The sequence below is a fragment of the Plecotus auritus genome, assembly GCF_963455305.1.
Source record: "Plecotus auritus genome assembly, chromosome: 9".
Classification (NCBI taxonomy): Eukaryota; Metazoa; Chordata; class Mammalia; order Chiroptera; family Vespertilionidae; genus Plecotus; species Plecotus auritus.
The window spans coordinates 52,649,913-52,720,404 of record NC_137783.1 but is presented as its reverse complement, the minus strand read 5'-3'; the positions used below and the strand labels follow the sequence as shown (position 1 = coordinate 52,720,404).

At 51.0% G+C, this 70,492-nt stretch overlaps 2 protein-coding genes and 1 pseudogene across 6 annotated transcripts in view; 2 read left to right on the top strand and 1 right to left on the bottom strand.

The window, feature by feature from the left end:
- The window catches only part of PLAC9 (placenta associated 9), a 13,996-nt gene extending 2,828 nt beyond the window's left edge, over positions 1-11,168 (top strand). Inside the window, exons 2-4 of the mRNA XM_080688431.1 lie at positions 8,048-8,145; positions 9,891-10,014; positions 10,429-11,168. Of these exons, the coding sequence (XP_080544557.1) occupies positions 8,048-8,145; positions 9,891-10,014; positions 10,429-10,436 (230 nt within the window). The 3' untranslated portion in view covers positions 10,437-11,168. The remainder of the gene's footprint in view (positions 1-8,047; positions 8,146-9,890; positions 10,015-10,428) is intronic.
- An 8,409-nt stretch (positions 11,169-19,577) lies between these two features.
- ANXA11 (annexin A11) lies at positions 19,578-64,629 on the bottom strand. 4 transcript variants are annotated; one of them, XM_080643218.1, is made up of 15 exons: positions 64,474-64,629; positions 34,293-34,355; positions 32,445-32,557; positions 31,069-31,470; positions 29,474-29,561; positions 29,135-29,229; positions 28,394-28,507; positions 26,678-26,768; positions 26,147-26,226; positions 25,980-26,036; positions 24,060-24,153; positions 22,922-23,017; positions 21,943-22,001; positions 21,624-21,746; positions 19,578-20,422 (listed from the first exon to the last, which is right to left on the bottom strand). In XM_080643218.1, the coding sequence occupies exons 2-15, from the start codon at positions 34,345-34,347 to the stop codon at positions 20,363-20,365; spliced, it is 1,527 nt and encodes a 508-aa protein (XP_080499344.1). In that variant the 5' UTR covers positions 34,348-34,355; positions 64,474-64,629; the 3' UTR covers positions 19,578-20,362. The 4 variants fall into 4 exon arrangements, with proteins under 4 accessions (XP_080499344.1, XP_080499341.1, XP_080499342.1 ...); XM_080643215.1 differs by lacking the exon at positions 64,474-64,629 and adding an exon at positions 60,103-60,197; XM_080643216.1 differs by lacking the exon at positions 64,474-64,629 and adding an exon at positions 36,164-36,266.
- LOC308233509 (peptidyl-prolyl cis-trans isomerase A-like) lies at positions 63,359-66,575 on the top strand (annotated as a pseudogene). The gene is made up of 2 exons: positions 63,359-63,373; positions 66,063-66,575. The product of its transcript is annotated as a peptidyl-prolyl cis-trans isomerase A-like (transcript).
- The last annotated feature ends 3,917 nt before the right edge of the window (positions 66,576-70,492 follow it).

Sequence of the window (70,492 nt, the reverse complement as noted above, 5' to 3'; positions counted from 1 at the left end):
ACAGAAACATCAGTGATGAGAATCATTGATTGGCTGCCTCCTGCACACCCCCAGCCCACAGCCGGGTGTGTGCCCTGACAAGGAATCAAACTGTGACCTCCTGGTTCATTGATCCAAACTCAACCACTGAGCCACACTGGCCAGGTTATTTTTATTTCCAAATATTTCCTGATGTATCTCTAAAAGATAAATAACCTTTTAATAAACATAAGTATGATAGCATTATCAAAACATAAAAATGGACAAAAATCCCTTACTATCATCAAATATCCAATTAGAGTTCAAATGTCTCTGATTATGTCATGTTTTTCCATTTGGTTAGTTTGGTCCAAATAAGGTGCATACATTGCTTTTGGTTGAGATGTCTGATGACTTTCTTTAAATATGTAAGTTCTCTTCTCCTGTTTGGTTGTTGTTGTTTTTTCTTAAAGTTTATTTGTTGAAGAAACTGGGTTGTTTGTCCAGTAGCTTTCCACATATAGATTTTAGCTGCTTGCATCCCCCAGGTGTCATTTAAATGTTCTTTTCACCCCTGTATTGTCTTTAAGCTAGTAGTTAGATCTAGAAGCTTGATCTAATTCCAGTTAGAATTTTTTTCCCCAAGAATACTTTAAGACAGTGTTTTAAAAATACATATATGTTTTTATTTCAGAGAGGAAGAGGGAGAGAGTGATAGAAACACCAGTGATGAGAGAGAATCATCAATCAGGTGCCTCCTGCATGCCTCACACTGGGGATCGAGCCCGAAACCTGGGATAGGTTGACGCTCAATCACTGAACCACGCTGGCCGGGCTAAGACAGTTTTTATTGCTTTCATTTGCATTTCTTTGATTAACTACCAAGATTGGACTTTTTCTTCAAATACATATTGAGCATTTCTACTAAATCATTTTTTACTTTTTCAGTTGTGGTGTTGGGAAAGTTCATATTAGTCTGTAAAAGCTCTTTATGTGTTGAGTGAGACAAACTGTTTTGTGTCACTTGTACAGAATTTTTTTTAGGTTCAGGCTTGGCTGAGTTCCTTTCCTATTTTGCTCTCAGAGGGATCTGAAGTCCCAGAGGCTGCTCCTTTTAGCCAGTATAACCATTGTCACCCATGCCTCAGGGCCCATCGGGGAATCTCTCAGTCTCCACCACCGACCACTCCAGGTCCCTGTGGGCGTCTGTCTTCCCATGGGTCCTGCTTTTTGCAGTGGGTGGAAGAGGAAGATACTGAAGGGCTGTGGTGAGGATCCCAGCATTTCTTCTTACAAAACTAGATGTTGTGGGGAGTGAAGCACTCAAAGAGAATTGGGTCCAAAGCACACATTTGGGCTCTTGTGGGGCTTAAAACAGTTGCAAGGGTGTCAGGTGTATAGGTCTCCCACACCTGTTCAGCCCTTCAGTTTATAGAAGAGGCACCTGAGGCCCCAAGTGCGAGGCCTTTGACTTACACAAGGTCACACCACTGTCAAGGCAGGTTGGATTCAAATCCTGTCCTCACCACTTACTAGCTGTGTAATCTGGGGCATCAACATCTTAGATCTTGGTTTTCTAAACTGTAAAAAAAAAGATGCAAGAGTTCTGAGCTCATGGCTAGAATTAAATGAGATAATGCATTTAAGAACTCACCAAAACCTTGGCACAGAGTAAGTGATCACAAGTCAGGAGTAGCTTCGAGGAGCCTGTCTGGTGTGGCTCAGTGATTGAGCATTGACCTCTTAGTCAGGTGGTCATGGCTCAATTCCCAGTCAGGGCACATGACCGGGTTGCAGGCTTGATCCCCAGTAGGGGGCGTGCGGGAGGCAGCCAATCAATGATTCTCTCTCATCATTGATGTTTCTATCTCTCTCTCCCTCTCCCTTCCTCAGAGTAGCTTTGAGGAAGGCAAAGCGGGGAGGAATGGGGGACATTTGTAATAGTGTCAACAGTAAAAAAAATTAAAAAGAGTAGCTTTGAATATAGAGTATGCTTATGTCTGTTCTAAAGGTGAAGAAACCAAAGATCCAACAATGGGCTTGGCTTAAAGGAGCCCAGAGAGCTGGGTCAGCACTGAGCCCTTTGGTGCTTGTTGGAGAAGCCCCTCCCAAACATCCTTTGGGCCCCTGCTTGGGTTTAGGTCTAGGGCAGATGCCACCCCATCATGAGAAGAGCTGGTTGGAGTGATCTAACCAACAGCACTGACTCCATGTAGAGGGGCAGCCATGGGGGGGCTTTCACTGACCCACTCACTCTTCAGCTCACCTGAGCAATGCCCTGTGTGGCATTTGTACATCACTTGGCAGTTCCAAGGCATCTTCAAGTTCAGGATCCCCTATGATCCACACAGTAATCCTACAAAGTGGAAGAGCAGGGCAGATCCCTTGCAGACAAGGAAGCCAGTGAGAGGCAGAGCACAGTCAGTGAGCAGGAGAGGGGCACTGTGTCTCCAACCCCCAGCCTTGCATTCTTTCCACAGCACGCGGAGAGAGGTTAGATATCCAGGATGGCTTCTTAGACCTTCTCCACATTACGGGGGTTTTGGAATGTTCTAGCACATTATAACATTAAGAAGCACAGTATTCCAAGATAGAAGAAAACTTTGTTTCTGTACAGCCTCAGGGAGCAGAGCTGCCTGCCAGCCTTGACCACAAGCCAGTCTACCTCTGAACTGATACATGAGAAAGAAATTAACACGTGTTTAATTGAGGGGGCTGTTTGTTACAGCAGCCTAGCTTGTATCCTCAGCAAAATACTAACTTAACAAGATAGTGAAGGTATTAGAATGGCATTGCTATGCTCTCAGAGTGGATGGCAAAACTCCAGCCACATCTGGAAAGTGACCAGAGACCAAGGGAGCAGGACATATCTTGCCCAAAATAAAACAAAACTAAACTAAACAAGAGTGTTTCTCAGAGCCTGAGCGCGCGCGCTCTCTCTCTCTCTCTCTCTCTCTCTCTCTCTCTCTCTCTCTCTCTCTCTCTCGGGACCTGAGGGCCCCTCTCCTGTTTCAGCCAGAGCAGTTCCACAGATTGGAGTTCTTCACATAATTAATGTTCTTCTGGCTTTAAAAAATCAAAACCACCGATGGCTTTAAATGAATCACAAATTTTAATACAAATATCAAATGTGACAAGATGCATTATTCTATTATACTTAATGTGGTCCAATAGAATTAAACCCCAGTGACAAGAGCTGCTGGTCCAGCAGAGTGTCTTTGATGATGCAGGAGGCTCCCCAGCACCTGCCAGTGTCACCCATGGCACGGCAGAAATCATCTGTGTCGTGGGCACTTCCTTAGCCTTTGGGTCCCAGATAACAAAGGTCTCCTCTGATTGTAAGTGGAGGGGCCATACTTCCCGCCCCGAGGGGGACCCAGTGGCCAGGCCTCTTTAACGGAGCCGTTAGCCCAGCACCTCCGCCTAGGCTTCTGGCCTGTACTGCAGCGTGTTCTCACCAGTGCACGACATTCTACCCCTGGCCACCGTCCAGGGTGCACAGAGGCCCGAGCAGGAGCCAGGCCAGGGAAAACAACCCGGCGTCCAAGAAGGTCCATTTCCCCACTGGCTGGGGCAAGGCGGGAGGGCAGAGGAAGGAAGGGAAGACAGAACCCCAGCCTTGGCTCCTCCAGGTCCATCATGGCAATCCTTCAGCCTCCCTCACTCCTTCCCTTTCTGGAAGCCCTGTGAAGCAGGCCTGATCATGAGCCCCTTTCTACTGATGAGGTACCCGAGGCTCTAAGGTGTGTGTGTGTGTGTGTGTGTGTGTGTGTGTGTGTGTGTGTGTGTGTATACAAGCTCAAAAAAGAAAAAAAGAAGGCACCCAGGTCTTGCCTTGCTGGAGGGTCTGGTCCAGGAAGCCACTTGGCCTTGACTCCTCCCTGTAGCTAATTTTGTGGCGTCTGGGGAGGTTCTGGAAGACCCAGCAGTGCAAGGATGAGCTGTATCTGGGCGGCAGCGCCTCGGGGCCACCCCACCCGTGTTGCAGGGGCAGCTGCAGAGGGTCAGGGAGGAGGGACGTTTCCCACAGGCCCACAGCAGCGCATGGCTGAGCTGGGCCAAGAACGCGGGGTCCAGTGTGTTTTCTGCCGTCATGCGTTGAGCTCAGTGCCGTGGGACCCCTCTCCGATGAACTGGTCGGGAGGCCTGGCTGACTCATGGCAGCTGGGCGGTGGAGCCCGGGCGAAGATCTGTCCAGATGTGAGAGATTAGTGCTGTGCGCTGTGGAGAGCAGCTCGGACCAGCCTTCTCCCCGGATGGGTTTGGAGCCAAGCGAGATCTCATCACAGACACATAAAGAACAGTGGGTTTTAGGCCAATGGGGGGAGCATGTCCGTGCTGTTCGTGACTTACAGAGCTGGCAGAGCCCTGCTGGCCCCCAGGGTCACAGTGCTTCCTCTTGGCCGAAGCTGGGGGAGGGGAGGGGAAGGGGAAGGTAGGGCCTGGGAGAGGGCAGGCGAGGCTCAGAGGGGAAATTTGGCCAATGAGCCCTGGGCAGACCTGCACAGGGTGGGTGTGGACACAGACCCACGCCGGGTCAGCCACCTCTTCCCCGACAGCCCTCCCTGTGGGAGGATCAGCTCCCTCTGCCCCTCCAAGCCTTTCCTTTCCAGGCTGAGCAGCCCGTTCCTCCAGCTGAGATAAATAAATCCAAATGTGGGTCCCTGCAACCTGGCGAAGCTAGACCTCCCTAGGGCACGCGGCCCGGATGGAGCCCAGCTCTTTAGGCGGGGTCTCAGACCACCCCTCTGTCATCCTGAACATTTCACACCAATGCATGCCCCCACCGTGGCTTCTGTATTTTGCTAAAAACCTATCAGACAACTGGCTTTTCTTATGGAAAATTTCAAACCACACACACACACACACACACACACACACACACACACTCACGTAGAAGAGAGTGGTGAACTCCCATGTCCCCAACCCCCAATTTCAACAATTACTAATCTTGATTGCTCTATACTCCCGCCCATGCCTCCTCCACTCCCAGGCCTGGGTTATTTTGAAATAAATCCAAAACATCATAGCATTTCATCTGTAAATATTTTAATGTAGGTCTCAAAAATCAACCCTTTAAAAAAGTAACCAAAGCTCCATTCTAACACACACACACCCAAAGGCAACAAGAAGCCCATTGTCTTATGAAGAGGCTTTTGTGGGTTCTGAGGAGGGAAAGAGTGGAGTGGGGAATGTAAGACACAAACTGTTCGCCACAAAAGATGCTCAGAGTGGAAGGAAGTTTTGTCCCTGCTGGTGGTCCTGGCCCCCGAGTGGAAGAGCTGGGGTCCAGACGGAGTTGGAACCAGAGAACCTCAGGAGGGCGCTCCAGCAGAGCTCCCAAAGGCCAGCCTGCTGAGGGGGGTCAGGAGAAGGCCAGTGCTTGGGGTCCAGTCATTTGCTGACCTTGTGACCTCGAGCAAGTCACTCAACTTCTCACATTGGAATTCATCACCAGCAAAATGACTTAGCAGCTCCATTCTTAACTCAAGACCTGCCAACTTCTGGGCAATTAAATGTCCCCTTGGGCAACCCAACCCACACCGAGGCCTTGCAGTCCCAGGGGTTTTGCACTGACAGAGATCAGTGCGGTAACCCGTACCCCCTCCGCTTCAGGGTCCCATCCATGGCCACGCCTGCATGTTGTCACTGTGAAACTGCTCCGCCCATACCACCTGTTCCTGTCTCTCCCATCATCGCATCAAGGCCTCCAGTCCCTTAGCCCCTCCATCTCCCAATTGCTCTGCTTGTTGGCCTCTTTTCTTCCCTAACCAGGCCAGACTCCAGAGCTCATTCCCTCCACCCCTCGCTGGTCAAACCCGCACTTCCTTTGCTCTCTTGCCTTTGTTTTCTTTCCGCACGCATCTGCAGACTCCCAGGTTCAGCTCCATCCAGCCACCATCTTTGCTGCTCTGCACCAGCCTGCGGGCCGCTGGGGGAGGGCTGGTGCTTCCAGAGCTGCTCCCTGATGTCAGGCCATCCTGCAGTCCTGCGCTGCCTCCAGTTTTCCTCATCCCCTTCGGGACCCCCTCTTCACGCAAGCCCTCTACCCAGTGGCACACTGTCAGTGCTCTCATGGGGCTTCTATTTTAGTGGCTGTTTAACAGCCCACTCACAGAATTCCTGAACATTCACAGCTGTCTCTCCCCTTCCCTAACCCCACCCGAGTGTTCAGCAAATTATTCTCCTCGTACTTTACAAAGCGAACAGAGGCCATCAGGTGGGAACTCGCTCAACTTTCTGGCCCTCTAAGTAGAACTTTTTCACCCATTTTTGCTGCATCCCCTCTCTCTTCCCTCATGGGTTGCCCCTACCTGTCAGGCTCTAAGCATGGTGTGTTTCTCCAGTGCGGAAAAAAGCGGAAGGAACAACAATAAACTTTCTCTGGACCTTGTGATCTGCTCTCCTTCCTTCAGCCACACTTCCTGAAAACACTTCCCAGGATCTAGGTTCCCCCTCTGACCTCTCCTTCCCTTCTCATCCCACCGCAGCCTAAACTCTGCTCGGCCTCCACCAGCCACTGAAAGAGGTGGGTGGGATTTAGCAGGGCCCCTGCTTGGGTTTAGGTCTAGGGCAGATGCCACCCCATCATGAGAAGAGCTGGTTGGAGTGATCTAACCAACAGCACCGACTCCATGTAGAGGGGAAGCCATGGGGGGGCTTTCACTGACCCACTCACTCTTCAGCTCACCTGAGCAATGCCCTGTGTGGCATTTGTACATCACTTGGCAGTTCCAAGGCTCTGTTTTTCTCCCTGTTGCTCTGTTTTTCTCCCTGTTCCTGCTCGGCCTCTGGCTGCTTTAGGTCTCGCTGGCCGCTTCATCCTCCCTAAAGCTCTTTGCTTCTCTTAGTTTCTGGAACAGTATCCTCCCTCCTGAGTGCCGGGTTCTTCCAGGTTCCAGCCAACTCCAATGGGCCCCAGGCATCTCAGAGCCATCAGCTCTGACACCTGAGCTCAGACCAGGGTTGGTGGTGCCAACAGGAACCAAGGAGGAATCAACGTTGGGGAGAAAAAATGATGAATCAAGGGTTGAACGGGTTGAACCTCAAATCTTCCACTTACCAGCGGTGTGACATTGGACATATCATGTCACCCATCTGTGCATACATTTCCTGTGTGTATGTTAAGGACGATAATAGGTTGTTGTGGAATTGACTGTGTTAGTACATGTGTTTAGCACTGTGTGTGCATGTAAGCACTCATGGATGCCGGCTGTTACTAACTGCTCACCAATGTCAATGCTACTACTCAAACATCTCCACTCATTTTCTTTAAAAAAAAAAAAAAAAATATATATATATATATATATATATATATATATATATATATTGATTTCAGAAATGAAGGGAGACGGAGAGATAGAAACATCAATAATGAGAGAGAATCATTGATTGGCGGCCTCCTACACACCCCACACTGGGGATCGAGCCCACCACCCGGGCATGTGCCATGACCGAAATTGACCATGACCTCATGGTTCATAGGTTAATGCTCAACCACTGAGCCACGCTGGCCGGGCTCTCCACTCATTTTCTTCCTTTCAATTCCTACTACTACTGCCCCCCTGCCTCACTTCTTACCCTGGTTACTGCAAAGACAAATCCCTCCAATCCAGTGTCTGTATTTTAAAAATTCATCTATGGCTATGTGACCCTTCTGTTAAACCCCAAACAAGCACCGTGACTGGTTTGTTAGGGCTTCTGGCTTGGTTTCTGTGACCCACCTCTCCAGTCTCATCTCCCAGCCACCCAGTACTTCGCAGCTGCTCTAACTGCCAGGGCTGTGCACTCAGCTGTGCTATGCACGCTTCCCTGTCTTTGCACACGCCGTTCTCCCTGGTGGACACCTTCCCACCCTTCCTTGTTCAGACAGCGCCTCCTTGAGGAAGCCCACCTGGACTGTAGGTGAGCCCATAGAGACAAGTGAGTGATGGGGGCAGCCCCCCTCTTGCCCTGACCCCCACTGAGGCTGCCTTTGCTTCTCTCTGTGACTGTGTTCAGAGCCCACCCCACTGAACCCAGTGCTTTACAGGAGTCTCAAGTGTTACAGGGAAACGGGCCCACAGTGACAGGACTTGTCTTCCCACAGCCGCTGACCCCTCCATCCCCTCCAGAGGAGACCCAGCTCGGAGCACGGGGTGTGACACACACGTGGCTGTCCTCGGCCGCTTGGATGTCATAGAGGAGGTAATAAGGGTGACCTGGGAGGACATGCACCTTTGGGACCACCTGTGAGGCTGCTGGCTTTATAGGGCTCGGCCAACTTAGCTTTGGAAAACGAGGGAAATCCAGGCCAGTCCTGCTCCCTGCCCTACCTGGGCTGTCAGGCTGACCAGCTGCAGGGGACCCTGCTGCCCCTGGGACCCAGCCAGAAATCTCCGCAGAATCACCAGGTGAAAAGGTAGAGATTTGATCACTGTGTTTTGTTATACAGTCAGTTTGTAACCTGGGGTCCAAAAATTTATGTGGGACAAAAATTATACTTTATTTTCAAAAACCTTAGCATTCACATTTATTATAAACTAAATGCCCAGTGCACGAAATTTGTGCACTTTCGTCCCTCAGCCCGGCCTGCGCCCTCTCACAGTCCTGGAGTCCTCAGGGGATGTCTGACTGCTGGCTTAGGTGGGGAGTGGGCCTAAGCTATCAGTCAGACATCCTTAGTGCTGCTGTGGAGGCAGGAGAGGCTCCCGCCACCGCCGCTGCGCTCGCCAGCCGTGAGTCTGGCTTCTGGCTGAGCGGCACTCCCACTGTGGGAGTGCACTGAGCACCAGGGGGCAGCTCCTGCATTGAATGTCTTCCTCCTGGTGGTCAGTGTGCAACATAGTGACTGGTCGTTCCACCATCGGGCCAAAACTGGCTCTCTGACATCCCCTGAGGGGTCCTGGATTTCGAGAGGGTGCAGGCCAGGCTGAGGGACCCCACTGGTGCACAATCAGGGCTGGGGAAGGGAGCAATGTGGGAGGTTGGCCAGCCGGGGGGGACCCTGGAAGGACTCCAGGGTATGTCAGGCCTGTCTTGCTCAGTCCTGATCGGCTGGACCCCAGCAGCAAGCTAACCTACCGGTTGGAGCGTCTGCCCCCTGGTGGTCAGTGCATGTCATAGCTAGCAGTTGAGCACCCTTAGCATATCATTAGCATATTACATTTTGATTGGTTGAACTGCTGACCGGACACTTAGCATAATAGGCTTTTATTATATAGGATACAACAAACCATCAGTATTAATAGTACTGTGATTTTTGTCATCAATAGAAATCAGGTAATTTCATCCCCTTACAATTGTTTTGAACATCACATCTCAATATATCACTCAGTTTAATCCGTATGTCAAAATTGCAGTAGTTGTTAGACTTTATGGTGGATCATGTTGTTTAGTGAGTTAATAAAAACAAATTTTTACATCAAAAATTTAATTTTGAATACTTGAATAATATGTTAATGAAATTAGTGTCCTTGGAAATACTATATGTTTTATTATTTTTTTCAATTAGATCATTTTTCTAAGATGGAGTCTGTAGGTTTCACCAGACTATTAATGGGATTCATTCATGAAAAAAGTTAACACTGAAGAAAATTTCAAAATCCCAAACTTGTCATTTGGCAGAGTTGCCACCAGGGGGCGAGGCAGCAAAAGGAATGTGAGCTCCCGTGATGAAGTCCTTGAAAGAGAAGTGGAATCCTGGTCACTCCTATGACAGAGAAAAACCCGTGCCAGGAGCAGCCCCAGAGAGGAGGCCCCTAAGATTTTGTCATCTAGGGGACCCGGAGGTGGGCAAGGCAGAGACTGAACAAGAAGGGCCCAGGTCCCCTGGCAGCCAGTTCTCTCCCCACTGCACACCAGAAGCTCCTGACTAAGCAGGACTGGGCACCACTCGTGTCCTCTGCTCCTCTGCCCCACCCCACCCTGTTCCCATCTCTCTTGCTCTCTAGACGGTGGAGAAGACGGTGGAGCACCTGGAGGCCGAAGTGAAAGGCCTGCTGAGCCAGCTGGAGGGGCTGGCCTGGAACCTGCCCCCGGGGCCCTTCAGCCCGACCCCCGACCTCCTGGGAGATGGTGAGCGCCTCAGGTGGCAGAGATGACAGCCCTAGGCCTGGACAAGCAGGGTGGGATGCGTGGTCTGGTGCAGCCTGGACAGGCCAGGCCTCCAGCTCCTCCTCCGGACAGAAGTGGGCAGGCATTTCCCCCAGCTCACGCCAAGTGTTCTCGGCCCCCACCCCGGTGGCTGCAGGCCAGCGTCCCGTCAGGGCTCCTGGGACACACTCCCCCGGTCCTCTCATCTCCCTTCCACGGACCACTCCTGTGCCAACAGGGACCCTTTCAAGAAAGACCGGCGTCCCTCTGACCGGGCAGTGGAGGGATTGCATCTGCTCCCTTCTTGAGCCCTGTGTTCCCCGGCACAGTTCCCAGGACCCGGGGCGGGGCAGGGTGCCTTCAGCACTCCTCACTCTGAGCCACCCTTTCTTCCAGATCGTTAGTGAGTCGGGAGACGGAGTTGCCCAGCAGCTGGAAGTAATACACCTGCCCAACAGCTCTCCTCTGAGCCTTGCATCTGGCCTTCCTTCCTCAGCTTTGTGCAAATAAAAGCTACTCCTTTGACCCCGCTGACAGAGTGGACCCTACAACGGCAGCCCTTCTCCACCTACCCCCACGCCCTGAGGCCCACATCCCCCTGGAGGCTTGGGCCTGGGCACCCCCAGCCCGGCTGTGCTTCAGCCCTCCTTCTTTACAAGGCGGGATTGGTTCACAGAAGTGAGGCACTTGAAGCTGAGAATCCTACGATGATTCAGCCGGAGGGCTCTTTGGGAAGCCTGGCTACTCAAAGTATGGGCTCCCCTGGGAGTTTGTCAGAAATGCAGAATTTGGGGCCCCAATCAAACCTCCTGAATCAGAATTTACATTTTAATGAGATCCACCAGGGGATTTGTGTGCCCATTAAGGTTTTAAAAAAGATTTCTATTGAGGTAAAATTCACATAGCACAAAATTCAAAACTGTAACCATTTTAAACTGTACAAGTTCAGTGGCTTCGCAACGTTGTGTAGTCCTCGCCACTCTGATTCCAGGACATGTCGATCAGCCCAAAAGGAAACCCTGTCCCTATGAAGCATCACTTCCCATTTCCCCTCCCGCCGTCCCTTGGAAACCACTGACATTTCTGTCTCTATGGACTTGCCTGTTCTGGACATTTTAAATAAACGGTCTCATACAATATGTGATCTTTTGTGACTTTTTTTTCACTTTGCATGTTTTCAAGGTTCATCCATGTTGTAACATGTGTCAGTCCTTCGCTCTCTTTTGTGTGGACACATGCTTTCATTTCTATTGGGTCTATTACCAGGGATGGAATTGCTGATTCAAATAGTAACTCCATCTAAGGTTTTGAAGAATCACCAAGCGTTTTCACATCGCAACTGGACCATTTCACATTCCTGCCAGCAATGTTTGTGTAAGAGTTTCAACGCTTCTACATCCTCACCATGTCCTTTTTGTTACAGCCATCATACTAGGGGTGCAGTGGTATTTTGTGATTTTAGGTTGCATTTACCTAATGACTAGTGATGCTGAGCATCTTTTCATGTGTTTGTTGACTATTTTTATGTGTTTTTGTGTTGTTGTTGTGTGATGTGTTTGTGTGTGTGTGTGTGTGTGTGTGTGTGTGTGTGTTTTGCAGCAAAAAGCTTTATTGTTTCATTTGGACCAATTCATGGGAGAGGGTTTCAGGGTGGTTAGAAGAATGGCTAGTAGTTTCAGGGAGAGGCTCAGGGAAAGCCAGACACCAGCGGGATGCAGAGGGGCCCCTCAAAGACCTCTGGGCTCCAAAGGCTCCTAGTTGTGCTTGAGGGTGAGCCTTTCGAAGAGATACTCGCCCAGCGGAGCCTGGGGGCTGGCAGCCTGCGGAGGTGAGCCAGGTGCCGCCCATCTTGTTGATGAGTTTCACCTGCTCACCCAGGCAGTAGTTCTCCAGGAAGTCACGGAGCTGAAGTCTGTGCGGGTAGATCCCGGGCCTGCAGTTCAGGTTCTTCTCCAAGGCCACGGCGGCTTCCTGAGTGTTACCCACTCATGTGGGGAAGGCCCCTGCACGTCCTGGAGGAGAACGCGGCCACCGCGCAGGTTTTGCATCTTTAAGAGCCGCTCAGCGTCCTCGAGCTTCTGTGCCAACCTGGGGAAGAGGTGCCCACGCCCTCCTGAGCCACATCGTCGTGGTCAAAGTAGAAGCCCAGAGAGAGGTAGGTAGGGGGCCCGCAGGTGCAGGCTGGCCAGCGGTTGACCGCAGCCTCCATCGCGGTGGAATAATTCTGACGAATTTGGGAGCTCATGGTTGTTCGGCAAGGAGTTAAGGTAGAAAAAAAAAGCGGTATGTGGTATGTTGGCTGGTCTCGGATGTGGTTCTGAAGGTGGTGACTAAATAAGAGGCAGGAGAGTGGCTGGGGTTTGGAAGAAGGGGCGTCCCTGGGTCTGTTCTGTCCAAACACCGTTGAAGCAAGAGACAGATCCGGGACGCCGAGGGCACTGCCTTCATGTGTGTGATTTTAAATGGCTGTTCAAGTATTTGCCCATTTTAAAAATTGGATTGCCTTTTGTTGTTGTTAGAATTTTTTATGTTGTGGATACTAGGCTTTTATCAGATATGTAATTTGCAAGTATTTTCTCCTAGTCTGTGGATGGTCTTTTTACTTTCTTGATAGTGTTCTTTATCAAAAGTTTTGATTTTGATAAAGTCCAATTTGTTGTTGTTGCTTGTGCTTTTGGTGTCATGTTTAAGAATCCAGTGCCAAATCCAAGGTCACAGATGTTGTTTTCTTCTAAGATTTCTATAGTTTTAGGTCTTACATTTAGTTCTTTGATCTATTTTGAAGTAATTTTTGTATATGATGTGAGGTAGGGACTCAACTTCATTCCTTTGCTTGGGATACCTAGTTGTCCCAGCACTGTTTACTGAAGGTAATATTCTTTCCCCATTGAATGGTTCTGGGACCCTTGTCAAAATCAATTGAGCAGAGATGCTTAGGTTGATTTTTCTATGCTATATCATTGTCTTTGTGCCTATCTTTATGCCAGTATCATACTATATAAATTACTGTAGATTTGCATTAAGTTTTGAAATTAAGATGTATGGGTTCCCTGACTTTGTTGTTCTTTTCCAATACTGTTTTGGCTATTTGGGGACCAGTCCTTTGCAATTCTATAGGAATTTTAGGGTCAGCTTATCATACCTGCAAAAAGGCAATTGGAATTTGATAGGGATTGGACTGAATCTGTAGCTCAACTTGCAGAGTATTGCCATGTCAACAATACTGTCTTCCAATCAATGAGCACAGGATGTTTTATATTTTTGTATTTTTCAGTGTACAAGTCTTACACCACATTGGTTAAATTTATCCTGAAATATTTTATTCTTTTTGATATTATTTTAAATGGGATTGTTTTCATTTCATTTTCAGATTGTTCATTGCTAATGTTTAGAAATACAACAGATTTTCATTATGTTCATCATGTATCTTATTCTGCAACTTTGTTGAATTCCTTTATTAACTCTAATAGTTTTTGTGTGGATATTTTAGGATTTCTATATACACTGAGTGGCCAGATTATTATGATCTCTGAACGCGTAATAATCTGGCCACTCAGTGTATATATATATTAGAGGCCCAGTGCATGAATTCGTGCATGGGTGGGGTCCGGCCAGCCTGGCCAGGGGCAGGGGACATGGGCGGTTGGTCAGCCTGCCTGTTGGGCGAACTCCTGGTCGAGGGGACCATTTGCATATTAGCCTTTTATTATATGGGATATACACTGAGTGGCCAGATTATTATGAGTTCAGAGCTCATAATAATCTGGCCATTCAGTGTATACGATCATGTCATCTGTTACTTTGCAATTTAGATACCTTTTATTTCTTTTTCTTGCCTAATTGCCTGGCTAAAACTTCATTCTTTCATCATGAAGTACGTCAGCTGTTTTTTCACAGATGCCCTTTATTTTGGTTTGATAATTTTCCCTTCTATTCTTAGTTTCTTGGGTTTTTTAATCATTAAGTGTTGTTGGGTTTTCTCAAATGCTTTTTCTGCATGGAGATGATCATGTGGTTTTTATCTCCTGTTAATGTGTATTACATTGATTTTTTGAATATTGGATGATTTTTGCATTCCTTTGATTTGTCCCACTTGGTCATGGTAAATAATTCTTTTAACATGCTGCTAGATGCAGTTTGCTAGTATTTCATTGAGGATTTTTTGCATTTTCTTGTGATGTCTTTGTCTGGCTTTGGTATCAGGGTAACACTGGCCTCAGATTGAATTAGGAAGTGTTACTTCTATATTTTGGAATAGTTTGAGAAAGATTGATGTCACGTCTTTAAACATTTGATAGAATGCATCAGTCTTGATTTTTTTCTTTATTGGGAGTTTTTTTAAAGTACGGATTTCATCTCATTATAAGTCTATTCAGATTTTTTATTTCTTCTTGAGTCAGATTTGAGAATTTGTATGTTCCTAAGAATCTTCTCTTTCCGCTAGGTTACCTAAATGTTGACATACAATTGTTAACAGTATTTTCTTGTAATCCTTTATTTGTATATAGTTGCTAGTAATATCCCTTTCATTTCTGATTTTAGTAATTGAATCCTCTGTCTCTTCTTCATCTAACTAAAGGTTTGTCAATTTCGTTGATCTTTTCAAAGGGCCTTTTTGTTTCATTGATTCTATTGTTTTAGCTTCTACTCTCCATTTTGTTTATCTGCACTCTAATATTTATTTCCTTCCTTTTGGTTGCTTTGGGTTTAGTTTGCTCTTCTTTTTCTAATTCCTTAAAATGGAAATTTAGAGTTTTGGTTTGAGATCTTTTTCTTTTTTTAATGTAGCCATTTACAGCTATTTCCCTCTGAGCACTGCTTCCACTGCATCCCACATTTTGGTATATTGTTTTCATTTTCATTAATCTCAAAGTATTTCCTAATTTCTCTTGTCATTTATTCTTTAACTCATTGGGTTATTTTTTTAAGAGTATGTTCAGTTTCCATATATTTGTAAAATTTCCAGATCTCCTCCTGTTATTACTAATTTCATTCCATGTGGTCATAGAAGATACTCTGTATGGTTTTTATCTTCTAAAATTTATTTACTATTGTGGTCTATCTGGATATTTCACATGTGCACTTGAGAGTGTATATTCCGTTGCTGGGTGCACTGTTCTATATGTCTGTTAGGTCTAGGTAGTTGGTAGTGTTCAAGTTTTCTGTTTCCTTTTTGACCTTGTCTAATTGTTCTATCTAATAGAGAAAGTGGGATGTTGAAGTCTCCACCTGTAATTGTTGATTATTCCCTTTCAAACTTTCTTGGGGCTCTTTACTTTACAAAGGTCAAGAGGCCCAAAGAGGACAAGTGACTTTTCCAGGATCACACAGCCAATCAGTGGCTCAGCTGAAATCAGAACAGGGATGCTCAATTCCCAGGCCAGTGCTCTTTCTACTTCAGGACTGAATCAGCTCCGATTGTTGGGAAGGAACCAGGTTCAGGGTGGACCTCAGGATTAGGCAAAGGAGAGCTTTCCAAGGAGCCAGGGCTGAGGGCAAGAGCCCCTCACAGAGTTGGGGGCCTGACTGGATCCTTTGCTGAGAGGGGGCCCTGTATGTGTCCAGGTGGAGGACTGGGTAATGACCCCCGTCTCTCAGAGCACAGGTGGTACGTGTGGTAAGTGAAAATGTAAGCTGTTACCTGCTTGGGGAAGTGGTTTAGGTTGATTTCTGTTTCTAGGTCTGACTCCACTTCGTATCAGCCAGGGCAGGAAGAAGCTGACAGTAGAAATAGGGTCAAATCTTTGGCTAGGACAGTGGTCGGCAAACCACGGCTCGCGAGTCACATGTGGCTCGCGAGCCGCTGTTTGCTGCTCTGTTGACTAATGAGTTTGCCGACCACTGGACTAGACTAAATGTTACCGTGTAGTTGGAAGCTGTGAGGATTAGGCAATTGTGGCATATTGTGTGCAAAGAGGTAAAGGGTAGTATATGACAGTGGTCGGCAAACAAGCCACTTGCAGCTCACAAGCCGAGGTTTGCCAACCACTGGGCTAGGATTATAACTCCCCATCAAAGTAAGAGAATGGGCATGGTGTGGCCATCCAGCTGTTGCCTGGACCAGGGGTATCTGCAGAAGTTCACCTCTCAGATCCCTCTTCCCAAAGCTGGGAGTGGATATGTTCCATCTCCCATTACCTAACTGGATTCCAAACACCCTGCCACCTGTACCAACACCCTCTGTGTGAACAGGTCCGTTCTCAGGCTCAGTACTTAGATGGACATCAGAATCACAAGGCAAGCAAGTAACAGATGAGTTCCTGGGCCCCATGCTGCTCTGAATCTGAGGGTGGGGCCCAGGGACCTGCATCTGGAACAAGCTCCTCAGATGACCCTGATGCACACTCTGGTGTTTTTACTATCTTTATCTGATTCGGTGTCACAGAAACACACATCTCAGACACATCATCAGTGTTTAAAAAGGCTCACATCTGACAGATAATTCCACACCTCCCTTTGTCTCCGTCGCAGGAACAAAATTGCTTCTGCAGTTTCCTCATACATGAAAGCACTGTCAAGATTATTGTAGTTAAGCCGTGACTCAGTTGGTTGGGCACCGTCCCCTGCACCAAATGGTTGCTGGTTTGCGATTCAGTCAGGGCACGATGTGTCCAGGTTGCGGGCTCGATCCCTGGTAGGGGGCAGGAGGTGGCTGACAGATGTACCCCTCAATCAATGTTTCTCTCTCTAAAAATCAATGAAAATATTTTTTAAAAGACTGGTTAGCCCGGTTGGCATGTCTCAGTGGTTGAGCGTCGATCTATGAACTAGGAGGTCAGGGGTCAATTCCTGGTCAGGGCATATCCCAGGTTGCAGGCTCAATTCCCTGTGGGGTGTGCAGGAGGCAGTCAATCAATGATTCTCTCTCTCTTTCTCTCTCTCTCCCCCTTCCTCTCTGAAATCAATAAAAATACATTTAAAAGGAAAAAAAAAAAGACTGTGATTAAGAAGGTGGCAAGAGCTGGAGTTTTACCTCCCCTTTTGCTTCGTTTTTCATTCTATTTCGAATCTAAAGTGCTCAGAACCAACCTTGGTACAGGCCTCCACTTGGACAATTACAGCTCGATGGAAATATTGAATGGGCTTTGGTGGAGACAGAACTGGATTCTCAAAGTATTATCCATGGGAGTTCATGGTATTTAACAGTGGAGGCTACCTGCTGGGTCCCCTCAACCCCCACTTCTATTGTCTGGGCTACCCAGTTCAATGGCATCCCATTACAGGATATTGACTCCCTGACTCTGCGATAGAACTGCTTATCCTTTTTTTTAACTGTTCCTAGTTTCTTTCCTTGGTATTTTGTCACACTGAGGTTTAAGAACAACCACGTCAGGGCCAATTCCCCATCAATACCAAGTGCGCATTCCAAGGTTCCTTCCGTAAATGTTACAGCCCAGACAAGTGACTCACTTGCCGCACCCTAGTCCCAGTGCTACCCTTAGCACACAGTGTTCCTCCCGGGCCCACCGCTGTTGAGAATTTACTAAGGGCTGAATTCCCTGGAGCCCCATCGTCTATTATGGAAGTGATGTTAGATGTGTGCCATGGACTGGCCTTGACCAACAACCCAAGAGGCTGCAGGAAACCCTGGGTAGTCCTCTCCCAAAATGATGGTCTGTAAGGTCAAATGCCCCCTCCCCATCTTTTTTGTTCTGAGAATAATCACTGTTAACAACAACCTCCCACTGACCTTTGCCCCTGGAGAGATCTATGAGTTCACAGTCCTCTAGCCCAAACTTACTATGGACTGGGTCCCTGGACATGACCAAGAAGGCAGCCAGAGGCACAGGAAGGCAAAGAGAACCAGGACCAGGATGAGCACAGGTGTCCCAAGTGCAAGAACTAGGGTCTCAAACTCAAAGGCCTGTAGGGGCCAAATAGGTAACATGTGATGGTGGAACACATTAGGGAGTGGTGGGGCCTGCAGTGAAATGAAGAGTATATGCCTAAAGGGGGCAACAGCAATTTGGCTCCAGCAGCATCTGCTGTGCAGGAATGCTAAGCCAATACTGCCAGAATTTTTGTTTTTTCAAGAGGAGCCAGAAATGCCCGGGCCGGTATGGTTGTTCCTCCCGTATTCCTGTCAGGGCACATACCCAGGGTTAGGGTTTGATCCCTGGTCAGGGCGTGTGCGGAAGGCAGCAGATGGATTTTTCTGTCTCCCTCCCTCTCAAATCAATTAAAAAAAGAAAAGAAACAGCATCAATTTTCTTCCTTACTTTATTTTAAAAAGTCTAAACTTATTTAAATATGAAATCTTTCCGTTCTTAAATGTTGGTAACAAGTTCAAATACCTAAAAACTCATTGGAGCCCTGGCTGGTTTGGCTCAGTGGATAGAGCATCGGCCTGTGGACTGAAGGGTCCCAGATTCGATTCCAGTCAAGGGCATGTACCTTGGTTGTGGGCACATCCCCAGTAGGAGGTGTGTAGGAGGTAGCTGATTGATGTTTCTCTCTCATCGATGTTTCTAACTCTCTATCCCTCTCCCTTCCTCTCTGTAAAAAATCAATAAAATATATATATTTTTTAAAAATAATAAAAACTCATTGGAGACCAAAGTCAATGCATGTGCAGTTAGACAATGCCTGCTGGGCACCAGGTTGGAACTCTGGTGTAGACAACCGGGCAGGCATGCCACAGAACACCGACAATCACATCAGAGCAGATGGAATCCAGGCACACAGCTCTGAGGCTGCTGGGTCAGCCTGAATTCACGGCAACCTGGGCAATGCCAAGTGGTCCATCCCACCAGGCAGGGCACACCGGCCCTAGGGAAGGAACACCTCAGCCAAGCATACTGCGTCTTGGGCAAGAAGCTCTGGCATGGAAACTGAGGCAGAGCTGGTGTGACAGGAGGGCCTGCCATCGGTGCAGGTGCCCATACCAGTCTCCTCTGGCTGGGGGAGGCAGGTATAGGTAGACCAGGCTCCTGTCCCGCTTGTGGCTGCTCCATGCCCCTTGGGTAATCCCCTCTTCTCACCATGTCCAAGGGGCAGTGAGGAGGTATCCCCAAGCCCTCCTAGTCTCTGGATTCTCTCCTTTCTACACTTTCCACAAAGGAGGTCAGAAAGGGAGTGAATAGAGACCTGTGACCAGCAAGCTCTGGGTTCTGGACATGACAATGACTTCTGGAAACTCTGCCCTTTCTGGACTTGCCCTATCCTACCACCATCAACCAAGGGGCAAGGAGCCTGCCAGGGCCACAGCCAGGACCACCCTCTCAGACGGAAGGGTCCTCAGGGAACCGGTAGTAAGGCCTGCCCAGGAGGCATGCACACCCTCCTTCCAGTGTCCCTCCTTCGGACCTGAGCACACCCCGCCCCACCTTGCTCTCATGTGATCCAAATCTCCGCCCTTCTCAGTGTCTGGGCCCCGCCTGGATTTCCGAAGCATCCTCACAACCTGGGTCCCTGTGCACTATTCATGCCCAGGTCTCCTGAGCACAAGCTTCTATGTAAAGCCACATAATTTCACTGGCTAATAAGGTTGGAACCCCTGGGGACAGGGCAGAATCACAAAGCAGAAGAAAAAAGGCTGGCACCAGAATGTTCCAGAGCGGGCTGGCTTTAATTTAGAAACAGCTTTTGGCCATCAGCATCCAGGTGTAAGGCACATCCTCCATTACAAAGAGCCCTGTAACAGGGCTGGTTCTATTCCCTGGTTTTACATGAAGAAGGAACAGATGACTTTCTGGCCTTTTTTTTTTTTTTTTTTTTCTCTAAAAAGCAGTGAGTTTGGCAATAACAAAGCTCATGACACATTCTCACCAGATTCAAAGATTGCCCTGAAAGGTCCTCCCTTTTCCTCCTCAGTGAGGACATGGCACAGCCCCCCGACCGCTCACACCCGAAATGTGTGGCAGCAGAGTGGACGCACCTGTCTGGCAATGACTATAAAAAAATGCCTCCAAAAAACATTAAAATCATGTGACTAAAATGAAGCCAAGTGTCTCCGCTACAAGCAAAGGGGAATGGCTGCATGAGTCAGAGACAAAACATCTACTTTAGCAGCAAGAGGCTGAGGGGGGGCGGGAGGAAGGAGATGTATCCTGAGCATCCAGGCCAACCAGGCCAACCAGGCCCATGGGCACGGTCAGGAGGGGCGGGTGGGGGGATACGGTCAGGAGGGGTGGGTGGGCACAGTCAGGAGGGGCGGGGGGGTTACGGTCAGGAGGGGCGAGTGGGGGACAGGGCCGAGGCTCTGCGGGTTGTTGGCACTGGGGTTTGGGGGCTATTTTGTGGGTTTGGTAGAAACAGACAGACATTCTTTTGGCCTTTTCCTAGCATCACTGTTGCTGGCAGGTGGACAGAGTGAGCCACCAGTCACCGCTCAGTCGTTGCCACCACAGATCTTCAGCAGAATCTTCCGGTAATCCCCCGAGGTGTCTCCCTGTCACAGAAATGGGTGCATCAGTTGAGAGAGATGTGGCCAGTCCTGGCCTCCTGGCTCCTCGTTTTCTTCTGCCCCAAGTGCCCTTACAGAGCAGCAGGCCCATCCCAGGGAAATGCCCGGTCACGCAGGTCCCAGAGTGGCCAAGACTCCCACACTAGGCAGCTAGGGCCTTGGCAGTGCAGTTTGGCCTTCCCCAGCCCTCTTAAAAAACCAGAAAGCTACAATCACCCCAATATCAAAGTCAGAATCTGAAAAACAAACACACAAATTTTAAACAGTCAGACACACCACCGCCCAGGGCTAACTACTGGTGCCACTTCCCCGCGCATTTTTTGTGGCACCCGGTGGGGATTATACTGTAACAGTAGTGTGTCCCACTTGGGAAATGTGCCGGACTAACAGTGGGGGGCGCTGTATTATCTGGGCACCCAGTTCACACTGCTGTCTCTTCTCCCTGAGCCCACGGGACTTACTTCAAAGTGCAGCCGCTCTTAGCTAATGTCTAATCATTTCCTTCCTTGAAGGCAAGGCCTGTGGGGTCTTGTAGACGCCCACAGCCCGCTGGCACAGAAAATGATACTTTGTGGCTAATTACTAATTTTCTTCTACAGAGAGCATCATCGTTATAGCCAGGGCAATGGAGTTAGCGTCTCCCAGCGACACGCCCAATAGTACATGCTAATGGGTTTGAAATCGGGACTTGGTCATGGTGACTGCAGTTGCAAGGCTCATGCGAGTTCACAATTTACTAGTAACTGTCGGGCCACGCAGCTGCACACGGTGACTGTCAGACACGTACACTCGATATGCTTTACAGGGACCGCCTCGTTCAAGTTCACCACTCCCAGGGGAGCACCGGCACCTTGCCTTGCGATGGGGAATGGGTTTGGAGGGTTAAGGTAGATCACACAGATCTCCAGCGCGCAGAAGAGCCAGGGCTGGGCTCTACGCCGCGGGACTGACCCCGAGCCCTCTGCACCGTCCTCCTTACTGCTGAGGGGTGGAGGTGGCAGCAGGGAGGACCTATTTGGGGGCAACTGGATGAAGAAGTAAAAGCTGAAAAAGTACAAGGTCCACAAACAAGACGCCCAGGCCCTGCAGAGGCCAAGCCGTGGGAGCTGAGGGAAGGTAAAGGAGACAGTGTGGTGGCAGGGTGCCCACAGGCCAGCGGGCGGCCCAGCCACCTCGAGGCCCGTACCGTGATGTCGTGGTACAGCGACTTGCCGTACAGCCGCTTGTACTCCGCTCTGATGTCCAGGAGGTCGATCTCGCTGCGAGACACCATGATGCGAATCAGGGTCCGGTCCTTTGTTCCTGCTCCCTAGAGAGTCCACCAAGGGTGTGAGCAATGGGCCTCACCATCCCACCTTCCCGGGCCCTTGGTGCCCTCCTGCCTGAGGCCCTCAGTCCTCCTGGCTGAGGTGTAGCTCTTCCCATGACTTTTACCAGGAGCGTTGGTCCCAGCCAAGGTGAGGCTGACCCCCCACGCCCTGCCCCTCCACAGGGAAGTTGCATACCCTCATGGCCTTGTTGAGCCTTTCAGCAAAGAAGGCAGGGGTGTTCTTGAGGCATTTCACTGGAAGAGAGAAACACAGCATAACTCACTCTGCAGGAAACAGTCCAGGGGGCCACGTCCTCCCCCTTCTCCTCCAGGTTCAGTTAATCAGCCACAGTCTCAGCTCCAGTTCTTTGGATAAACATGCAGGGCCTGGACAGCAACCCGGCCTCTTTCCTGGCACCAGCAGGGTGAAAGGAGCCGTGTAGGGAAGAACGGGATGGCGACCCCGCGGTGCTGCTCAGGTGGAAGGGGTGAACTGGAGATGCAGAGAACCTTGTGGAGGAAGGATGGCCGAGTGGGATGTCTCCCCGGTGTTCTCAGGCCATGAGGCCTACCATAGGGGACACGCAGGGAAGCAGGAGGGTTCATCACCTCTCCCGTCAGAAAGCTCCAAGAAAAGAAAAGCAAAAGATGGACAAACGTGAGTTTCCCAAGTGGGTTTAAAGAGGGGCCAACCCTGAGGGGCGGGGCCTGGAGCGCTGGCTTCAGAGGGCAGGGCGCGGGCCTGCCAGGAGCACACCATCGCCCGGGAGCTAGGCCAGCTCTCCTCTAGTGAGGCTTGTGTTGCTATTGCAACGTGTTTCCATCACAAACATCTGACAACTGCCTGCAGGGATGTATTTTTAGAGGAAACTTGGCGGGATGTGAGTCATCTCTCCCAGAAGGGCAGCTGGTTGCTCTCCCAAGAATACCCACACTGCACACCCTTTCCAGAGCTGCACTTGAAACAGAAACAAGACACCTCCAGACGGCTGGGGGCGCAACCACGCGGTGATGGGGAGCAGGGCGACCTCCCACGTTTAGCCCGCTGGACTGGGCCATCTTGGGTCCCGTGGTTCTTTCACTGCTCTGCCTGCCCTCGACCAGAGGATGGTGAGTACCCTGAAAGCTTACAGTACATGCCAGTCCTGGCAGACACGCAGGCCCAGGACACCTACCCACGGCCAGCATGCCTTGCTCCAGGTCTCCGGACATCTCCCGGCAGATGCTCTTCTCAATGTCTCGGCCTGTCATTCGCTGATACTCGTTGAAAACTTGTGAGAAGAGAGAAGGAACACATTGTGGGCTGAATTCTGTCATCCTCCCTAAATTCACATGAAGTGCTAGCCCCCAGGACCTCAGAATGCGGCTGTATTTGGAGACAACTAATTGCCTTTAAAGAGGTAATTAAGTCTGCACTGGCCAGGTGGCTCAGTTGGTTAGATTAAAGAGTGACACACACAGCCACCCTCCATGGGGAAGTAGCCCCCCTCATGGCCTTGTTGAGCCTTTCAGCAAAGAAGTCTGGGACCAGGGCTCTGGGGAGAGTCACACCTCCTGAGTTGACCTCTTGCCATCCCAGAACCTCAAACACTTAAAAAAAAAATACATATTTTTATTGACTTCAGAGGACCCCGGCCCGGAATAACTACAAAGCTGAGCCCTGTGGCTTCTGCTCATGTGAACAGGCTTGGGGTTATGTTACTGTCTGCTTGTCTTTTTCTTTTTAAAATATATTTTTATTGATTTCAGAGAGGAAGGGAGAGGGAGAGATAGAAACATCAATGATGAGAAAGAACCATTGATTGGCTGCCTCCTACACGTCCCCTACTGAGGATTGAGCCCAGAACCCTGGCATGTGCCCTGACCAGGAATCAATTGCTCAACCACTGAGCCACACCCGCTGAGCCCATTGGTTGATTCCTGCATGTGCCCTGACTAGGAATCGAACCTGCAACCTTGGGGCATTGGGACAATGCTCTAACTAACTGAACTAACCAGCCAGGGCCAAATCTCTTTTTCTGTTCGAGATCACCTGGCCATAGTCACACAGACCCAGACAGGATGTCGGAATAGATTTGTAATAAACTTTTAAGGTGAAGGGAAATGTCTTGCTCATCGTTAGCCTGAAATCTTGGCTTACCTTGATATTGTATTGTGTGCCCACCACCCAAAGTCAAATCATCTCCTGTCACCATATATTTGGTCCCCTTTACCCGTTACTATGAGGAGGCGAGAGCCCCATGCAGAGAGGAGCTGCTGTTGTACCTTGTCTGCCCTCGTTATCTGGCCCGGGGAGGTCTGGGACTGCCTTACCTGCCACCAGATGGGCCCGGCTCCGGGCGCACAGGATTGCATTGAACTTGGACTCATCTGTTCCGAGGCGGTTCTCCCCAGCTGCGTACAGATCCTGGATAGACAGAGGGGACGATGGCATGCCATGCAGGCTCACTCAACACCAGGTCCAGATCACCCATGAGAGCTGGGCAGAGACTCCAGGCCCCGCAGGCCCAAGGGGAAGAACTGGACACCATCCGCACGTCCCTTCCCTGGCAACACCACGAATTCTGAAGCTGGGAGAACTCGGACCCAGGAGAACAGAGGGAGACGGGAGCCAGGATAGGGCAGGAACTGCTTTAACCCAACCAAGGGAGCAACAGCACCCAGGATAAAAGAACGAGGGGCCTGAGTCCTCACTCGCAGCCAACTTGCCGCGAGGCTCTCGGCAGGCCACTGGCTCTCTCAGAGCCTCGGTTCCTCATCTCTACAATGTGAACACTGGATTAGGTTTGGGGTCACAAACCCAAAAGCCCAAAGGGCCAGCTACGTAACCTGAGGATACAGGGCCAGAGAGAGGTGGGGACCAAGGCTAACCACAGAGGGCGACTACTTCTCAGCACCAGCCGAGCTCCGTGACCGAGCAATGCGGGCTCACTCTGCCAGGCCCACTGCACACGAGCAGCCAGATCCTGATCTAAGTGAAGTTCCCAATCTTTCAGAGGAACATGGAGATGAGTATGGCAATAACTGATAAGTCAGTTACAGACGTGGGATTCATATGCGAGGTGCTTTCCCTGTGGTTGCATATGCCATTATGTTTGCAAACGGGCAGAATTGGGGCTCCAAGACCCCACAGGTCAAGGGGAGGCAGGAACAGGTCCAGACCATGAAGGCAGAGCAGCAGGCACAAGACCTTGAGACTGAGGCCACTTCCGCATCAGCTGGGAAACAGCCCATACAGAAATAGGAAAACAGGAATATTCCCACTGAGGCCAGAACCAGAGGCCGGGAGCTTTGAGATTGTCCGAGTCTAGAGATGGGAATGGGTGTCTCAAGCCAGGGAGATGGTAAGGCAGACCCTCAGAAGGGCATCTGGGACCAGGGGGTCAGTGTGCTCCCTGCAGGAACAGAGCCAGGAGGCTGGGCCCTTGTCCAGGTTCTGCCTCCATGTTTCTCTGGGCACAATGTCAACCTTTCTGAGTCTCAGTCCCCATTTGGAAAGCAAAATGGACCAGATCATAAGAGTGGCTCTCTTCCAACCCTAACAAGAGGACACTCCACAGAGGTGCTCTTCAACTTGACCGCTGGGGGAGACGGGAGACCACGGCAGTGCCCGGAGAAGCCTGCCGAGGTGGCAGGAGCAGTGACGAGGGAGAGGGATGGCCGCTCCGTCCCACCAGGGAGCTGGGCTCTCTCCAGACTCGATGCTCTGAATTCGTTAGTGGGAAACCAAAACTCCTCCAGAGGGGCACTCAGATGCCTGGACCAAGAGAGGGAATGGGGACTTTCCCCCTCTGTCTGCAGTTCACACCAGACTGGGGACAAGGACAGAATCCTAAGGCTGCACAATTAACGTGACAGCTGCTTTCCAGGCCCCAACCTTGAAAAGCTTCACAAGCAAGTGTGGATTTTGCCCATTTGCAAACATCATGGCATATGTAACCAACGGAAGTGCCAGGTCACACGAAGTTCCACCTTCATAACTGCGACCTACCAACCGCTCTGACGGTCCTCGTGGAAGTTCCCTCTACAGGTAGGGAAACGAGCCCCGCGGCAGGGACCTGCTCCAGGCCGCACCGCTGATAAGCAGCAGGGCCTCTGGAAGTCACAGCATCGGGACCCACTTCTGCCGGTTCTCGGTCCATCCTAGACCGCCTCCCTCAGGAAGAAGGAAGTGACCTCCCCCAGCTCAGGAAGCCCAGGCAGGTAGGTGCCTGATCTGGCCACCACACTCACCTGGACATCTCTCTGGACGAGCGACATGTCCACATTTGTGCTTTCATCCCGGTTTCCCTGAAAGGAAACAGGCTGTGTGGTCAAGGCCACTCCCTGGGGATACCCCTCTCTTCCCTCCTATCCCTCCCTGCTCAGGGAGGCCCCTCTCCACTGCGTGAAAAACGTACCTGAGAGAGAGAGATGAGGAGCCGCTGGAAGTGTCCTGATGTGTCGCTTCGAATGGCCTCCTCCAGGGTCTTTCTGAATTCTGCGAGACAGAGAAAGGCCCACCTTGTAGCCCTGTGGACAGAGCTGCCCACTGCAGACACAGTCAACAGTGGGCACTGGCCAGAGAAGGGCCCAGGAGTCCTAGGCTCGAGGAGACAGGTGGCCCAAGTGGCTCTCCAGGGACACACATTGGGAAATCCTGGGGGGGCTGTGAACTCCAGGTTGACCTGGCCGCTTGCCAGGCTTGGCCCAAACCATGCCTAAGAGGTTTCCTCGGCCATCGCTTCCTTTAGTCACCTGTCCTGTGTGCAAACAGCAGGCAGGGTTGGGCCTTAGATCAAAGCCCCATGTGCTGGTTGTGGCAGGGGGTGAGGTGATGAGAATCCAGGAAGGAACAGAGGCCCTGGGAGAGGGTGTGGCCAGGCCCGGAACACACAGGGATGTGGGGAGGGCCTGGGCCTGGGCCTGGGCCTGGGCCTGGGGCAGCCTACCTGCTTGGTAGGCTCTGCTCAGTTCCCGGATGTGCTCGTTGTTGCGGGAGGCGAGGATCTCGATCAGACAGGCTTCGTCCGTGCCAGCCCCCTGCAGAGGGCACCGCAAACCACAGTTTGTTACGCTCCCTCACTGGCACCCAGGAAAGAGCCGGCGCTGTGCCACTGCCCTGCTCCCCAGGTACAAATTCCGGCAACAGAAGTCACAGAGCCCCTGTGCTGCTGTCCCTCTGAGAGCAGCCGCGCCATCCTCCGCAGCCCCAGGTGACAGGGACGTGGCGATGAGGGGACCACACGGAGGATCGTCCCCCTTCTACCCACCGGGAACCTGAGAATCAGAGGTGTAGTGACTTGTCTCAGGCAAAGTGGGTTGAGATGGGGGCTCAGAACTGTGCTATCCCAAGTTCAGCGCATGAATGAGATAAGAAACAACTGAGAGAATGGGTTTAAAGCGAGAGTGGGCATGTGGGAAAACGAGCCTCAGAATGGACTGTAGGCATCAGCAGACGTCCAGGGAAAGGCAGCAACAGTGAGGACGAGGGAGGACGGCAGGGACAGTGAGGGCGGAGGATGGCACCAGCCTGGCTTCTGTCGGTCTGAGTCTCAGCCCTGCTGCTGACTGGTTGTGTAACTGTACACATACCACTCGGCCCCTCTGGGCCCAGCTCACCAGTCCATACAATGGGCAGCCACAGTCCCATTTTACAGGTGCTCAAGGACACACCGCTAGTCAGTGACAGCTGACCCCACACCTGGTTGCTTCCAGCACCCCACAACCACCACCATCTCATGAATGGTTGGGGCAGGGGCTGGGCCAGAGGTCTAGGGGCCACTCCCAGGTGCCCTCCCCAACTGCCTCCTGACCCCTCCATAGAAGAAAGCACGCAGGGTGTTTCGGGGGGGGGGGGGGGAGGAGGCGGGGCTCTCCCTTCCAGCTCCACACCGAGTGCTCTCCCTCTCCTCCTGGGGGCAGGCAAGGTCACTGTGCCTCCCCTCTCTGCTACGGAGGAAATGTTAGATTCCTCCCAAAGCACCCCTCTGTGGGCTGCCCTCCCATCCACAGGGATCCCCACTGTGTGTCTGGGGATTCCCCCGGGGTGTACGGCATGCAGAGAACCCTCCGCTTGGTCACAACTGAGAGGCTGGGCAGATACTAAACCAAAGCAAGCCATTCACAATCTGGACTCAGGAGCCGCTGTGGCTGGATCTCTGGTGGGTAAATGGACAGGGACCCTCGCCAAGCAGACAAGGAGCAAGCAGGAAGCAGACGGAAGCACAGAGTGGACTCAGAAGCAGCGACGAGAGCGCCCACCTGGTGCCTGCAGTGACATCCCTGTCCCATCTGTCCCCAAGCCAGCCTGTTCCTCTCTGTGCTCATAACTGATTCCTCTCTGTTCTGCTTCAAGTGCTCCTGGTGCTTCTGTCATTTGCTAATGAATGAGGATGAGCCCACCTGTGCCTTATACCCCTCTACAGCCCCAGCTCCTGTCATGTCGTTAAGATGGAGACACCTGGATGTTCCCTGACAATGAATGACCCTCCACTTTCCTCTTGGGGAGTCACCTTCCATAGCACTTGGCCTCCAGTCCGAGAAGCTGTCAGAGCCAAAATGACAACAGTAACTAGTGAGCGGGCTAAAACACACCACGTGATCCAGGCCCTGCCCTGGGCTGTGTCCACATGTATGAACACACACATACACACATGCTTACATACCTTGATGGCTTCCTTTATCTCGTACACATCAAAGAGGATTGGGGTCTTCATCAGAGCCAAGATAGTCTTCTCGAAGTTTCCTGACAGTTCAGATTTCAGATCTTTGATCAAATCCTGATTGGATATTCAAACAACAACCCTATTTAGAGACTCCACAGGTGATGGACAGGGACAACTTCACAGATGTGAGGAGGGAGCATTGGCAGAAAAGCCGACTCTCCATCCCCAGCCCGGCCCTGCGGAACCGGAGCTGCATTTGCACCCGTCCCAGGGGGTCCGTGGCACACTGATGCTGGAATTCTAGCCTCCTCAATATTTATCCAGGTTCTACCTTCCTAAGATTCAAAATATGCCCCTTGCATTTGTTCTGTCCTGAAAGCCTTTTCTTTCAAGCTCTTCTACCAGCCGAGCCTCCAGGGTGGCCGTGAAGAGGGCAGGACAGCAGCCAGGTTCCCAGGAGAGGACCAGGCCAGGGGGAAGAAATACCCTGCCTAGGGGCTCAGTGATTGAGGCAGCGCCGGGGCGAGAACCCCGATCTCTGACGCCTGTCATCAAATCTCAGTTCCCTGTGGACTCTGGTTTCTCCCTCAGAGCATCGTTCACCCCTAGAAGATGCCATCAGCCAAGGCCACTGGAATACCCTGATGTGCCTCACTGCCCCAAGGAAGAGCAGGGCTGTGCTGGAGGACACCTCGTTCAGGGGGACCAGCCTCCCTGGACCCTCCTCCCCCGCACCCTCACCTTCCCATAAGCTGTCTTGAAGGACAGGAGGATCTGCTGCCGCTGCTTGTTGGAGCGACTCCCCAGGCAGTCGATGATGGCCTGCTCGTCAGTCCCTGGAGGAAGAAGAGGTGGGAGTGGGCAGGGCTGAGGATCATGGGATGCTCTACAGCTGGAGACTCCCCAGGCGTGGGTCCTCCCCTTCTTCTGGGCACCCCAATGCACCCCCACATCCATCTTCTCTCCACTACCACTAGGGCCAGGCTGCCTCGACCCAGTGACCCCAGCCCACAGAGTCACTAGGTAACTGCCTGGGGTATAGGGCGGGGGTTGAGCATTTGAGCCATTGGGAACGCTCACCAAAGCCTTTCATAGCCTTCCGCAGAACCTCGGCATCTCGCAAGGGGTCAAAGCCAGGAGCATCTGTGATGGTACCTCTCTTCCCAAACTGCTGGGACAAACAGACAGGTAAGATGCTGCATCCCCAGATGCGACTGCCCCACCCGACTCTGGAAATGACCTTTATCTGAAAGTTGGGGTAGCTGAAGGAGCTCACAATTAACAGCACCGAGGAACCCACTGAGAAGTCCTATGTGGCCATTATCTGTCCTGCATCCTGGTACTGACGCTCTGCCTGGTTCGCTCCCGTGGCTAGGAGCCGAGTCCTGATGCTGAAAATCAGCCCTACACCCAGGTCCTCCGGGGCTGGCCTGGGCTCCTGCTGAAGCGGAGGCCTCAGGCGCAGGAGCCACACTGGCTTCTCCTTGATGCCTTACTACCAAAGCATCATCTAATGGAGCCTGGCTGGTCCACGGAGCATCTCTGTGCAAACTAGAAAAAGGTGACTCCTCTGGGGGGATGTAGGTGCCCACCCTTCACGATGGTCCAGCAGCCTGACCACCTCCTGGACCAGCACCAGCTCCTGGCACCTCCTCTAGATTCTACAAGCCTCACTTCTTCCCGACGCTGGCAACCGTGCTCCCATCAAACTTAATTTCCCTGCCTCAGCCATCTCATGGTGGGCTATCTCCTGTGGCTAATGCAGACTGATTTTAACAGTTAAGGAGATAAACTTAGAGATGAGGTGGAAGAGAGGAAGGGAGGGAGGGAGGAGAGCAGGGCAGGGGTGGGGCAAAGTGGGGGGGCAGGGAAGAGAGGGGACCCCTTGTCTGAAAATAGTCATTAAGCACATACCAGTAGCATTGCACTTTGCTGGCTTGGCCATGTAACCATGACAATGAATTCTAGGCTCTGAAAACACAAACTGCTCTCCCAAAGGAGCCAAGAGCAGCTCTGAAGGAAGGGCCAACCATCTTCCCAACACGGAGGTTTTACAAATCCTCTCAAGTGAGCGGGGTGGGGGGTGGGGGCCCATCCAGGAGCTGAAGACTCAGAGCTGTTGGGCATAAAATGTGAGCCCAGGCAGTAAATAAACAACACAGATGCATGAAGAGCACCCGGACATTCACACCAACTCGCACTCAGAACATCTAACCAAACCGGGAGAGACAGTGCAGCTCCCTGCTCTTCAGGAATTCAAACCAGGGCTGGGGAGTCTGAGAAAGTGACACTCTGTTAAAACAAGAAGTAGTTAGAGCCCTAGTCAGTTTGGCTCAGTGGACAGAGCGTCGGCCTGTGGACCAAAGGGTCCCGGGTTCAATTCCGGTCAAGGGCACGTTCCTCGGTTGCAGGCTTCTCCCCAGCACTGGCCCTGGCTGGGGCATGTGCAGGAGGCAACCAATTGATGTGTTGTTTCTCTCACATTGATATTTCTCTGTCTTTCCCTCTCTCTTCTACTCTCTCTAAAATCAATGGGAAAATATCCTCGGGTGAGGGTTAAGACAAGAAGTTATAGCTGGAGGCCTGAGCCCTGGCCTGTCCACCCACACCCTGCCAGGCGTGTTGGGCCTTTGGAGCCAGGCTGGGACTGAGGGTAGCACAGGGCTGGCACTCACCTGAGATGGGGGCACGGCAGGGGTGACGGTCCCGGACCCTTGAAATGCTGGGTAGCTTGGCACCGGCTGCTGGTGCTGCCCAGGAGGTGGCATTGGTGGCTGCCCAGGGTAGGTCATTGGCGGCTGCCCAGGGTAGGCTCCTGGGGGCTGCTGTCCGGGAGGCGGCATGGGCTGGCCTGGCACAGGGGCCCCTGGGTATGATGGGTATGAAGGCATCCCAGATGGCGGGTTTCCTCCAGGGGGCGGGTACATTCCATATGGAGGAACAGGCTGCTGGGTGGAAGAGGGCTGCCCAAAACCCCCAGAGGGCAGAGGAGGGTAACCGCCCCCAGGGGCCCCAGGGCCGCCAGGGTACAGGTTTGGCACGTTGGCTCCTCCGAACGTCCCGGACATGTTGGCCGCCTGAAAGTCCACAAAGCAGAGAAGAGCCTAAGACTAACCCAGGACAACATGCAGACCACATGGAAAACACCCAGGCGAGCAAGTCCAACCCAGTCCCCCTATCGGGGGAGAGGGGGAGCCTTCCCTCCTCCCTTCCCTGCCCTGCGCCTGCAGGCCCCCGGTGCTGCCCTCGGAGCCCGAGCACCTGACACCGTCCCACAGCACCCCGCCTGCACTGCTGACCCCCACCTGCTCTTGTGCCCAAAGCCCCCACACTGGCTCTAGCACCGCATGGTTACCATGGCAACTGCCCATCTCTTCCCAGTGGGTAATAAGTACTCCAGGGCTAAGGCTGTGGTGTGTTTCATCCACATGTCCCAGTACCCAGGATGGGCCTGGCACAAATTAGACTGCCTACTGGTTGCACTATTTACATTGAGCATACATTTACTTAGATTACAAAGTATACAATTTTAAAAGCAAATCAACAAGTAAAAGTAGCATGTCTGCCCATGCTACCAGGAACCTACTCCCAGTCCCAAGCAGAACAGCTACCCACACATGCGTACATACACTCACACTTACACACACACACACGCAAAGATGGACTTTTGTACATGGCACATGCACGCACACACACATACGCACCCTCACCTCCCTGCCGGCCCTATTCTGAGCTCATACAAAAGGCGCTCAACACATTCCAAAAAGGCACCACCCTATCCAACCCCGAAGAGCCAAAAAGGACCTAACAGACTGTGCGCCAATGCATCCCCCTTCCCTGATTTTACAGCTGGGCAGATGTAGAGGCAGAGAGGGACAGTGAGCAGGTGAGAGCCCTGACAAAAACCCCTATGTCCTAAGATGCCCCTCAAGTACACTCAGCATCCACAGGTAACACACACAGCCCCCTTGACATCATGGAAGCCAGCAGCCTTATGCCCTGGCCATGCAGGAGTGGGCCTAGGGCAGCCCAGCAGAAGGGCTGGACTCACCATTCCCGAGAGGTAGTCCTGGTTGTACTGCCCTGCGTAGTTGGCCACGTTATCCAGCCCAATAGGGGGCATGTTGGGCTGGGGGTAGCCAGCACCTCCCCAGGCACCGCCACCTGAAAGCAACACCAAGCCCGTTAGCCCCTGGTCAGCCCCCCAACAGGGAAAGGCAGAGACGGCAAGCTCCCAGGTGGCCCAGGGCAGGCCAAGCAGGGTCTCGGAGACAGCACTACAGACCACACAGAACACACAGGCAAGCAAGTCTAACCCAGTCCCACTGCCGGAGGAAGGGAAGAGGGGGCCTTCCTTTTCATCCAGGGAGGGAAGGGGTTTAGCAACACTCCCAAGCCCTCTATGGGTACTGAGGATGCAGGAGGTCAAGGGCAGGTCTGCCCCCCCCCCCACCTCCACCCCAGGCTCCCCATCGTAGAGTAAGAGTGCAGACGCAAGGACAGGTCATTTTAGGACACTGCACTGAGTCCACGACAGCAGGAGCTCAGGGAGCACTGAGAATCCAGGGAGATGCAAACGCATGGTGGAGCGGGGAGGCTGCCACTGTGACTGTTTGCTATCGCAAGTCTGCAAGAGGCATGGAGGAACAGGTTGGAGGAGGAAAGGAGATGGGCCTGAGTCATGTTAAACACAGACACCGTCCTTGTGGGGACAGAGGGGGACATCAGTAAAAAGCCCAGCTGGACCCAGCAGAACCAGGGACTGTGTCCTGGGGCGGGGCACCCACCACCGAAGTTCCGTTTCCTCTGGGGACAAGGGGCGATAATAACCAGTGTTTGCTTCACATTGCCGTGCTGAGGCTGAGTTAATGCCCATCAGGGCCTAGCTGGGTGCCCAGGGCACTATGTTGCCGCTGTCACTGACAAGCAGCACACAGCTCAGCTGGCGTCATCATGCTGGCTGCTGGCCTGTTAGATGCATTTCTGTTCTCAGCAGCCAACGGGCCCTGGGGCCTCGAGTTTGGCCTTTGCGCTGCAGGGCTCCAGACACTCAGGACAGAGCCTTCCCAAGTCACCTGCCTGCTCTCTTGCTGCTCAGGTGCTCAGACGATAGGATTCCTACTAGGGAGAAGGGACTCAGGCCAGCGCTGGCAAATCAGGACAAGGGTCTGCTCGGAGCGCAATGGCCCAGTCCACCCGATGAGCCAGCGGCTGAGCTGCCTCCCAGCTCTGGGCCTGACCGTCACCAGGCAATGAGGGGGGTGGGTCCAAATGGCCTGCGGGGCCCTCAGAACTCAGACTCCAGAGCCTCAGCTCTAGAGAAATACATGTGCCCAGGGATCTTGTGGGGCGAGGGGCATCGCAGCTCAGACCACCTCAGGATGACCAGTCTGGAATGGTCCCTTCCCCCCCGTGTCCCAGGAGCCCTCATGTGTCCCTCCTACCTGGGGGCCAGGCCAGAGAAGATGACCTCTAGGTGTGCAGAGCAGCCCTGTGGCTGGTGCAGCCGCAGGACACCTGACCCTCAGAGACCGCCTTCACTCCCCCCAACCCCTCCCCGACCCTGCAGGGGGACCCTGAGCCCTGAGCACAGTAGTGACAAGTCACCTGACAGGACACCGTGCCAGAGGCTTTAGCTGGCTCTCTTGTTAGCATCTGGGACAGCCCAGTGGGGGAAGAGATCCGTGAAGCCATTTGCAAAGGAGACAAAGGAGCCAGGAGAAGGCTTTGCCCACCGCTATCAGCTAACAAGTCACGAGACCTGGTCCTGGCCTCCCAGAGGCAGCTTAAAACCCAGGCTCTCCTGGCCTCAGGGTCCCTGCTCTCCTCCAGCCACCACCCCACCTGGCTACACTGTGGGGGACAATCTTATTCCTCCCCTCCCCCCACACACTCTTACCTGGTGCAACTGGGGGGTAGCCGCCTGCAGGCGGGGGGTAGCCAGGGTAGCTCATGGTCAAATCTGAAAGGAAGAAAAAAACCGCTCAGGCTCTGCCGGGAGCTCCCACCAGCCTAACCAGAAACTTTTCAGAACAGTAACAGCCACAAACCAGGCCCCTGCAGGAGAAATTGCATAAGTCTGGACTGTGGCAACCAGTTTACTCTCCTACCTGCCAGGGCCTCCAGCTCAGGCACACCCACACCCATACTACAGGACTTGCCACCCACGAGCAGTGGGCTTCCCTGAAAACCCCTTTCACCTAAGCTTCACTCACACCTCTGTCTCCATCTTCCAGTGCCCTTATCACCATCCATTCAGCAGGGGGCCAGAGCCCATCTCCCTGTGCCCAACCTGCGGACTCGCCCCGCCTGGATTGGCCCCAGGCTACACTCACATTCTGCAACCTCTGGTTCATTCCTCAAGGGAACCTGGCAGGGAATCATTGTTCCAGAAACAAGGAGGGACCTCAGGAGCTCACCTGATCCAGGAGGAGGAATCAGGCAAGTGAGGCAGCACCATGCTGCTCCTAAGATGAGGCCTGGAGCTCAGCAAGGGTAAGCGACTTGCAGATTAGAGGTAAAAGGAGGAAACCGGCCTGGAAGCCAGGCCACTTTGAATACAGCCCCTCTGCCGTGTCCCATGCCAATTCAACTGCCCAGGAACAACGCAGATCTGCCATGATATCAGCCACTCTTGCTAATCAGTGGCTGCTGCGGTTTGCAGAGGCACCCAATGACAGGTGAGGGAGTGTGACGAAACTGGTAGGCCCCCTTAACAATCACACCTGCTGGCCCAGTGAGCTGCTCCTTCCATGCTGGGCCCCACTGGTTCCCAAACTGCAGGGCACCAGAACCACCTGGAGGCTTGTTCAACTCAACAGTGGGCTCTACCTACAGAGTCTGGGTTAGTAGAACCAGAATCTGCATTTCTCACAAGTTCCCAGGTGATGCTGCCTGCTGGTCCAGGGCCCCACTGTGAGATACTGCTACCTACCTATGAGGTTCTAGTTGCTCTTCTTAGCTGTGTTAGAGAACTGGGAATGCAGTTTTCATGGGGGCTGCAAGCCTTTCTTAAAGTACTACCAGTCCCCACAGGGTGGGCCTGGTTCTTAGCCCTTTGGCTGAGGTCGTTTGTTTTGGTCTATGGGCAGAGCGGTGACTGTAGGCAAAGCAATCTTGAGGCCAGACGATGGCTAAGTGACCTTGGAGAGAGCTAGAACTGGCTACCTCCAGCATGGACCATAGACCCTTTTCCTTGTACACTGTGGTCTGATGGTCAAGATGTGAGAGTCAGGACAGCATGAACCCCAATGGGGCTGCCCTAGGCTGGTTCATCTCCCTGTGGCTGGTGAGTGGTCAGCACAAAGCCCTCCAGGTCCTGCTCTCAGCCTGACCCTCTGCCAGAACCTCAGACCTTGCTGGTGTGGAGAGGTCCCGGGGATCTGGGTGATGGGTGAGCCGGGAGTGATGGGAGGCAGAGAGAACAGGCGAGCTGCGGCTGTGTCCTGACATCCTTCTCTCTGGAGACCATCACTATGCAGAAGCTTTGGGCACCAAAGACCACTGTCCACTTCTCGTCTCCTCCCAGAGCAATGAAGCCCAAGGGCCACAGCCACAGAAAGGTGGCAGAAAAAAACACCACAAAAATCAAGAAACTACCCTGTTCCATCCCCCAAAATAAAATTCAGCCAGATCAAAGATTTAAATGTAAGAAGTGGCCCCAAACCCCAAGGAAATAAAATTAATGTTCTGCATGGTAAGAAACAAATAAGGAAAACAACATAAAGACAAGAGAGCCGGGCCAGTGTGGCTCCGGGGCTGGACACCGACCTGACCTATGAACCAGGAAAGTCATGGTTAGATCCCAGGTTGCCAGCTTGATCCCCAGTAGAGGGCGTGCAGGAAGTAGCCAATTAATGATTCTCTCTCATCATTGATGTTTCTAACCCTCTCTCTGAGATCAAAGAAAAAAAAGGAAAAAAAAAAATATATATATATATATATTTTTTAAAGACAAGAGAAATGACAAACTTAAGGAAAATGTTTTATAATAAAAAGACCACTAGAAAAACTCAAATGATGTGAGCAGGCAATTATAGAAAAGGAATTAAAGATTAAAGATGTTCACTCTCACTATATGCTAAGAATCGCCAATGAAAAATACAGCAATGTCAAATTTAAAAATGACACCCTCTTTGACCCAGAAACTGGACTTCTGGAAGTGCACTTTGCAGACACACTGACACCGTGGGAGGGGGCATCCGCACATGGCGACTGCAGCACTAGTTATAACAAACCCCTACATGTGCCCTAAATACAATCCAACGGAGACATACAGTGGATACTCTGTAGCTACTTTTAGAATTAGCCAGCTCTCTATATGGTGATATGAAATGATCACCATTATTAATCAAGGTATAATACTAATATTTTTTTAAAAGAAAACCTAAACATACAAACTTAGTGGTATGTGTATATACACACATGCACAGAGACCATCCCTGGAACAAGAAACAAGAAACTGGGTAACACTGGTTGCCTTCGGAGAAAAAAGCGGAGACAGAAATGAAGCTTACTGTTTATATTTGCATTTTTTGCCACGTAAGTATTGCCTATTAAAAACAACTTTAAAAAGGCCCAATTCAGGTGGGGATTTCTGAGCTCACTGGAGGCTGCAGCTGTTCTTGCAAGATTTGTATAATACACACAGGGTCCATTCAGTCCAAGACAGCTCCTCTCTGAGCCTGGGGTTAGCATAACTAAATAAATATACCAGACTCGGGCCTGGACCCCGGACCGCAGGTCAGCCTCCGCCTGCCTCCAGGGTGCTCGTGGCGAGTCCCCAGCAAGAGCCAGGATCTCCCCTGGCAAGGAGCTCTGTCCTCAGTGGCCGCAGGCTGGATCCAATCCCACGTCCAAGGAGCAGTCCTTCCTCTCTGGATCTCCCTCTCTCCCCCAAGACCTCCAGGCCTCCCCTCCTGAGAACAGCCATTTCCCCACCACCTCCAGCCTGAAGTAGTTTCAGGGCTAGACCCACTCCCTTGTTTTCTCAGAGGCCCCAGGTGTGGGCTGGAGAGTGCAGGGCAGGACCATCCTCTCCCTTCCCCCTCCTACCTCCTGTACTGGCAACACTGGGGTGTTCTGGATAGCCAAGACCTGAGGCAGATTCCTGTTAAATTCCTGCCTTACCTTCTGCCTGAGCTCAGCCTACTGAGATCTCCTGGGATTCTGACCAACCTCAAACATCTCAGTGCTCACTCAGCTTTTTTCACATCCACCGATACAGAAAGGGCCAAGGACAGACTCCATAACTGTCACTCCTGACCACCCCCAGCTACACAACAGCGGTACAGGTATCCACCAGCCAGCGGGCCACCAAACTAACCACAAAACAGCGCACATTTCCCCACGGTTCACAACAGTGTAAGGAGGGTCTCCATCAGATAAGGGTGCTAACACTCTCCCACACCTAGAGCCTCCCAAACTAACCGCCAGAGAAAAGTTGTCCGACCTCGGGGTGCACCACCCTGGCTCCCAGTGCCCGCCCCTCTTCCCTTCCCCACTATGGCATGTCCTGGGAGGCTGCAGGGATCCTCCTGCTGTTCTAATTCAACATTCACACTCTTCCCCACTTTTTTGAAAATTAAGAAATCTGCTCATCCTCTAGTCTTTGGGTAACTTTGGTCTCTGATTCTTCTCAAAAGAAGCCACCACTGGGGCTTGCTCTCTTGGCAAAGTTGTTCCCGGGACCCTAGGGCTCAGAAGGGAGCTCGGCAGGGCTTCCAGGGCCCCCCCCCCTCCCCGCCCCAATGCCGGTCCAACCTCACTGCCCAGGACAGCAGGGAACACAATCTTTACAACCCAGTAGGCCCGCTTTCTCCTTCGCATCCAGGAGCATCCCTTCTGCGCTCCCCAAGGCCTCTCCTATTCCTGTCCTCTCACAGAGGAGAAGGGTGCCTGGGTGGGGATTCTTCCACTGCGGCCGCTCTATGCAGCTCTGGTCACAGACCTCTGACAGGGACTCAGGGCCGGCAGATGGCCTCTCAGGACTTCTCGTTCTTAGAAAGCAGCCTCCAGGGAACGTCAGGCCCCTCCCTGGTACTGCCTCGTGGGGCTGCTGCAGCAAACACCACCCTCCCTTCCTCGAGGGGCCCATCTACCTGCAGCTGCACACTGATTTCATCCAGCTGTGTCCCTCCCCCAGCTGTGGCCCTCCCGCTTCTCAAACTTCAGTCAGCATCGCTTCTTACACCAGATTGCCGGGTCCCTCCCCCAGTGTCTGAATCAGCAGGGCTGGGAGAGGACCCCAAATGCTGCTTGACTATGAACCACACTCTGAGCAGCACTGGTCACCACGCAGGAGAATCACCTGGAGAGCTCGCTAAAAGCTGCAGCTGGCTGGCCCTGTCATTCTGGGCCTTTCAACCTGGATGGGCCCGGGAATCTGAAACTTAAACAAGCACCCCAGCCCCGCCATCACCCCCAGCAATTCTGTGCTCCACACTCTAGGAAACACTCCTTCCAGGTACTTGCACACCGTCTAGCTTTTATTCGCAGCAGTTGCCTGAGGAAAAGCACCAGAGCCCGGGTGACCCTGAATCCCATCAGAACCGAGCCTCGGAGCTAGGGGACTCGGGACCGGAAAAGGACCTGCTCCCTCAGGCTGTGCATGGACACACAAGTGCACCATCAAATCCCAAGGTACTGGGGCCCTGCAGTTTGGGAACCAGTGGGGCCCAGCATGGAAGGAGCAGCTCACCGGGCCAGCAGGTATGATTGTGGGGACAGGGTGGGGATGGGCTGGGGGAGCAACAGGAGATGTGAGAGTCAGGACAGCATGAAGGACAGAGGAAGGGAGGAGTGAAGGCTGCAGGTTCCTTCTCTCAGATCAGGCCCAGCTCTGCAGAAGCAGCCCTGTGAATGGCTGTGCTGGATTTTCCAATTACCCCAAGGAGAAATCACCAACAGGAAACTGGCAATGTTTTCTTTCCATCCTCTGCATGCCTGAGTGCCAACGCCTGGTCCAAGCTCCAGGAATGGGGACAGGCAGGAAGCAGAAGTGGAAGGTTGTGGAGGAGGGGAGGCACCTTTGAAAAGGCCTCTGGAAGAGGAAACTGGCCTGGGAAGAGGGACTGGAGGAGGCAGGGCATTGGCCTGCAGAGGCCCAGCTCTGTGGGCACCCCGGAGCCTGTTGTCAGTGCAGCTGGCCCTCCATATCCGCAGATTCTGCATCCACTCATTCATCCAATCACTGATCAAAAATATTTGAAAAAAAATTCCAGAAAGTAATCCCTAAACAATACAGTATAACAACTCTTTACAGAGCATTTACACTGTGTTAGGTATTATAAGTCACCTAGAGATGATTTAAAGTATTTGGGGGGGTATACACAGGTTATATGCAAATACTAACCCATCTATCTATCTATCTATCTATATATATATATATATATATATATATATATATATATATATATAAAAGCCCAAGTGACCGGTCAGCAGGCCGGTAGGTATGATGCACACTGACCACCAGGGGGCAGACGCTCAACACAGGAGCTGCCAAGCGACAGCAAGTTTGCAGAGTGCCCTCTCGCACTCCGGGACCTTTCGGGGGAAGACGGACTGCGGACTGCTGGTTTCGGCCCGATCCCCACAGGCCAGGCCGAGGGACCCCCACCTTCAGGAAGGACCCCCGCTCATTCTGCAGACACCCTTCAAGCCCCGGCGCCACCCCAGGTGCACAGGGAGGGACTGCAGGAGGTTGGCTCCAGGGCGTGTCCAGTCTGTCTTCCCCAGTCCCACCCCACCGGCCACCTTCTAATTAATTTCCTTTCAATGTGCACGAATCCGTGCACCGAGCCTCTAGTTTTATATAAGGGATTTGAGCATCCTTGGGTTGTGGTGTCCAATCCCTCGCAAATACCAAGTGACAGCTATACTTCCACTCTGGGCCCCGCGCCTGACAGGTATCATGTTCTCTCCTCTCAGCTGCCTTCCCAGACCAGGTCCTTGGAACTGAGAAGGGGGAGGGAGCAAGGCAGGAAGGACCACTTTCACATGCACAGAGATTCATCCGTGAGGTTTCTCTACCAACCCTCCACAGCACAGCTCTCTGGCAGACCCAGCTCATTCCTGTTCATGGGGACAGGCCCCTCTGACACCTGCCCACTAAAGGGGCTTCTGGAATAGCCATCACTTAGCCAAATGCCAAGCCCAATTCGGGATTTCAAAGGAGTGGAAAGCAGACAGCAGAAGAAGAAGGTGAACCCAGATATGGTGCCAATAATATCTGGCTGAAACCCAGGCCAGAATGTGATGGGGCTCAGGTTGTGGTCCTTGTAGACGCCAAGGTCCTTATGACTATGGCAGAAATTTTAAAAAAAATCCCTCCACCCAAGTCTAAGTACAAGGTAGTTCCCTCAAAAAAAAGGGGGAAATTGCGGGCTGTGCTTCTAAGCGCAGCTCAGGCTGGGGAGGCAGGCCTGTGTCCTTGCTTCACCACTTCCACTGGGGAGGCTGCTCCCAATTACACCACCTCCCAATTACACCACCTGCCAGCGGGCTCCTCCAGGACCAGCCTGAGAAACCGGTAGGAGGGACCAGCAGACGTTAATCAAGCACAAGTCCCCGAGATGTCTGAGCCCCCCATGTCGCCCCACTTAGCTCTCAAGTCCCTCCATCTCCTGCAAAGTCCAACCCCAGTGCTGTTTCTCCATGATCACCTCGGCCCACAGGGGAGCCGCACACTCCCAGCCCCACTGCAGTTAACGTCAAACGCAGCTGTGCTGGAAGGGAACTTGGGGAGCCCCCTCTCTGAACCCCTCCCTCGTCCGGGTGGAGAAAGGGGAAGCTGAGTGGTTCATCCCAGCTCATGCAGCCAAGCAGCACCAACACTGGGTCTCAGAATGGCCAACTCCAGATGCTCTGCAGGTCCTTCCACCACCCCAGTTATTCTCTTCCATCTCGAAGCCAGTTCCCCATCTTCACACAACCCACACTCCCCCCTCCCCCACAAGAGCCACCAACATCACAGGGCAGTCACAAGACTTCTCAGCTCTGCTGCGTGTTTCATCCACAGCCCACAGATCTGATACCATCTCCTAGCTCTGCTGGGGAACCTGAGCGACACAAGGACTTTGGAGCCAACATTCTAGCTCTACCTCCTGCTGGCTGTGTGACAGGAAGTCGCTTCACCTCTCCCCAGCCTTTCTCCTTACCTGGAGAAAGGGGAAATGCACCATCTTACTCTGTGGCTGTGAGATTCTGATGCACTGATGCACACAGAGAAAGCTATCTGCCATGTAGCTTATTGGCATATAGTAAGTACTCAGTTCATTTTAACTTACCCCCTACAGACAAAGAAAGTGGTTCTGTGAAAAGCAGCTTCACAGGGTGATCTGATCATAAATTCCTAATGGGGCAGGCCAGGGGGGTAGTCGCACCCCAGGCATATAACTTCTTAGTAAAGGGTTTATTTTTGCCTTAAGCAAGCTTGCCTATTGCTTCTGTGCATCTAGGTTAACACACCTTTGAAATAAGCCCCAAGAAAGCACATAATCTTAATTTATCCTGTAACCCCAGTTGCTTCCTCCCACCTTCAGGTAACCTTCCTTAATAAAAGAAACAGCAAATGTCCTGTTTCAGAAGCATTTTACCTCAGTCTGTTGAGATCTGGCTTCCAGGCTCAAATAAATTTCTATTTAAATTCTCTACAGGCTTGGACTTTTCTTACATCCTAAGAAGCATTATTAGCCTGGCAGCCAGGGTTTGGGTCCCAACCCCAACACCTGCTAAGTGACTTTCACTGACAGCCTCTCTGACCATCCTGAGATGTGCTCTGTTGGAGTTACCAAGGACTGAATGAAGCAAGAACAGGGAAAACCTTTGTAAAGTTCTCATTGTGACCAGCTCACCCAGTGTTGTTCTCTCCCAAGTGGCTAAAGAGGGACAGGCTAGGATGCTCAGTCCACAGGTGTCCGGCTCACACTGGGGGGTCGGGAAAGGGGAGAGGGGAAGACTTTTGAAAGCCCAAGATCAAAGCACCATCATGTTCCTTGATTAGGTCCCTCAAAAACACCCCAACAGACAATCCCCACCAGATCCCCCAGAACCTGTGACTGTTACCTTACGTGAGAAACTTGCAGATGTGATTCTAGCTACCAACCTTGAGATGGGGAGATTATCCAGGTAGGCCCAATCTAATTACAAGAGTCCTTTCCTGGTTATGTTAAGGATGAAAAGAAAAAATAAGGAGAAATTAAGGATGAAAATAAAAAGATAAGCATGAGAGGGACGCCATCCGAGGAGGAAACGGCTGGGGCCACATGCCATGTCTTGAGAGGCGGAAGACAAGGATTCTCATCTAGAGCTTCCAGAAAAGATGTATCCATGCCTATGTGCACTGAGAGACCTGTGAGACACATTAGAAATAAAGTCAGCCCTAGCCGGTTTGGCTCAGTGGACAGAGCATCGGCCTGTGGACTAAAAGGTCGTGGGTTTGATTCTGGTCAAAGGCATGTGCCGGGGTTGCAGGATCGATCTCCACCCAGTAGGCAGGAGGCAGCTGATCAGTGATTCTCTCTCCTCATTGATGTTTCTCCCTCTCTCTCTCCCTTCCTCTCTGAAATCAATAAAAATATATTTTTAAAAAAAGAAAAACAAAGTATTTTTTAAAAAGTCAGTGGTGGTCCATTTCCAAGGCAAGGCATTTAACCCTGAATGGAAAATAACTGGTAGTCTGCTTGCATAGCAGCCTGCGAACGTGACAAAGTTCATGCACTTGGAGAGTCCCCAGAAAACAGCATGTTGTTTGGGAGGAGCCAAGTGACAAAGGAACTTAAGTTGGGAAAGGGAAAGAAAGAATACCCTATCCTATATAATAAAAGCCTAGGTGGCGTCACATGCGACATCATCACAAGATGGCCGCCCTCACATTGTCACAAGATGGCTGCCACAAAGATGGCCATCACAAGATGGCCACCCTCACGTCATCACAATATGGCCACCCTCACATCATCACAAGATGGCTGCCACAAGATGGCCGGCAGGGGAGGGCAGTTGTGGGTGATCAGGCTGGCAGGGGAGGGACCAGGCCTGCAGGGGAGGGCAGTTGGGGGTGACCGGGTTGGCAGGGGAGGGCAGTTGGGGGCAACTGGGCCGGCAGGGGAGGGGAGTTGGGGGGGGACCAGGCCTGCAGGGGAGGGCAGTTGAGGGCGACCGGGTCAGCAGGGGAGGGCGACCGGGCCTGCAGGGGCGGGCAGTTGGGGGGGGACTGGGCCGGCAGGGGAGGGCAGTTGGGGGCGACCGGGCCGGCAGGGGAGGGCGACCGGGCCTGCAGGGGCGGGCAGTTGGGGGGGGACTGGGCCGGCAGGGGAGGGCAGTTGGGGGCGACCGGGCCGGCAGGGGAGGGCAGTTGGGGGCGACCGGGCCTGCAGGGGCGGGCAGTTGGGGGGGACTGGGCCGGCAGGGGAGGGCAGTTGGGGGGACCAGGCCGAGGGCAGTTGGGGGCGACTGGGCCAGCAAGGGAGGGCAGTTGGGGGCGACCGGGCCGGCAGGAGAGGGCAGTTGGGGATGACCGGGCCGGCAGGAAAAGGCAGTTGGGGATGACCGGGCCAGCAGGGGAGGGCAGTTGGGATGACCAGGCCGGCAGGGGAGGGCAGTTGGGGGCAACCGGGCTGGCAGGGGAGGGCAGTTGGGGGCGACCAGGCCAGCACGGGAGGGCAGTTGGGGCAATCGGGTCAGCAGGGGAGCAATTAGGCATTAATGAGGCTGGCAGGGGAGTGGTTAGGGGTGATCAGGCTGGCAGGCAGAGGTGGTTAGAAGCAATCAGGCAGGCAGGCAGGCAGGTGAGTAGTTGGGAGCCAGCAGTCCCAGATTGTGAGAGGGATGTCCGACTGCCCGTTTAGGCCCGATCCTAGAGATCGGGCCTAAACCGGCAGTTGGACACCCCCCGAGGGGTCCCAGATTGAAGAGGGTGTAGGCTGGGCTGAGGGATCCCCCCCACCCCCACCCCCCCAGTGCACGGATTTCGTGTACCGGGCCTCTAGTAATGTATAAAAAAAGCTGAAAAACTGCAACTCTCCAGAGCATTTTCTCAATTCCTTGAGATTTGCTTCCTGGCCATTATCAACAGTTTGGTTCAAATAAATTTATGAATGTTCTCTATAGGTTTGGACATTTCTTAATTTATAACCATCAAAACGTGTAAACAAAACAAATGTCCATCAATAGATGAACAGATAAACAAAATGTGGTATACACATAGAATATTAGTAGCCTTAAATAGGAAGGAAATTCTGATGTGTGCTACAACATGAATGAACCTTGAAGACAATTATACAAAGTGAAATAAGCCAGTGCTAAAGAAAAAGAAACACGGGCCCAAAATGGCATCACTCTTGCTAAAAGCCCTTGATACCAAACCTAGACTTACTACCTGATCTAACTGCAGTTTCATCCTTTCCCACACACAGAATCTTCATCTAACAGTCTGGGATTTCCTGATCACGCACCGGTAAGGTAATCTGTCAGGTAGGCCCTCTCCACTACCCACCCCACAAAAAGAGGCAATCTACATGATCAAAACCCTTCCATTTACCCTAGCCGGTATGGCTCAGCTGGTTGATCATCACCCCATGCACCAAGAGGTCACCCATTCTGTGGTAGAATTAGACAGACATGAGCAGAACAGGGACAATGGGCCAGTTACAGAAGGTCACCAGGGCAAGGTCCCAGAAACCAATCAATGGGAAAAAAACTGGTGGAGCAAATATTGGAGATAAGTATTATCATTCAGTACCTCACCCCTGAGACCCCCTCTCCATCCTAGAATGCCTTGGGTCATGCAGGTGGGATTCTCCTGACCCTTCTCCCCTGGCTCATGGTGAAGCCCTGTGGGAGACCCCCACCCTTAAAGAACAAGGGGGCTGGAGGAAAGCCCCACCTACCTTCCACACAAGGACAGAAGACGACTGGACAGACCCTGACTGGTCAGTGTGAAGAAGAAAGCCGTTAACCCCCTCCAGGGGTTAAAAGGAGCCCTAGCCCACTCCCCGGGCAGCTCTTTGAGTAGCCTGCTCCAATTTCTCTTCGCTTGCTAATAAATCTTCTCTAGCGAGTTTGCCTTAGCTCTGACTTCTTTTCTAGCCACAATTCAAGTACTCAGGTTGCTGAACCCAGGTCTAGTCTGACCCCACCAGTCAGGCACCTGGTGCCGCCATTCCCAGGGCCAACAGTTCAACTGCTGATCAGGGCACATGCCCAGGTTGTGGGCTTGTTCCTCAGTAAGGGGTGTGCAAGAGGCAGCCGATCGATGTCTCTCTCACCCTCTCTCTAAAATCAATAAAAACATACTTTAAAAAACAACAACAAACCTTCCAGTTTTGCCCTGGCCGATGTGGCTCAGCTACTTAGCGTGGCCCTATACATGGAAGTTCTGGGTTCAATTCCAGGTCAGGGGAGGCAATTGTTTGTTTGTTTGTTTTCCTCTCTCCCCCCTCCCCCCCTCTCTCTCTCATCAACGGGGGAAGAGAGATTAAAAAAAACCAAAAACTTCCATTTCCATTCTCTTACTCCAAAGAAAACACATCTTGGAGTGCCCTTCTAGTTGCTAGTGAGAGGTTTGCGACACAGGAGACAAAACACAGAGTCCAGGCGATTAAAAAGGGGGAGGTTTTAATCTTGCGCTCCCGGGGGAAATTTGCTGGTCCGAGGGTGGGCCAGGGAAGTTCGCGCCAAAAAGGGGGCATAGGTACTTCTTTTATACAGCTGTTTAGTTGCGGGGAGGGCGGAGGGCATGAGAGGTGTGGAATTCCGCCTCGGTCCAGGGGTCTAGGAAGGCGCCAGTTATCTCTGTCACCATCTACCTTGCAGATGCAAGCATCTGCTCTGGACTCCTCCCTCCCCACCCCCCCACTCGACCTAACAGCTAGATGAGATGCTGGATTCGTGAATTGCATCAAGTTTATCAAGTTTACTGGGTTAACACTGATTCCACTTATGAGGTACCGAGAGTAGTCAAATGGCTGGGAAGGGGAAACGATGAGTTACTGTTTAATGGGGACAGAGTTCCAGTTACAAGACAAAAAGGGCCTGGAGAAGAAGGGTGGTGCTGACGGCTGCACAACAATGTGAATGTATTCTATGTCACAGAGCTGCACGCTGAACAACGGCTAAAATGGTAAATTTTATGTTATATATATTTTACCGCAAAAAAAAAAGTAGTGCTTTTAAGCCACTAAGTTTGTGGTAATTTGTTAAACAGCAGCAATAGAAAATGAATGCAGACAGTGAGCACTGCTTTCTCCCTCCCTCCAGATCCCTCCACAAGGAAAAGGCCTCTGCCCTCTCTGTATAAGAGCTCTATGCTCTCAGCAAGCTTTCTCTGACAAGGGAATAAACCAAGGCCACACAAAAAACCATCCCAACAGAGAACAAGGGCCCAAGGAACTCACCTCTCCTCAGGGCTGGGAATAAGAGCTCAAAAAAGCTTTGCTCACCAGTACTGTCAGTTAACAGTCACCATGGTGAGACTCTGAATGGGTTCCCTGTGGCCAGAACAGGCACACCCAGCAGGCAATGCAAATGCTTTAGGGAGGGAAAAGGTCCCAGTGTGATCTACCTGAGCAAGCCAACCACGCCCAGTGGGCTAGGCCCCTGGAGAGGTCACTCAGCCCTGGAGATGACTCAGTTCATTCCTACCCACCCCACCTCCACTCATTTCACAAATGGGGAAACTGACCAACAGAGAGGAGGAAGTGACGTGCCAGGTGACACAGCAAGATCCTAATCGGCTGCCCAGGACCCTCACCTCCTGCCCCCAAGCCAAGAGCTCACTGTCCAAAAGGCAGGAGGCCAGCCAATGGCTGGTAAAGACCAGCATCATAGCTACAGTAGACTCATGCAATTCTTCAAGAACTGATATTCTCTGATAACTACATAAACCATAAATTCAGTCTGAAAAAAAGATCTTTTGTGAAAATAATGTGTGATAAAGCAAATGCTATATAAGTATTTGACATGTTTACTTCTGTTATTGTAAAAAATTATTAAAAACAGAGAAGCAAACTTAAAAATATATCTGTAAATTACTCATTAAAAAAGTAATAATAAATAACAGCATCTACCGGGAAGGTCCAGGTTACGTGGGGCCAGGAGCCTGTACAATATTAGGGGCTCTCTTTAAGAAAATGAATACGGAACACTTTTTGGCAAATTTTACAAAAGCACATAATTTTATGAATTCCCTCCCAGGGCGGGGCCTTGGGAGGCCCACAGGCAAGTGCTGTGAGAGGGGTCTGAGCTGGAGCTTAACTTTCCTTAGCTTCACAGTAAGACCACCTGCGGAATAGACTCCAGGGACAGAGGGAGAAAAACAAAGGCTCAGCCTGCACCAGGCTCAGGCTCTTTATCTGGGGAGGGAAACACAATAGCAGTTACAGGAAAACCCCACAAGGACCTCGGCTTAAAAGCCATTCCCAGGGAGAATGGAGATAAGGCTAACAATCAGGAAACCGGATCTTTGGAGCTGGGAGGGGGTGAGAGGAGTGTCTAGAAAACCACTCTCTGCAAACCAAGGCTCTGCTGAGCATGTCACCTATCAAGTGAGTGGGCCTGTGGGAATCCGCGTTGTTAACCCCTGCTGCCCACAACCTGGGCTCTGTGAAGGTTTTGTAAATCACAAACAATTATTTCTCTGTAGGAGGGGTGCTGCAAGAGAGACTCTCTGACTTAATTTTGTTGTAATGGAAAAATAGGAGACGGGCAATATGCTGTGGCTGTAGCAGCTGCCCCATCCCCACCTGGGTTGTGCCTGAAGGCTCCTGTAGTCAATGGAATAGATGTCACCCGGGGCCCTGCCAGCTACATGCATGAGCCATCTCACCTCCATATGACAGTCTGTCATAGGTCCTCTCTCAGAATGAAATGGGGCGATAGGGTGGTAGGTCAGGGTAAGACTAAAAACCTGAAGGCAGCAGAGTTCCCTGGCCTCTACCAGGGAGGTCCTGACCTGCCCAGTGCTTGGGGCCTGTTCAAACAGCTCTGGAAAACCCCAGTCCCTTCACACCCAACCTGGGAGTACCTCTCCACCTCCCAGTGGCTGTGCCACCCCGGCCTTGCCATGCAAATGCAGGAACACTCTCCTTCAAACAGCACTTGCTGAGGGCTGCTCTTCTAATGGTGACAGGTCCCCAGCCAGCCTGGCACGGCTGGAAGCTGAACAGAAACTCCCACCAGAGCTGACAGAACACACTGGAGAAGATTCTTTCAGATCCCAGGTACGGCTGACCCCGTGTAGGCGGGATCCTAAGCTCTGCCAAAAGACTCTGGGCCGAGTGACACCATGCCATGGCAAGAAAACGGACGGTTCCCGGAGATGTATGTGTGACAGAAAGACAGGAAATGCATGTCCATAGCTCAACCAAGCCGATTCCTCAGCACTTTGCATCTTCAGGACTTCCGCTCAAAGTCCCTTGACTTGCTCTGTCCTCCTGTCTCCTTTACACCTTTCTTAAGCCTGCGTCAATCCTGGGATAGTCAGGGCGACTGCAGAGGAGGAATGTGCACTTTGGGTGCCGGCACCCATGAGCGAAGGCTGCCCTGACTGAGCCTCACTCGCTTGGGGCCTAGGGCACTCCTGCCAGGCAGCGGGTGACAAGACATGCTTTTCCCAGTTAATGAGAGAAAACACTGATTCTCCCGCTGCCCGGGAAGGTGGAAAGTGGAGTGGGGAGACATGCAGGGAGTGAGCGAGGTTCCCTGTTTGGGGGTTCCAAATCCACTGTTGTTTCCTTTCACCGCTGACTAGAGATATACAGGGTGTCACCCCAAAATGTATACACACTTTGAATACCTACTAATTCCAATGCGTTTAAGCATGAAAAGAAAGAAACAACAATGGAGCTGTCATCTGTTAAAAGTGCGGGCACAAACCGGCAGTCGGACATTCCCCAAGGGGTCCCGGACTGGAGAGGGTGCAGGCCGGACTGAGGGGCCCCCCTCCCCTCCACCCCACGTGCACGAATTTCATGCACTGGGCCTCTAGTGTTCTAATAACAGCCCTATTCTCCAATACCTACTATGAGCACATATGTTACTTTATTATACACCCCTCATTAATCTTCATAGTGTTCCTACAAGATATTATCACCTCAAGGAAACTAAGGTTCAGAGGTGATTCTTGACAAGCAAGGGTCAGACTTGTGCCCGGCAAGAGTTACTTTTTCCTAGGCCTCCCAATGAGATATAATGTCCAGGACAGGCCTCTCCTTCTCCTGCCACCGCCTGGCACAGGGCTGGGCACAGCGAGGCCCAACACACACCAACGAGACACCAGTGGACCCTGACTCATCTCTTCCACACCCTGGGTGGCACCTGTTCTGAAGGCCTCTTTGGGCAGAGTTTCTGGTACGTAGGCTCTAGGAATTGTGGGGGCAGACAACACATCTAGGACATTTCTCTCTCTCTCTCCCATGCCAAGGCAGGACCTCACGGTGTATGAACATCCTTAACTCTGCTGAGAAGAGGGTAGGTGACCCTACTCTCTGCGCCCCAGTGCCCTGCCCTCTTGGGCTCTGTCTCACCACTGAGGTGTGGGTCACGGGTGCCATTAAGCCACAGAAACAAGCCAGGGAGAGCCCCAGGGCAGCGCTCCACCAACCCTGACTGTATTTCCCACGCAGTGAACAAAAAGCCCACAGAGATGCTGTTAAACATTCAGCTCCCCACCCACACGCCAGGAATTAAGAATAGCTGGAGCCTACGTCAATCATTAGCCAGGCAGTGCCTCAGACCTTGCCCTCCAAGGGCTGGTACCTGGGGCTGCCCAGCCGGGAGAAGGCTGGGCAAAGCAGGCTGGGAGCGTGGCAACGGGGCAATGTCTAGGGTTGACCAAGGGACTGAACTTGAGCAAGCATGTTCTGAAAGATACCTCTTAGAAATAAAACATCAGTCACACAAGAATCGTACAACATTGGAGCTGGAAGGGGCTTCAAGAAATCGTTTGGTTCAACTGGTTCATTTTACTGTGGTGGGAGCCTAGGCCCAGAGCGCAGGCCCAACGTCTCAGGACTGGCTGGGGCAGGAAAGACTCCAGAACCGTGTCTCTCCACTTCCAGGCAGATGCACTATGACCCAGGCTGGCTCCCCTCCACTCAGCACACTTCCTGGGCTCCTTCCTGGCTGGAGAATGGCCTTGGGAAATGTAAAGCCTGCCCTGGGGAGGGCAGGATGAGAAAGTGACTCTGCTGCCTCCCAAATAAACCCACAGAACCAAGCCACACAGAAAGTGCCATCTGCTCCAGGGAAGTCTGTGACATCCTTTCCCCCCCAAGTTCACCTCCTTAAGACTTAGCAGCTGCCGACAGCAGGGTAGGCAGCCACTGGGGTACCAGGAACTGCAGAAACCACTAGCCCCAGCTCAGTTCAGGGTTCAAAGGGCCTCTGCCCCCAAGCTCTCCCAGAAACAGTCCCCTATGTGTAATACCTGAGGTTGAGGGAGCTTTGTGGTGGGAGAAGCACAGCAAGATCCTCTGTACCCCAAGGCTGGGTCGTGGAGCCCCCACCCCATGCTGTGGGGCCTGTAAAAGCAGGAGGTGGCTGCAGTGGCAGAATGTGTGGCAGCCAGACCTGACTAGTGGGAATCAGCACATCAGCAGCTGCCGGTTTCTTCACCAGTCGCAGGACTGGAGGCCGCCAGGGCTCCCACTGCCTGCTGGCTCACCACTGTCAGGAGACACCCACATTCCCACTTCCCAAGCTGAAGAATAGTGGCTTAGCCCAGTGGTCAGCAAACTGCGGCTCGCAAGCCACATGTGGCTTGTGAGCCACGGTTTGCCGCTCTGTTGACTAATGAGTTTGCCGACCACTGCGTAAGGCATTTTACCCTTACCCAGAAGTTTTGACTTCAGATTAAAGACATTAGTACATTATTAAAATGTTTTTAAGTGTTTTTCCCTAAGGCAGTGGTCGGCAAACTCATTAGTCAACAGAGCAGCAAACCGCGGCTCGCGAGCCGCAGTTTGCCGACCACTGGCTTAGCTGATGGCAACACTGACAAGCACAGTAGTAGCTTCAAATTAAGGACAGCAGTGGGTGGTGCTCCACAAACTCCTGATTGTCCCTTTAAACCATCTGTCCCCCCTTCCTTCTACACAGAACACTAGCTGTACTGGGGCACGTTGCAGCCCCAAATAAGGAGTATGTGTGGAAGTCTCCCTGGCAGCCAGGCAGGCCTGTCAGGTAGATGCAAAGGTCAGCTGTCCTGGGCCAGGCAGGTAAGGGAAGTGCTGCAAATGAGGAAGAGCAGGGCAACCCAACGTCTGGTCTCCAGACTGGTGGGATCAGCACAACTTGGGCACCTGTTAGAAAGGATATTCTCAGGCCCCACCTCAGACATCCCACCTCAGAACCTTTGGGAGTGGGGTCCAGGAATCTGTGTTTTAATAAACCTTCCAGGTTGTTCTTATATGTGCTCAAGTTTGAAAATCATAGCCCTACAGGATGCTGGGAGCAACTTTACATATGGAGTGTGGTGCCAGCACAACCTCACGGAACAGACACTAACCCTCCAACTTCTGAAGAGAGAGAGATAAGCAACTCTCTTAATTCATAACCAAACCTGAATCCTAATACAGGCAGGTGGGGAAGAAGAATGATGAGAAACCTAACCAAGATAGCAGCAATCAGGAAAGAAATAACATCCAAGTATAATAAATGATCAACAGAAAACAAGATGCAAGGGATAAAATCAAGAATATCGGTTATGTGAACAGTCTGAATTCTCTACCGAAGACACAGGCCACCACATTCAGTTTCTTGTTATCATCATTGTCTTCTGCATTCCTTTCTCCCTCCCCTGCACCAGTCATGTGCTGGTTATAAGAAAAACATTCTTTTTTAAAATAACATTCTGCCAACCCTTCTCCCTCCCCATCTGAGTCATGTGCTGATTACAAGAGAAACATTTTATTTGTTACTGAGGAAGAAAAGTTAAAAATTAAGGTTGGCAGAGCCAGCACACCTAGTGGACAGCTTCAGACCACATCGAAGCACCACTACCCAACCACCTCCACAAGCAACACACTCAAGGGGCGGACTCAGTAAGCACCAGAACCCAGCTGTCCTCCACAGTGGTCACAGCCAGTCCTGGCAGCTGATCACCCTGGGGGTAAATTCCTCCCAATGACATGCCAACAGCAATCAAGGCTCAACTACAATATGAAGGTGTTATGTACATAGCCCACACAGGGGGCACACCTCGAGTGCTCAGCTTGAGTGATTAGAGAGGCTGTGCCACTGGACCCTACAGAACACCGACTACATAAGGCCACTCTACCAAGCCTGTGATATGTACCAGCTTTACCTAATACATACTAGTAGAAACAAACACAGGGAGGCTAACAAAATGAGGAGACAAAGAAACATATTCCAAATGAAAGAACAGAAGAAAACTCCAGAAAAAGAACTAAACAAAACAGAGACAAGCAATGCACTAGATGTAGAGTTCAAAACACTGGTTGTAAGGATGTTCAGTGAACTTAGGGGAAGAGTAGGTGAACTTAGTAAGAACTTCAACAAAGAGATAGGAAACGTTAAAAAAAAAGTCAGAAATGGAGAATACATTAACTGAAATGAAGAATACATGAAAGGGAATTAACAGTGGAGTAGATGAAACAGAGGATCAAATCAGAGATTGGTAAGATAGGGAAGTAGGAAAAAAAATCAGAACAACAAAAAGAGAAAAGAATCTACAAAAATGAGGATAGTGTAAGGAGCCTCTGGGACAATTTCAAGCATGCCAACACTGGCATCATGGGGGTGTGAGAAAGACAAGAGAAAGAGCAAGAAGTTGAAATCCCATTTGAAAAAATGACAGAAAACTCCCCTAACTTGGTGAAGGAAATAGACATACAAGTCTGGAATATGCAGATTCCCAAACAAGATGGACCCAAAGAGGCCCACACCAAGACACATAATTTAAAAAAAAAAAAAAAAAGCCGAAGGTTAAGGACAAAGAATCTTAAAAGCACCACGAGAAATGCAGTTAGTTACCTACGAGGGAGCACCCATAAGACTGTCAGCTGATTTCTCAACAGTAACTTGCAAGCCAGAAGGGACTGGCAAAAAATACTACAAGTGATGAAAATCAAGGACCTACAACCAAGATTAATTTACCCAGCAAAACTATCTACACTAATAATAGACTAATATGTAATTTGACCATGCCTCCACAATGCCCACAGCCAATCAGGAGCGAGTATGCAAATTAACCCAACACAGATGGCTGGCCTGTGGGTGTCGTGGAGGTATGCAGGCGCCGAGTGGCCGGGGGCAGGGCGGGATGCTGCACCGTTGCCGTAGCGACACGGCAGGCATTCCCACCCCCCTGGCAGAGCGGCTGGGGGCAGGGTGGGCATCCCTGGGACCCCGCCCACTTTGAGTTTGTGGCCAGCGCACGTGCACACTTGGTGTTGAGTGGCCAAGGTCCCAGGGACACCACTGGAGTGTCCAGTCCTGTCAGCCCGGCCTGGGGGCAGCTGAAGTTCGCAGTCCTTTTCGTTTATGCAGCCCCTGGACTGGAAGCAAAAACCAAGAGCATGGGAAGCACCAGGAATGCTGGGAATCGTAGTTCTGGTGGCAGACGCGTTGTGGGATCTCCTAGACACTAGAACAAAGTTAGCCTAGAGCAAGTTACTGTTGCGGGTGGGGGATGGAGGGAAAACAAAGGTGAGAGACATAAGTAAAAAAAAAAAAAAAAAAAAAAAAAGACCTCTATTATTCTGTGAGCACCAAACCAAACTGGGTTGGGGTCTCAGACAATTCCCTCATATGATAGCAAAGACAGACAGAAACTCCCAGGTTGGAGAGGGCTCCCCTGAGGGCTCCCAGATTGGAGAGGGTGCAGGTCAGGCTAAGGGACCCACCCCCCATGCACGAATCTTCATGCACCGGGCCCTTAGTCATTTAGAATTGAAGAACAGATAAAGAGCATCCCAGACAAGAAAAACCTAAAGGAATTCATCACCACCACCAAACCAGTATTAAATTTTAAAGGGTCTTCTTTAAGAAGAAGAAAAAAAGATAAAAAATGTGACCAACAAAATGGCAATAAATACATATCTAGCAACAATTGAATCTAAAAAAAAAAATAAATGAAAAAGCAGAACAGAAACTGACTCAGAAACAGAGAACATTTCGATGGTTGCCAAATGGGAGGCGGGTTGAGAGGATGGGTGAAAAAGGTGAAAGGATTAAGAAGTACAAATTGGTTGCTACACAATAGTCATGGGGCTATAAAGTACAGCATAGGGAATATAGTTAGTGGCGACCCAGACTGACTGCCAGAGGGGGCTGTGGATCAGGCCCAGAGAGAGGCCCGAAGAGAGAGACAGGGTCTGATCCACAGCCTCCATGGCAACTGTTGATCAGCTGTTGCCTCTCTCTTTCTCTCTGGGCTTTGCCAGCAGTCCCACCTCTGTTTCTCTTCGCACCTCTGTTTCTCTCCGGGCCTCTGTGGAGGCTGCTGATCAGCCCCACCTCTCTGATCAGGCCCGGAGATAGGCCCGGAGATGCTGATTGGCATAGAAACTGATCAATCAGAACCAAATCTGGGTAAACTGCGAGTAGCCAATGGCTGCCTAGGAGGCAGAACTTTTGATGCTGACTGGCATAGAAACCAATCAATCAGAACCAAATTGGCCGGCAGGGGAGGGCAGTTGGGGGCGAGATCAGGCCGGCAGGGGAGGGCAGTTGGAGGCAACCAGGCCGGCAGGGGAGGGCAGTTGGGGGCTAGATCAGGCCAGCAGGGGAGGGCAGTTAGGGGTGATCAAGTAGGCAGAGGCAGTTGGGGGTGAGATCAGGCCAGTAGGGGAGGGCAGCTGGGGGTGAGATCAGGCCGGCAGGGGAGGGCAGTTAGGGGTGATCAGGCAGGCAGGCAGAGGCAGTTAGGGACAATCATGCAGGCAGACAGAGAGGTTAGGGGCGATCAGGCAAGCAGGCAGAGGGGTTAGGGGCAATCAGGCACGCAGGCAGCAGGCAGGTGAGCAGTTAGGAGCCAGCAATCCCAGATTACAAGAGGGATATCCGATTGGAGAGAGTGCAGGCTGGGCTGAAGGACCCCCCTCCGTGCACAAATTTTGTGCACCGAGCCACTAGTCTATAATAATAAAAGCGTAATATGCTAATTAGACTGGACAACCTTCTGGATGAAGCCCAGGCTGCAAGGGAAGCCCAGTCCCGGGTGCCTGCCAGCAGCCAGAGGGAAGCCCAGGTCCCGGGTACCAGAAGGAAGCCGGTGCTGACAGCCGGAGGAAGGAAGGCCTACTCTTGCATAAATTTCATGCACCGGGCCTCTGGTATTGTAATAACTATGTATGCTGTCAGATGCATGCGAGATTTATCAGGATGATCACTTAGTAAGTTATGTAATGTCTAATCACCAGGGTGTATACCTGAAACTAATGTAATAATGTATGCCAACTACAATTGAAAAATAAAATTGCTTTTAAAAATTTAATTTGAGCCCTGCTGGTTTGGTTCAGTGGATAGAGTGTTGGCTGTGAACCAAAGGGTCCTGGGTTCGATTCCAGTCAAGGGCAAGTACCTTGGTTGCAGGCTCCTCCGTGGTCAGGGGTCATGCAGAAGGCAACCAATCGATGTGTTTCTCTCACATTGATGTTTCTCTCTGTCTTTCCCTCTCTATCCCATTCTCCCTAAAAATCAATGGAAAAATATCCTTGGGCGAGGATTAACCAAAAAAAAAATAAAAAATTAAGTTGAAGGGTTGGGCAAAAACATATTAGATAAACAGAGAAAAACTAGAAGTGAAAATATTAACATTAAAAATATGTTGAAGACTTTTCAATAATCCTGCCTCAGCAAGCTGAGGGTTTTTCCAGCCATTTTTCAGCCATTTGCCTTCATCTTGAAAAACAGAACTTGGAAAATTACTCACTAGGAAATTACTCACATGGCACAACAAGGCTTAGCTATTCCAGTCCCTTTAAATAGTGTATGTGACTTAATACACACCACAGAAAAGAACATAAGACTTGGAGGTCCAAGTCTTTACATATGACATTTGGCCCTGGGGTCCTTGTTGTGTACTAACTTTTTTGTCTTATCCCTTGGGGAACAGAGAAAGTCCATCTTGCTGCCACAAATGAGGAAGGATACACACAATTGCAATCAGAGCAATTGGACCATCTCATTGAACCTAAAAAAAAGCAGGTGGGAACCAGAAGAGAGAAGAGAGGACAAAGGCCTGACCCTGGGGTTTGCCCACAAATCTCATTTTATCCATCCCTCCAAATCTGGTTTTCAGTGCAGGAGGGGGAGCTCATGATAATGGAGAGCTGAGAAGAAGGTGGGGGGGACACCCGATTACTACCTACTCCACAGCCTGAATTGAAAATAAAGGGGCATGGATGATCCCCCTCTGCCCAACACTGACACCTGCCTCTAAATTTCTGAGCCTCTCGCTGTTTTATAAAATGCACTTATTTATTAACTTTAGGACTGTATAAAAAGAGGGATTCCTCTTTTTATATAGATCCTTAGCAATATGTTCTCCTAAGCACAGATAATATGGAATTAATGGCCAAAGGTCAAAAGCATTAAATAAGCAACAAATGACACAGGGTGCAATGCACAAAGATAAGCTTGATAAAACTGCACACATCAAACATGAAGGCTGAATTCATAAAGCTAGAACAAATACAAGCAGAGCTTGACTTAAAAAAAAGATTACAGTGAGACTTTTTGATATACTTCTCAGAATCAGACAGATCAATAAACAAGGATAGAGGAGGACAAGCTCAAGTTAACAGAAAAATCTCAAGTGGTCTCCTACAGAGAATAGTCTTCTCTCATGTCCATGAACCTTTTAATATTAATCATGTAGTTGGTCATAAAGAAAATCTTAGTATAGCCCAATAAAAGAGATTTTGCTGATCCCATTCACTAATCATCCTATATAATAAAAGGGTAATATGCAAATTGACCCTAATGGTGGAACGACCAGAACAACCACTCAGCCAGTCACTATGAGGTACACAGACCACAGACCACTTCTCAGTCTCTTCCCCCGGCCGTCAGGCTCCGATCACCTGATGGTGAATGGGGAACCGGAGGTGGGTGGCGGAGAGGGGTGGGTCCGGCTGCAGGAAGATGGCCCTGATCGCAGGCCAGGCCTAGGGACCATACCCGTGCACAATTTTCGTGTGCTGAGCGGGCCTCTAGTAACCCAAAAAATGTAGCAGCCCACAATAAAATATGAACATACCCCACCCCCCAGAAAACTAGTCAGAAATTCAGAACCCCATCTTATAAATTACCTTGGATCAAAACTTATCTACACAATGACTAGAAAGCCATGGAAAGATGAGCTTTTCATGCAAAAGCCCATTAGCTACAGCTGCATTCAAAAGAAAATGTGGAGCTTTATAAATTAAAAGACTAAAAATAAATGAACCAACTTATATAGTAAAAGTAGAGCAACAAAATATGCCAAAAGTAAGAAGGAATGAAGAAAGATAAAGGTTGAACTTAACGACCAAAAATAAAATAGAAAGGATACAAAAAATCCCGGGTGTCTGCTGGCGGCCAGAGGGAAGCCCAAGTCCCAGGTGCCAGATGGAAGCCAGTGCCAGCAGCCAGGGGGAAGGAAGCCCTACTTTTACACAAATTTCATGCATCGGGCCTCTAGTGTGCATCAGGCCAGCGGAGGAGGGCAGTTGGGGGTGATCAGGCCGGCAGGGGAGGACAGTTAGGGGCAATCAGGCTGGCAGGGGAGGGCAGTTGGGGCAACCAGGCCAGCAGGCCAGCAGGGGAGGGCAGTTGGGAGTGATCAGGCCAGCAGGGGAGGGCAGTTGGGGGTAACCAGGTCGGCAGGGGAGCAGTTAGGTGTCGATCAGGCTGGCAGGGGAGTAGTTAGGGGGTGATCAGGCTGGCAGGCAGAAGTGGTTAGGGACAATCAGGCAGGCAGGCAAGCGGTTGGGAGCCAGCAGTTCTGGATTGTGAGAGGGATGTCCCAGATTGGAGAGGATGCAGGCTGGGCTAAGGGACAACGCCCCCCCCATGCACGAATTTCATGCACCGGGCCTCTAGTCTATAATAATAAAAGGGTAATATGCAAATTGGTCAGGATGCCCTCACGGTAATGACTGAACAGCAGGCTGCGTGGGGCGACAAGGCCGGCAGGGGGGTTAGTGAGGGACAACCAAACGACTGCACAGCAGGCTGTGTGGGGCAACCAGGCTGGCAGGGGGGGCAGTGAGGGGTGACCAGGCTGGCAGTGGGGGCAGTGAGGGGCGGCCAGGCCAGCAGGGGGGCAGTTGGGCAGTTGGGGGCAACCAGGCCGGCAGGGGGGGCAGTTAGGGGTGACTAGGCCAGCGGGGGGGGGGGGCAGTTAGGGGCAACCAGGCCGGCAGGGGGCGGGGGAGACAGTTGGAGGCAACCAGGCCAGCAGGGGGGAGCAGTTGGGGACAACCAGGCTGGCAGGCAGGTGAGCAAGTAGGAGCCAGTGGTCCCAGATTGTGAGAGGGATGTCCAACTGCCGGTTTAGGCCCGATCCCCGGGATTGAGCCTAAACCGGCAGTCGGACATCCCTTGAGGGGTCCCAGATTGGAGAGGGTGCAGGCTGAGCTGAGGGAACCCCCCTCCTGTGCACAAATTTCATGCACTGGGCCTCTAGTACACACGTACACACACACAAGCCAGTTAGAATTCCATTCACAATATCTAATGAAGACTTATTACAAGGTCTATAATCTGTCCCTGACTTGAAAAGTTAATATCATAAAAATGTCTACTCTTCCTTATAAATACTAAATACATTCAATGACATTTCAATTAGGATCCTATAGGTTTGAAAAACTGTTCCAGGTTTTAAAAAGAGCCTCCTTGTATGCATATATGCACGCAGACAGTGGGGTGGAGAGGGCCTGGGGAGGGGGACGGGGGCAGGATGGAGGGGGCCAATGGGGGAAAAAGGGGACATATGTAATAATTTCAACAATAAAGAATTATTTTTTAAAAAAGAGTAATGGTCTCAATACCCTTCAATAAGGGAAAAGCTTAGTAAATTATGGTACATCTGAACATTGAATATAGACCTGCTACTGGCGTGGAAGAACAGCAACCTGAAGTCACTGGCCATGATAAATTAATCAAAAGCACAAGCTGGAGTGCAGTATATACATGAATCCATTTGGTGAAACAGGCAGTTTTACAGCTGCCTGTGTCTGTGACAGGGAGAGAGAGGGGATCCTTGACTGCAGGCCATTCACACTAACATCTCAGGTGAAATGGGAGGAGAATGGGCTGAGGAACAAAAACAAACACCCCTCAAGGTGTCCTCCAGCCTCACCCAATCTTTCTCCTCCCCTTCAAAGCCCACATCTTCAAAGCTTGTCTATAGTTAGTAACCCCAGATCATCACCTCGGGCTACTCCCCTACCCATTCATTCCCTGAGCCTTCTGCTACTATCATCCCACAAAACAGCCCCAGCTCAAGTGACTAGTCTCCTCCACATCACTTCCCACAGCAGCCATGGCCACTGCCGGAGGTTTCTGTGTGGGATACTGTCCGGGTTTTCTTTCCTGCTCTTGAACTGCTCTTTTTCTGGCTCCTTTACAGGCTCATCTTCCTTTACTCAGCTGTTCTAGGTTGGAGTTCCTCAATCTCACCATGTCTTCAACGTAAGTTACAACCAAGACAAAAATGTCCCTCTAACCCAGACTCCTTCTGAGCCCCAGACCCATCTGCCTACTTGGTATCTCAAACACAACATGTCCAAAGCTGAATTCATGATCTTCCCCATTCTCCAGACTAGTTCCCATCCAGTGTCTTCTTATGTCCTATGTCTCAGGGGAGTGCAGGGAACAACCCAGGCTGGGTGGGGCTGGCCTCTGCTTTGGTACACACAGCTTGGGGCTAGGCAAACAGTGGGTACTCATAATAAGGAGTTCGACAGAAACATGCCTTGTCACCCACTTCCTAAAAATAGCCGTGACCTTTTAGGTGGACACATCAGGCTCCCATCTACTATCACCAACCCCCACCCCACAAACACACCCTTTTCCCCACGATGCCACTCCCCCAGGCTTAATCAGCCATACACTCCCTCCACCTCCCTGTTAACAGCCTCTGAATTTCTCTCTCCCCTCACTCTGATTGCTCTCATCTTGTTAGGGGCAAAAATAGAATATTGGGAACTAGCTATGGTTATGGGAAATATAATCATGCTCTGTTAACTCTGATTGCCTTGTTCTGGTTAAAGGACATTCTAACCTGGCTGGGAGTTGTATGCCCCAGGGACCTGGGTGTCAACCTTGGACCTGGAAGTCAACCTTGGAATGGGGTCCATTCTCATTCAAGAACTGCCTTAAATTATCATGGAAAGATTAATTACTGTTGCCCAAATAATGGAGTCCCTATTTCCCATTTTGCATACCCATTATTCCTTTTGCCTACTTCTCCATGTAATCTTTGTCCTACCCAATATAAGCAGTTGGTTTATGGGGGGTGCAGAGCAGATTTTTGTGGATGACCTGCTGCTCTCCCATACTGCCAGCATTATTGGAATAAACACTCATATATGATTCAACCCTGTTTCTACTTAATTGCCTCAAGTAGTGACAGGCAGCCTTGTCCGGTTTCAATTCCTCCCTTCTGTTCTGCTAAGGCAGTAGGACCTTCAGGAGCACAAGCACCTGGCAGAGGTGAGCGTGCCACTCCCAGCTTCAAGGTTCCTTGCAGTAACACACCCAAGGTATCACCATCCCCTAACTGAGCTCAAACCCCTTTTGCAAACATCTCACTGGATTCTGCAAACAACCATTTGAGGCAGGCATTCTACCATCCAGAACACAGAGTCTGTGTGGTTACATGGCTTATGCCTGGTCATCTAACACGAATGAGCTGTCTCCTGACTCCTTGGTTGCCCTCACCCATTAAGTTCTCACATCAGTGTAGCATGGTCAGCTGTGATTTGAGTCACAGTTCTGGCTTTACTGTTAAGATCCTCACACCATGTGGCCTTTAATTTTGGGGTTAGGGTCAGTAGACTGAATGAATGGCTTCAGTAGTTATTAGATACTAATGGCCCAATGCACAAATGAAGATTCGTGCAAGAATGGGCCTTCATTCCCCTGGCTGCCGGCATCGGCCCTCGCTCTGGCCGGAGCAGCCTTTCCCCTCTGGCCCAGAGCCGCCTTTCTGCCTTCCCATGCTGCCCAGAGGCCCCGAGCAGCTGGGGTGGTGTGCAATGCCTGTATCCAGCCCTGTGCACAGTCACTAGGTGCCTGGGTATGCAAATTAACCCATCATCTTTGTTGGGTTAATTTGCATACTCACTCCTGATTGGCTGGTGGGCATAGCGAAGGTATGGTCAATTAGCATGTTACTCTTTTATTAGGTAAATAGGTAGAGAATGCCATTGAATTTCAGCAACTCCTTTTAAAAATGCAAATTCCCACCAAGGAAACTTTTGTTTCTTCCTTTCACCTAAGTCACAGTGGTCGGCAAACTGGCTCGCGAGCCACAGTTTGCTGCTCTGATGACTGATGAGTTTGCCGACCACTGGGATAGGGGCTTAATCACAAGGAACAACAATAGCCTGTAATTATTGGAATCGAGAGTCTAGGTCAGTGGTCAGCAAACTCATCAGTCAACAGAGCAGCAAACCATGGCTCGCGAGACGCATGTGGCTCGCAAGCCACAGTTTGCAGACCACTGACCTAAGAGATGTCCTATGCAGGCAGCATTCAAATTCCTGATGTTCCAGGGAAATGAGATCAGAGGTGTTGTAGAGGAAAATCCAGAGAAACCTGAGTCTATTTGGCTATGACTGTGACACACACCCACATACAGATTCTCCCCCAAGTGTCCCTTGGAACCAAGTGCCAGGAACTGCTTCAGGCTTACGGGGAGATGATGGCAGCTAAGAGGGAGGAAGGAGGGAGAGCTCTAGGAAGGCCCAAGGGCCTCTGAACAAATTTCGTTTCTACATTCACCACCTTACCACACTGGCTTTCTCTCTCTCTCTCTTTATTCTGCAGTGAATTCTCAAGAAGAACCCACACTAACTTATTCTGGCTGTTTTCCCACCTTTATTCCGAACTACCCAGCCTCCTCCAAATCACATGACCAAGGCACACTCATCAATCTTGGCCTTCTAGGAACAGCAATCCAGGATGGGCCCTATCTGTTACCCTTGCTCTGGCCACATAAAGGAACTCAAAGGCCTTCCTACTTGGCCTCTCGGGCAGCTCCTACTGCCACCACTCAGTCTGGACTCATTTTCATCTCCAGGTCTAATTTTGTAACAGCAGGGAAACCTTGCTTCCCTGGCCTGCCTCTTTCACTCAACTGACATCCACTGAGCATGCACATTAGGAAGGCCCATCCTGGTACAGTGCGGCTCAGAGATTTGTAAGAAACAGCCCTCAACCTCCAGAGACAGAGGACAGGGCAGAGGTGAGACACGTGGCCATATAAATACTACAAAAGGCCAGTATAAGAAGTGGGTCAGTGCCAAAGGAGTGGAGGAGAGCTTTGTGGACTCGGAGGGTATCTTGTCCCTTTTTGGTGGGAGCAGGCACCCGGATGGCTCCCAGGAAGGTGCTGAATAATGGGGCAGGAATGGGGGAAGGAGGGCATAACAGCATGAGCTAAGGCAGAGGGACAGGTCAGAAGAGCCGTTCAACTTGGCTGGACCTTCAACTGCATGAAGGGAGTGATAGCTATTACTACTGCATTATCACTGACACATACAGATGATTACTTATGCACAAGGCCCTGTTGTAAGCTGTATGTCCAATCTAGGTGACATCCACCTGGGACAGACAGGTATGGTATAAGAGTCACCACCTATTCAGGTCAGTGCCTGAGCTGTATGGTTGTTAAATATATTAATTCATTTAATCCTCACAGGCACCCTGTGAGGTAGGTATTGTTATCACCCCCATTTTAAAGATGAGGAAATCCATGTCTGAAGACTAGTTAAGAGACAAGATTAGGGAGGGATGCAGGAGCCTGAGGTGAGGTATCAATACCAGGGCAACAAACTACCCTGGCACCTCACCTAACCACTCTAATCAGGGAACACCTTACAGCACAGAAAGTGCCTGGAGGAAAGGGTTCCCATTAATCCTCCTGGAATTCCCAATAACTGACTGAAGCAAGAAAGGAATGAAGGGACTTACTGAGAGCCAGTTAGGGGTGAGCTACTCCTGGACTCAGACTGGCACTGCCCTGCAAGTTTTTGCTCCTGTTGTGTGGGCAGGGCAGAGGCTCACCCCTCACAGCGCCACCCCATGCCTAGGTCAGGGCAGGAGGGGCAAAGTGAAGGGCCTGGAGAGAGAGCAGAGTGGCTAGCTACCTCAATACCCAGGCTCAGTCCTCAACACCCATCTCTACACAAAGCCACTGGTTAGATGGGCGGGGACAGAAATGGCCCAGGCACACTGCTTCCTGCTTGAGCTAGTACCGCCTGGCTTACCGTCGGCTCTCCCACGTCTCTAGGTGAAGAACTTTATTCTCTACGACAGACGCAGTTTCTACCTTGTGAAGCCTTCAGGGGCTGAGTTGAGGCCCGCAAGGGATAAAAGTCCAAGAATCCCTCCCTGAAACTGTCGCCAAGGTTGGAGAAGGTGGAAAGGCGGAGGAGGTGAACACAGGTGAACACAGCACCCGGGATGAAACCCCGTTCTTTCAAATAAAGCGCCTTACAAATAAACTCCAGCAGCAGAGAAACTCCCAGGAATTCGTGTCCTCCCGGTTCCGGGAGAAAGTTCCTTAAGGCAGCCTCCCCCACCAGCTCGCCCGGTGCAGCCTTTCCCGGAAGGGCGCACGCACACTCAGAACCCAGCTGGGTCAGAGGGGACGGACGAGCGGCCACCCTCACCCCGGCCCGTCGCCCCTGGTCCAGGATCACCCGGTCCCACGCCGGCCCAGGCCTTTCAGCCCCGACCCCGACGGCGCAGCGCAGTCACGAGCCCGGGCCCTGGGGGCCACTGGGAGGAGAGTCCCCGCAGCTGACCAAGCCGAGGCAGCCAGTCCGGGACCAGCCGGACACTGCCCCCACCCCCACGAGGTGCAACGAGGGTCCCCCGCAGGGCCAGCCGAAACCCTTACTCACCTGGCCACCGGCCACCGGGTGCGGAGCCGCGAGGGGTGAGGGGGGCGCGGCAGTAGCGGCGATCTAGGCGGGCGACCCGGCGCGGCGCTTGGGTAGGTGTGAGCTGATCCTGGGTCCACTCTGGCTCTCGGGGTTCTCCGCCCCGCGGGCACCGCAGCCGCAGGGCGGGGCGGAGGAGGGGCCAACTCAGCGGAAAACTCCGGGTCGCTGCGGTCCGCGCCCCGAGGCGGGGCCGCTTGTTTAGGGGCGGGGCCAGGGTTGAGGGGCGTGGTCTGTGTGCAGCCCCGCCCCCAGGCGTGAGCCATCTGGGCCCCCTGGGGGGAGGGGCCTCCTGGAGCGGGAGGAAGGAAGGCGTGGCCTCCGGCTCCCCGGAGAGGGAGGACTGCTTCCTGGCGCCGAGTTCTCCAACAGAGCTGGGTCCCGCCCTGCGCCGCCCTCCCGGGGTGGGGATTCCCCAAGTCCCCTCCAGGCCAGTGTGCAACTGTTAGTGACTCTCTAGGGCCGTAGTCGGCAACATGCGGCTCTTTGGCCCCTTGAGTGTGGCTCTTCCACAAAATACCATGGCCTGGGCGAGTCTATTTTGAAGAAGTGGCGTTAGAAGTTTAAGTTTAAAAAATTAGGCTCTCAAAAGAAATTTCAATTGTTGTACTGTTGATATTTGGCTCTGTTGACTAATGAGTTTGCTGACCACTGGGCTAGGGTGACTGTCTACTGTAGTGAGGGCGCACAGTAGTGCGGAAATGGAAGGGTGCGGGGAAACCTGACCGACTACCTCAGCCCGGTGACCGGGTCAACCTAAGAAGGAATGGGGCTTCGCTCTGGCTGCCCCAGGGGAAGGCGAGAGCTAACGCCCTAGTCCGGGCCCTAAATCCCTCCCGCAGGGATCGCTGGGAGGAGGGGCGGGGGGGGGGGGGGGCGGGTTCACGGGATGGGAGGCGCAGAATCGGAGCAAAAAGCGCTCCTCCACCGGAGGGGCCGTGAGGACGAGGACTGGCTGCGCTCCTGCAGCTCCGGAATGGGCGGCACAGATTTTCACCTACAGTTCCTGCGCTGGCCGCATCCTCCTAGGAGAGCGTGTAAATGGCTTGAGGTTCAGAAACAAAACTTGCTGGCTACTATAGTTACAAACCTTGTGTAAAAGATGATGTGATTGTAGCTCTGAAGAAATCAAACGGTGATGCCATTTTGAAATGCGAATCCCTTGCTCTTCGCGTGCAGTATCTCCAGTTGCAGGATGCACAGATTGTGCCTTCAGAGCTGCAGAGTCTGATTTCAGAACTCCGGCAAAACAGTGGGAAAGAGGAAAAAGACTGCCCGGAACACAGATGGCTTAGAAGTCCCATAAGCCACAGGGAAAATAGATGGTGACAAAGGAATAGATCTACTTCCTATTAAAGATAGTAAATAGAAAAATGGAGGAAAATAAGAGAATTGAAAGGTTCTACAACTGCCTACAACATGCTTTGGAAAGAGAAACTTACATCTGAAAGAGAAAATTAATGAGAAAAATAATTCATATTCTTGTTAGGGGCATAAATAAAATACATATTGGGGACTAGCGTGGTTATAAGAAATATTAGGTTTTGCAGACGCCGCCGCCCCGAAGCCACTTGTCAGCCTTCGTGAACCCCACCGTGTTCTTTAACATCAACGGCGATCCCCTGGGCCGCGTCTCCTTCCAGCTGTTTGCAAAGTCCCAAAGACAGCAGAAAACTTCCATGCTCTGAGCACTGGGGAAAAAGGATTTGGTTTTAAAGGTTCCTGCTTTCACATAATTATTCCGGGATTTATGTGCCAGGGTGGTGACTTCACACGCCCAATTGGCACAGGCGGCGAGTCCATCCATGGGGAGAAATTTGAGGATGAGAACTTCATCCTGAAACATACAGGCCCTGGCATCTTGCCCATGGCAATGCTGGACCTAACACAAACGGCTCCCAGTGTTTCATCTGCGCTGCCAAGCTTGAGTGGGTGGGTGGCAAGCATGTGGTCTTCGCCAGGTGACAGAAGACATGCATATTGTGACAGCCATGGAGCACTTTGGGTCCAGGAATGGCAAGGCCAGCAAGACGATCACCATTGCTGACTGTGGACATCTCTAATAAATTTGACTTGTGTTTTATCCTAACCACCAGACCATTCCTTCTGTAGCTCAGGGGAGCACCCCGATTTGCTTGGAATGTTCTATAATCTTTGTGCTCTTGCCAGTTTATTTGGTTCCATAATTTCCTTACCCATTCTCAGTCTAGCTGGATTGCAGAGTTAAATTTATGAGTATGAAATAAAAACTAAACAGTTAAAAAAAGAAATATTAAACATGCTCTATTAACCATGGTTGTTTTGTTCTGATGAAAGAAAGCACATTTTAACGCGGCTGGGAGTTGTACAACCTCAGGACCTGGAAGTCAACCTTGGAATGCCGTCTATTATCCTATTATCATGGAAAGCTTAACCACCCTATTGCTTAAACAGTGGCCTCCCACCCTCAAGCCTGTGACCTGTAAGCATCATACCCATTTTTATTCCTTTTGTCTACTTCATGTCATCTTTGTCCTACCCAATATAAGCAGCTGGTTTATGGGGGGTGGTGCAGAGCAAATTTTCGTGGATGAACTGCTGCTCTCCCATACTGCCAGCAGTATTGGAATAAATGCTCATATATGACTCAACCCCGTCTCTGCTTAATTGGCTCAAGTAGTGACAGGCAGCCCAGACCTATTGGTTGTCCAGTTTTATCCTCATAAGTAAAAAAATGAGAAACAGCACATGGCAAATGTACTACTGAGAAAATGATAAAGAGCTTGAAAATGATGATCCAGGAATGGGTGTTACTATCGTCCTGAAGATTACTAAGATTTGGTTCTAAAATGTCTTTGGGTGCCCTGGCCAGTGTGGTTCAGTTGGCTGAGCGTTGTCCCATGCACCAAGAGGTCGCTTGTTTGTTTCCCAGTACAGTATCCTGCTGGATCCCCAGTAGGGGGCAGTGCAGGAAGCAGCCCATCAATGACATTTTTCTCTCCCTCTAAAAGAAAATAAAAAACATTTTTAAAAAATAAAGTGTCTTCGGTACAATAATATTTCTATTAATGATTATTTTAGTTTGTTGAGACATCAGAAAAGCAAGACTTAAATTTTCTCTATATTTTATAGGCACCCATCTTATAAACATAGATGCCTTTTAAAAATAGCTGTGTATGTTTCCTCATTAAGTACCGTATTTTTCCCTGTATAAGATGCTATTTTTTTCTAAAATCATTTGACGGAAAATGGAGGGGCGTCTTCTACACAGAAGTCAGCCGAGGAGGGAGCCACGTGGGTGCATAGCTGCCCATACCTCATCGACAGGCTTCCTCCAATCATGAGCTTTATTGTTACTGATGCCCTGCCTGCCAGTCACCCCACAGATGTCCCTGATCACTGGCCAGGCCTAGGGTCCCTACCCTATATATTGGGAACAGTCTCTTAGATTTAAAAATTAAAACCTGGCAAGGCTACTCTAACACTAAAAAAACAGGATGATGCAGCGATGACATACATGGACTCTGGCTTGCACATTTTGTGGTCAGCCCTAATTCTGACACTTATAACTGTGTGGCAAAGCCAATTACTTAACTCCTCTCTGCTTCAGTTTTTCTACCCATAAGATGGGGAAAATGGTACTACTGCCTCAAAGGGATCATGTTATGTACTACTTTTTATAATCAGGGCAAAAAAATGTAGCTGCCCATACAACAACAAGATGTCTTTCACCTGTATGAAAAGTATGGTCACTGGTGCATGCGGAGTCCTGGATTGCGAGAGGGATGTCTGACTGCCGGTTTAGGCCCAACATCCCCAGAGAGGTCCCAGATTGCGAGAGGACACAGGCCGGGCTGAGGGACGGTCTCTTTCCCCTCCCCCCCTCCCCCCGTGCAAGAATTTTGTGCACTGGGTCTCTAGTATTCTTAAAATACCTAATTGGTAGTCCTTAAAACCATGAAAGTCATAAAAAAATAAGGAAAGTCTGAGACATAGCTCTGTCTCAGCCAAGAGAAAACCAAGGAGATGTGAAAATGAAATGTAATGTGCTATACTGGATGGGCTCCTGGAAAAAGGACATTTTGTCCTAAAAAAAAAAAAATGTTTTTAAACTGAGATTCACTCTTCAGTCACCCAATCCACTTTTTAGGTGTGCACTTCCAGATCTTTCTGCAGCATATTTTCTATGTATATACAGGGTGTCCCCAAAAATGTATACACACTTTAACAGCTGATAGCTCAATTTTGGAAATGAAATGTATTTTAATAAATATTGCCTTTATAATTACTCAAAGTGTGTATATTCAGTTTGTTGGGACACCCTATATATGTGTGTGTTCATATTCACATAGATATATTATTTACAGAGCGGCCTTGCAGTATTTTTCTGCAACGTGCTTTTTACATTGTATCTTGGAGGGTCTTTCCATGCAAGCAGAGCTGGATCAACTTGTTTCTTCCTAGTGACTGCACAGTATGCGTCATCATGTGTGTCACCATTCTTTATCACCTAGTCCCTACGGGAGGACATTCGAGTTGTTGGCTATTTGGGGCTCTTACCAGCAGTGCTGCAGGTCCCATTTGCCCTTATACAGCTGGCTGAGTGGGGAAAGACTGGACGCGGCCGGCTGAAGGGGAAGGCTCTGGCTTCTGCTTTGCCCTGGCAGGGGTGCAGGTACTGGGGAGCCGCGCCCTCTGGGCAGCTAGCCAGAGCCCGAGACGAGCCCTGGGGACCCAGTCATCTTCCACAGCCTCTCCAACAACCCCTCCTCCCCCAAGGCGTGGCTCCTGTTCCGGCCTGGACTACATTTTTTGGAGATGAGTGGGCGAGTGAGGGCTAAACTGAGGCCAAAGTTTCTAGAACAACTTAGAGAACACAGCAGTCATTGCGGGGGGTGGGATGGGGCGGGGGGTAGGTGCAGTAACCGGGTAGGTATAGTAGCTGGCCAGACTAGCAGGGCCTGTGCGAGGCCTCCATCTAACCATCCAACCCACAGTATTAGAGGGAACATTTGTCAGCCCCGCCCCCCACTCTCCCCGTGCACTCTGGCAGAGGGAGAGGGGAGGATTGGTCTGTGAAGGCCGCCTGGCGCCCACCCAGCCCCTCTGCCTGGACATCCTATGCCACCCACCCCACAGCTCCACCGCTGTCGCAACCACTAAAGCGAGCTTCTCTGAATGACTTAATTTTTACATCTGAGTGAGTGGTTCTTGACCAGGTCATTTAGGGTGGAATTCCTTCTGCATGTAGCACACACTTTCCTGCCTCAGAACCGAGCTCTAAGGGTCAGAGGATTAATAGTGTGGGGGCTAAAAAAAAGATACTTTCCCTCCCACTTTGTATGTTCTGGCTGGGCTAATCAAATTAACAGATATTAACAGGAGAAAATCAAACAGGCTCCTGGGGAATTCACATAGGCATGGAAATTCCAAAGACAGCGAGGCACCTTGGGAAAGGTCATTTTGGATAAAGGAGAATGCAGGGGGACGGGGTGTTTAGATTTCAGAAGTGAGAATGGGTGATTTGCAGGTAGTTGCAGATGCCTCTCTCACATCAATGTTTCTCTCTTTGTCTCTCCCCCTCCTTTCCACTCTCTCTAAAAATCAAAGGGAAAATATCCTCCGGTGAGGATTAACAATAAAAATAAAATTAGCCCTGGCTGGTTTGGCTCAGTGGATAGAGCGCCAGTCTGTGGACCAAAGGGTCCCAGGTTCGATTCTGGTCGGGGGCATGTACCTTGGTTTGAGGCTCCTCCCTGGACTGGACCTGGTTGGGGCACGTGCAGGAGGTGGCCAATCAATGTGTTTCTCTCACATCGATGTTTCTCTCTCTTTCCCTCTCTCTTCCACTCTCCCTAAAAATTAATGGAAAAATATCCTTGGTTGAGGATTAACCACAACAAACAAACACACAAAAATTAAATGAGGCTCAAAGAAATGATTGAACAGGCTCTCCCTTTTTATTTTTTTTAGACAAACGAATTTGTGGGAACCTGACAGG

Bases quoted from the DNA above. Each gene is read 5' to 3' on its own strand.
- ANXA11 (XM_080643215.1), bottom strand. From the start codon at position 60,172: ATGGGAACTAGTCTGGAGAATGGGGAAGATCATGAATTCAGCTTTGGA. The intron at 34,356-60,102 runs GTAGGCAGATGG...TCTTCCTTTCAG, and splicing joins TGTTGTGTTTGAGATACCAA to ATTTGACCATGAGCTACCCT. The intron at 23,018-24,059 runs GTAAGGCAGTCC...TCTTCTCACAAG, and splicing joins CCGGGCCCATCTGGTGGCAG to TTTTCAACGAGTATCAGCGA.